Here is a 72089-nt window from a genome sequence, read left to right on the forward strand (position 1 = left end):
TCAATTAAGCACAAGGTGTCTACAACTCTATGACTCATCAAAAAGGTTGGAAAACACTCATGCTTAGTTGGTGACACCTTTCAACGGTTTCAAAAAGTATTTCAAAGGTTTTTTGAGAGCTCTTCATATTCAGGCATTCATAGAAGCTTAGATATAGCGTGGAGAGCAATTGGGGAATGGAAGCTACAAGCTACAAGCTTAAAATGGAAGCTTCAAAGCTTACATGTGGAGGAGGAGATTCATATGCTCATATATTTTTTACTTGCTTCTATGCTCCTTCTAGCACTTCTAATCACTTGGAGGATTCGATCGGCTTGGATTCTTGGAAGAATTGCGAATGATGGAGAAGGAAAAGATTTTTTATGAACTTATGGAGCATGGCAAATTAGCATCAGTGTCCAAGTGCACTCGTGATATTCTCATATTCCTTTTGCACTCTTTCTCTTCCTATCTTCATCATATCTGTTTTATGTATCTGAATACTCTCTGTAATTGAATCTACTATTTGAAATTGGAATCTAGATATTTTATTTGGATGAGAAGAAAAATAATAGAAAAACTCTAGTTCCAAATGAGGAAAAAATTTGATTTTAATCGGGTTTGGGTTTGAATTTATATTAAATTAGAAAGATAAGATTTGGAATTAAAATAGAAATTCTAAGTTGAAAATTCGAATGATTAGATGTAATCTTTCTATCAATTATATTTTTAGATGCATATGAACAAACTCTTTTATGGTTAAACTTAGAGAACAATTATTTTAACAAGAAATTCTTAATTCATCACAAACTACTCTGTCGGTGCCCCTTGGATAGACTCGAACTCAGTTATTCATAATTTTTTATTGGGATAGAATTTATTCGATCGCTCAAGTCACAAGTGGCGGAACTTGGCTCTCTCCAACATATTTAAATTTCAGCCCGATCTAACGGTTCATTAGGGAGATATGACCATCGTACTGGGACTGTTTTATTCAAAGACAGATATTTCTCTATTTCCCATAACCAAGAGTTCTTTATGCTTAAACTTCACAAAAATAATATATAAAAATATGAAATGAATTGAAGATATTATTGTAATCTTCCCTTATTAGAATCTTATTAATATGCATTAGTTTTATATGGTTTATTATCTAATCTAATTAAATCAAATTTAATTAAGATTAGTTAATAGTAGAAGAAGTGTATTTAATTATTAGTCAATCTAAGTAAATGGATGAGAGAAAATTAAAAGAAAAGAGATTTTAATATAGTTTATATAGTGGACTTTTTATAATGTATATTGAATACTATTTAATATATATTAAACAATTTTAGAGTTGTTTAATGAAGATGATAATGTTAAGAATTTGGAGATTATTCATGTTAAAATCTACAATGAGTCTTATTGGTTTATGATAGGGATCTCTTTCAAACAACTTTTATATAGACAAAATATTATTAGAACAATTAGAAAATGGAGTCTGATGGTTGATTTTAATATTGATTAAATAATTGTAAAATGATAATTTATATTATGTTGATTTAAATTTAAAAATTCTGAATGATATTGGATTAAGACTAAATTATTATGTTATTGGTTAATACGTTTGAATACCTTAACGGAGTTAAGAGTTAGCCAAATATTAACTAATGAGTTTATAGAAAGATTCTATAGATCGAGTATGTATAGTTTGAGGAGTTTATTATTTATTAATGTTTGTAAGGACTAGCAAACTATTAATAAATAATGGTTTAAATAGATATCAACAAATTTGATTAGAGTTAATCTAGTGGAGATTATTTATTGATTGAAGTTTGGTAAATGATAATAATTTTTGGAGTTGGATTATAATTGATTTTTAATCGATTGATATTCATTGATTTGATATTATAACTATGATATTAATAATTAAGTTGTGCGATAGTCTTATTTGAAAAGATTAATGATAATACGAAATTGTTAAGGGAATTTTGGTATTCTTTGAAAGATGACGAATATGGTCATTTAAGATTTTCAATAATTATTATTGAATTATAGTTGACTTTTATCATACAGAATTATAGTTTGTTATTAGTCATCTGATATTAATTAGAACGTTGCTATGATTATGTAATTATTAATTAAATCAATCAATGAGAGTTAATTAGATTTAATTAACAATTAAGTTAAGTAATGAAGATTTAATTGATATAATTCTTTTAATAAGATTGTAGAAATATTGATATCAAGTTGATAGGTCTTATTCTTATGACTTGAATGATGACCTTAGATATTTAATGGTAAATACTTAGTAATATTTAATTGAGGACTATTAGAATATGGACCTATGTTAATTGATTGATGTAATTGATCATTTTAATAAAATTATAATCTCTTATTCGAAGAATGATAATTGATACTCTTATAACGAATAATGATCCTAAAAAAGTTGAAAGGTTAATCAATTAGAATATGGATCATGGTTAAATATAAAGGACAATTTAATTAAGGTCAATGATGATCAGTTTAGTGAATATTTATCCTTAAGTTATTCTTAGAATGTAATTCTTAATAATGGAAGGATAATGCTATCGGAGAACAATTGGGTTGACTTGTAGGTCAAATGATGAAACTTAAAACACTTGAAGTATACTTGCAAACAAAAAACTAGAAACCCCTACACATTATTCAACTATGTGAATTTAGTAAACCAGAAGATGTGTTTGCATCGTGTATTCTATATACTTCTTGTTTTGGTTTTTGGGTTGACTAGTGTTGACCAGTCTCAGGTTGTTACTAGAGGCTCGAGGGTTATGAGATGTGATGGCATGTTTATCTTATTTGGTCTTGATCTTTATAAGCCCAACCATGGTAATGTGATTGTATGCTCTATGAAATGTTTGTATTTGTTCTTCAGCCTTCATGTGTGAAGCTAAGATGTATATATATCTAAGATGCTTGAGCTAATCATTTTTGAGTCATCAATCAGTTACTCTTGGATTACTTTCTAGTTGTCATGATGGGACTGAAATGTGGATTTATTTCTTAATGATGTCATGTTGTGACATGTTTGACTCAACCATTTTGGAGTCTTCGATCAGTATAATTTTGAGATATTCTTGGTTGCTTGTTGAGAACCAATGGATATGATGATTTATTTTGCGATATATTTTGGTTATTGAGAACCAATGATTATTATGATTATTAGTGATGCCTTCAGTTGACAATATAGAACTATTGTGGTCATGATTTTCTATGGATGCTTTTTAGATGCTCATAGAGATTTGATGATTCTTATCTTGGAGATTTGATGATTCTTATTATGGATATTTGATGCTTTTATGCATATTTGATGATTTTATTATGGATTATCTTTTGTGATTTTGAGATTTATGATTCCATGAGCTTAGGGTAGGTAATCTACTTGTAGTGTTGGGAAGTGGCTTGCAATGGGGGTCGGGGCCCTACGTGGCTGCCAAGGTAACTCATTGTGAGTTTGGTTAATAAGTGATAATATTTACACACTAAATGAAGATTAAATGAACCTAAAAAGATAATTATTTTGATGTTCTCGCCAGTTCCTTGAGTGCTTGTACAGGCAAGAATGAGAGTAGTGAGAATGCATGGTTGTGACCATGCATTCTGTAGTATGCCTCGTCAGTATGAGAGGATACTAGTGGCCGCATGAGATCAGTATGGACCCGTGGAGTTTAGCTAACTACCAGGGTAACTTGTACATGATAATTGCGATGACACTTTCCAGCTTGCAAAGTAAGTTTCCTACATGTCATTGTGCGCCTCTAGGAATTAGATGTCAATTTATGTGTGTGTTAGAACCTTTGAGTTAGTATACTTTTAGGATTCCTGAACTTATAGAAATTTTTGCTTCGTGAATTGATATCTTGTTTGAGACTTGAGATTATCTCCTCAGCACGGTGGGAGTGGACCACTTAGGTTCCACGCGGTCGGGTGGTAGTGTATTTTCACTCTTATCATTTGAGATCCATCTGAGACACCGTGGCTAGAGTATCCTTGGTTGGTATTTATTCTCCATTATGTTCTTAGAGCATTATGATAGATAATATACCTTATGATGGATGTATTTACTGGTATGTTTCTTATATTGGTGATTTGCTTTACTTTGCATATGTTAGTTGATGATTTCTTATGCTTTACTTTGCATGTTAGTAGGATGTTTTAGGAGTGACATTCCTACTATGTTAATACCGATGATCTCTTCGGTGCTTTGAAATTGTTACGCATGGAGGGATGACTAGGATCCACGATAGTCTAATGATGCTATTTACGGTTGGGAGGAACTGTGCACTTAGTTATTTATGTTTGTGATATATGGTTATCTTTTGTGATGGATGTTTATATCTTTTGTGATGATATATCATGTATGATATGTGGTTTCATTTATGTTATTGCATCATGGATTAATATTAGATGATGATGATGTACTTTATTTACTTGGATGTTTATTCTTATAAGCTTTTCATACCCTATGATATGTACAGTGGATGATTGAGCTAAACTAAAATATAATTACAAAAGGACACTTGCATATTGTTTAAGTACATTGGATGTATCATTTTTATTTCATAAGGATGGGATGTTAGATGAATAGTTAATTTAGATGTGATACAACATTAAGGGATCTTTAAAGAATGTAGTCTGTTATGTATATATGTTATATTTATTTTTATTTGAATTGTTACTATTGCTTCCACAAATGTTATGAATGGTTTTATCTTTCATGTTTAAAAAAAAAAATTGTTTGGCAACTATAGTAAAATTCTTTGGATCCCTTGGTGGGGCATTACATGTCATTTTTGAGAAATTAACTAAGGAAAACCTCATCAAATTTTGTCCTACCCAGCAAATTGACCCAGGCCAATCCAAAGTTGCATGGTACAAAGATAATGAGTACTGCAAATTTCATAGGGTAAAACGTCACACCACCCTAAGATGCATGAAACTGAAAGATTATGTGTAGGACCTCATTGATTTGAAATAAATCACCATTGGTGCCCAAACCTCTCCCAATGTAGGCTTACAAATCTATCAAAATGCTTTTCCTCCTCACAACAACCAAAATCCTAGAAAAGCACCTATCCAAACCAACAACAACAACACCAACAACTGCCAGCCAAACCAACAGCATGGGAAGAACAATGACCACACTTCATCCTATATAGACTATGGTAGCCTCATAGGTTGTATATCCGAGAAAGAGCCTTTTGTCAATGCTATCAATATCCAAGAACCAAACAATGAGTGTGTAGTCACCACTTGAAGAGTGTGATTTAACATTGCAGGCCCACTAGTTTCACCAACACCATCAGCTCCATCAAAAAGCCAGTACAATATCTTGGAACACCTTGGGAACATGCCAGCCCAAATCTCCATTTTAGACCTTCTCTGCACTAGTCTTGTGTACAAAAACATCCTTGACAGTGCTCTCATAGAATCCTGTGTCCCTTTAGATATCAACGCTACTAATTTTTGTAATCTTGTTGGACACCTATCCTCCTCATGTGCCCTATCATTCAAACCCACCGACATACTTGTGGTCGAGCCATATCACACCCTTCTACTCTGCATAGCCATTATGGTATCCAATTTTTCCATAAAAAGAGTAATGATAGATAATGGATTAGCCTTGAATATTTGCACCCTAAAATTCATAAAACAAGCTGGGTATACCGAGGCAGATATCATCAGTGAGGTTATCACCATCAAAGCTTATGACAACTTGGAAATAACCATAAAAGGAACTATTTTGCTGCCAATCAATGTTGGGCCAGTCATCCAAGAAACACTCTACCATGTTATTGATCTAAACCTATCATTTAACATCCTCCTTGATTGTCCATGGATTCATGCCATGAAATTCATTCCATCCACTTACGATCAGTGCGTCAAAATTCTGCATCAGGGCACTGAGGTAACCATCCATGCCGGTCCAGAACCTTTTGCTTATTGCAATACAGTTGAAGCTTCATATGCAAACCATTGCCCTGGAATTGATATCGATACAGCCATCGCCAACTCATCCCACACTTGTAATGACCCAAAAACCATCCTTGCCTCTACTCTATCTATTGTGAAGATAAATAACAAAGATTGTGGAGAGTATAGTCTGCCAGATGCATTTGCTATCAAGGCACTCCCACTTGATCCACATGCCCATGGATGACCAACATATCACAAAGCTAAGGAGATTCCACCTCCTCGATACAAACAGTTTGGCCCAACAACCTTTGTATGCTCAAAAATCTCTCTTCATGAGGAGCTCACTCCAGATATCAACAATTGGTTACATAAGGATGCACCTCCAAGAAATAAAGCACGCCTTGATCACTTCAGCTAGAAGTATCCCCAAGAACATAAGCTCATCACTAACAAATGGAACTATCAAGGTGGTGGTCTAAGACCAGAAGAAAGAGGCATGCAGTGCCTCATCGATGCACATAAGTGGGAATCGAAGTCAGGTCTTTGTTTTGGCATACCCACAACTGGGGGCACCAATGAGAATGGTCATGCTTTTTCAAACATTCACCACAACCTTGTTGAAATCAAAGACATTCTTGAGGAAGTTGAAAAGAGAGCCTATGATGATATCCTAGACCAAATCTTCCTCGGAGACTCTATTCTCCAAGAACTATCCATCCATTTCATTGATCTACCACTCACTCATCCACAACTCATAGATTGGGACCAACCAAGTGTCATACACATTGATGAGTTCACATCAGAGGAAGTGCTTCTGAGATTCATGGGAGATGAAACTCCTCACAAGAAAACAAAGACAAATTCTACCTATATCTATATGCTAGATCCCAAGGGGTATTTTGGAGAAAATCCCCAACCTAGTTCCGATACACCAAAACTTGGAACTAAGGTGAATCTGGGACTAGCTAAGGTAGTGAAGAGAACCCCTTAGCAAGAAAATCTAGAGTCACAAGTAGAACATGAGGATTTAGCATTGCCTCCTCAAAATAATCGACCAGAGGTCTCTTCTATTCTAATTGAGGATACTAGAGAAGTCAACATCGGTTCTTCAAAGATCCCCAGACTTGTTCACATTGCTACATTCCTATCACAAGACCAAGCTGAGCTCCTCTTTGAGGTCTTAAGAGAGAACATTGGCCAATTTGCATGGTCATATCAGGACATGCTAGGACTAGATCCAAAGCTTTTAGTTCATCATCTTGCAGTCGATCCAAAGATCAAGCCCATCAGACAAAAGCTTAGAAAAATGCACCCCAAGGTGGCATTACTTGTCAAAGATGAATTAGAAAGAATGTTAGCTATTAAGGTTATCCAACCTATTGACTACTCAAAGTGGATCTACAACATGGTCCCCATCACTAAGCCTTCCGGTGACATCAAAATCTAGACTGATTTCAAAGATCTTAACAAAGCTTGTCCAAAAGATGATTTTTCCTTGCCCAACATAGATATGGTTGTAGATCTTACAGCTGGACATGAAATTTTATCCCTCATGGATAGATTTTCTGAGTATAATCAAATCAAGATTGCAAAAGAGGATCAACATAAGACAACATTCACTACCCCTTGGGGAACCTTTTACTACAACATGATGTCTTTTGGCCTAAAGAATGCTAGGGCTACCTATCAAAGAGCTATGACAACCATTTTCCATGATCTTATCCATAGCATTTTGGAGGATTATGTGGATGATATCCTGGTCAAATCTCCTACCTTCATGGATCATCTTGCTGACCTAGAGAAAGTCTTTGATAGGTTAGCCAAATATCATCTCATGTTGAACCCCAAGAAGTGTGTCTTTGGGGTCACATCTGGCAAGCTTCTAGGCTTTATAGTTTCTAAATGAGGTATAGAGATTGACCCCAAGAAGGTCAAAGCTATCTTAGACATGCCTCCTCCCCAGACACTGCGACAGCTCTGCACTCTTCAAGAAAAGCTTCAATCTGTTCGATGCTTCATCTCCCAGCTTGCAGATAAGTGTACACTGTTTGCACACTTATTGAAGAAGGATGAAAACTTCAAGTGGGATCCTTTATGTCAACGCAGCTTCAATCATCTCAAGTAGTATCTCATCAATCCCCCTATCTTGGTTCGACCAGTTCCTGGTCATCCTCTTATCTTGTACATATCAGCAACGCCTACTGCTCTAGGGGCAATTCTAGCATAGCTTGATGACTACAGCAGAGAAAGAGCCATCTACTACATCAGCAGAACCCTAGTTAGTTTTGAACTCAATTATACTCCTATGGAAAAAGCTTGTTTGGCAGTTGTTTTCTCAACTGAAAAGCTTTGCCACTGCATGCTAAGTCATACCATCCAACTAGTCTCCAAGATCAACCCTCTCAAGTATATGCTCTCCAAAACAGCACTTACAGGCTGTTTGGCCAAATGGGTTATGCTCCTTAGCGAATTTGACATCCAGTATGTGGATAGAAAGGCAATCAAAAGGCAAGCTATAGCAAATCACCTAGCTGATGCACCTCTAGTAGATACATATCCTTTGATCATAGAATTTCTAGATGAGCATATTTGTCTAATTGAAGAATAGCCCCCATGGAAACTTTATTTTGATGGCTCATATACATCACATGGATTAGGGGTAGGAATATTGTTTGTCACACCTCAAGGAGATTACATCTTAAAAGCCTTCAAGCTACAATTCCCTAGCACCAACAATATAGCTGAATATGAGGCTCTCATAGCAGGATAAAAAATAGTTGCAGAATGGAACATCACTGAGTTACAAATCTTTGGCGATTCTCAGCTCATCATAAAGCAAGCCCTAAATGAATATCAAACCAAAGATGAAAAGCTATTACCCTACAAAGAGCTAGTTCATCAGCTAACCCAGCATTTTACAAAGCTTCAGTTTACACAAGTGCCTCAAATGTAGAACAAAGCAATAGACACTATGGCTACTATAAGCTTGCTCTTGGAAATTTCCCAAGCAGTTACATAGTATGAGTTTTTAGTCGAGCAGCTCCTCACACTTGCCTATGCGAATGATGACTCAAACTTTTTTTGTATCTTGGTTGGTCGCCAATCCCCTTGGTACCATGAGATTCGCGCTTTCCTTAAAGATGGTATCATTTCTCCTCACCTCACACGTACCCAATGCCACAACCTCATCTAAAAATCATCCTGCTATGGTATCATAGACAATACCCTATATCGTCGAGGTTATCATGATACTCTCTCTCGATGTTTAGATGAAAATGAGGCTGCAATGGCATTAAAAGAAGTACACTCCAGACTTTGCGGTGCCCACACGAGTGGTATTGTTCTCATGCAAAAAATCCTTAGAGTAGGCTAATATTGGCCTACCATTGAAGAAGACTCCTATGACTTTGTTAGAAAGTGTCTCCCATGTCAGCAACATGCAAATCTTGTGCACGCTCCAGCACAGGATCTACAGCCTATTGCACCACCTTGGCCTTTCGCTTGTTGGGGCCTTGATCTAGTTGGAATTATCACACCTCTCTCATCTGATGGACATAAATGGATAATAATAGCTACAGACTATTTCACTAAATGGGTGGAAGTAGTCCCCCTAGTCTCAGCTACAGGAGTTTAGGTCTCCCAGTTCATCTTGTACCACATTGTTTGGTGCTTCGACATCCCATCCACCATCTTCACTGACCACAGAGGTAACTTTGAAAATCTCAACATGAAAGAATTATGCACTTCCCTCCGCATTCATCACCACTTTTCTAGCCCATATTTCCCACAAGGTAATGACCAAGTAGACGCAACTAACAAAACTCTCCTCAAAATCCTAAAGAAAGTTGTCAATGATTCTGGCTGCGATTGGCACCTACAAATAAATCCAGCCCTATGGGCCTATCAAACTTCCTTCCGTACATCCACTAGCACAACTCTATACTCCTTAGTCTATGGTACCAAAGTAGTACTACCCATAGAGGTTGAACTTCCCTCCTTGTGCATATCTTTGCAAGGGCAAATATCAGGGGAAGAATACATAGTAGCTTGGCTCACCTAGCTAGATCTCTTAGACAAGAAGCGACAACAAGCCTATGATCATCTCATAGTCTATCAAATTCGTCTCAAAAGGAATTTCAACAAGAAGTTGCTTCCATGACACTTTCAGTCGAGTGACATGGTCCTCAAAGAAAATATGAAAGTCCAAGTTGATCGAGAAAAGAAAGGCAAGTTTGAACCTAGCTGGCTTGGTCCTTACGTTGTCACTGCCTCCTTTGGCTCCGAGGCCTATCAGCTATCTACACTAGAAGGAGAACTCTTGAATGATCCTACTAACATCATTCATCTCAAGAAGTTCTATGCTTGAAGATCCTTGGTATATCCAACTTTTGAAAAATACAAAAAAATAGTAAAGAGAAATAAGCATCCAATGGTGAAAACTTGACAATTCAAGTGCCATGGATAGGTACCTTGGTGAAAGCCTAGTAATTTAGGCACCTTTTGTTCTAAGACTAATCCATTATCTATCAATATCCTATCCCTCATCCATCCATTCACAATCCAATAAAACACCTGCTTGTTCCCTTGGTGTTCCGACAAAATATCCAAAATCTAATGAAGCTTGTAAATACCTCCTATACAGCTTATAAATCTTGTACCTCAGCTTTTAAATCTTGTACCCCAGCTTGTAAATCTTGTATCATCCCTTGTATCATAGCTTGTATGTTCAAATATTGTCCAAAGCTTGTACCATATTTCAGATTGTATTATATGCCAAATCTTGTATCCTAGCTTGTATCCTATCACATGCACACAAAGAATCCTATTTTCCTTAAGCTTTTCACAAACCATCTACCTATCCACCTATCAACTATTGCAGACATCTCACCTTTCACAAACATTTCCATCTCACAAAAATCAAAACATGAACAACCTTGTACATTTGTAACATGTCTTGGTCCGTCAGCTTGTACATCCTCTTTAGCTTAGTACCATTATAGCTATCCAGCTTTCGTTTCAATTCATCCTTGACCAGCATCTTGCACACATCGCACAACCCTTGGTTAGCTATTCCAATGCATCATTTAGCTAGATCTCCTGTCACCAAAGTGTTATCCTCTTAGTTTAGCTTGCCAGATGCATCACTCATCCAGATCCATCAGCTTAGGTGCTCTCTGATAGATCCTTGTAGGATATAGCTTTCCTCATGTCTGATCTTGGTTTGTTAGTACCTCGTCCTACCCATCTCATTAGCAAACGGTTCTCTTTTGAGATTTTCACTTTCTTTTGATTTGGAATCTTCCCTTTCGGGTCTTAAAGTATCTTTTCCAAACAATCTTTTTGTTCTCTCCTCAACGTTGCCACGATCTTCCATATCATGGTATACTATGAATGGGGCAATCTAAGCGTAAGGTCTTGATCTAGTCTTTTGTTTGTTTTTTTTTCTACTTATGGGTTACCTAGTGTTGGTTCCACTCTGATTCTTCCAAGATTCATGTGTGATGCTAGGGCAATCCTTGTGTGTTTGTTTTGATTCAGTTCGTCAGTCCTCTAGATAGTTGGTGAAAAGGCCTTGATGTTCTTGGTAACCTTGGCAATTAACCAATTGTCCTATAGGAAATCTAGTGCTCAACCACATGGTGGTACTCCTCTTTGAAGTACCCCCCTACTTGAAAAAGCTTCAATGATTTCCCTTCATCTCCATTATCCTCCATCCATATCTAGCATCTGTCTCTCCTACCCCAGCTTATGTATCAGTATCTCTTTGAATCAATCTACACTTTTAGCTTTAGGGATGCACAATCCTAGTCTTAGGGATCTACCAATCCAATCAATCCACCAAGCCTCATCTTTCGAGCTCCACAATCCTAGTCCTAGGGATCTCTGAAACCCATCTTCCGCCAATCTGACTCTTTGAATTCCTATTGCATCAGCTTTATCATCCCATCATCCATCTCCCTATCTTGGATTCCTTTTTATAGTGCTTCACACCTTCATCCTCTGCAATCCCTAAGATCTTAAGCTTGCTTCCTCTTGTGCCTCTGATTCTCCCTTTATCATTCTCCTGTAGTGAGAGTTTGAGCTAACTAAACCTCTTCTCTTAAGCTAATCTGAGTCTCCTTGCTCATCTCAAATTCTCATACTTTTCAAAAAGCCGTCGAGCGTCACTTTCTCTCCCTGCCACCTTCTTGAGGGGGCATCTTGCAGTCCATTCTCTCTTCTTTTGCTCTAGCCTTGGGCATCTTATTTTCTTATCTTTGATGCCATGCCACTTGCGGCATCACATGAAAGAGGGGCAAAATGTAGACACCTAAATCCTTTAGAAAATAAAGTATTTTTATTTTCTCAAAAAATTTCTGATGACATCATCATTTATTAACTAATTATTTATTTAATTAATTAATTAATTTTATGCCATTAAATCCCTTTATCTTAATTAAAAATATTTAATCAAGGAATCCCTCCCAAAAATGTTTAAATATTATTTAAACATTATTTCCTTATTTATTAATTATTTAATTAATAAATTGACCAAAAAATTCAAAATAAATAAAAAATTATTTTTTGCCCAAAACTTGGCCAATTTCCTTAAGACCACTAACCTCTTCCAAAATCTTCTAATCTTTCTTTAATTTTGATTAAAGGCTAATCCCATCATTTCGTAGCCCTAATCCCAACTCAAAATATTTAATTAAGATTAAATATTAATCCTCATGTTTATTAAAAAAGTTTTAATAAATATCTCCTGATGGGGACACAACCCAAGAATAAAATGGAAACAACAGAAAAGGAAAATTATATTAACTGAGAAAATAAGCTAGTACAAATAGTATAGGAAAATAAACCTCAAAACATGCCCTAAGGACTTACAATAGCATAAATCTGGAGATAATTTCTCCTTATGGTACCTCCTCTCAAACTCCACTCCAAAATGCCTTTTACAATGCCAGAAATCTCCTTAAATAGACTCTAGAGGGTTAAGGACTAGGAGTACATTCTAGAAAGTGCTAGTATGCATCCACCAACCAAATATAAGGTTCTAGAAGCTGCGTTAGAAGTCGGTGCAAATCTAGAAGTATTCGGAAATGGTAACCGAACTTCTGGGAGGCATAACTTTTGAACTGTAGCTCCGATTGACGAACTGTTTACATTTTCGAAAAGCTCTTGAAGTGCTCTATGGCCCTATGGACAAGCTTTGCTTCTCTCCCATTTTTTGGCCCTTTTTGAGGTCATTTAATGCCCTCAACGTGACTTTGAAGCATTCTTAGAAGGTCTCCAAAACTCGAAAAACTGCAATAACTTTCAAACCGTGGGGCCTTTTGACCTGATTCTTTTTCTGGAATGCTCTAAATCACAATTACATTCATCTGGCCAATTCTCACCTTCTAGGTCACCAAAATGATGGCCAAATTGCATGCTCCTATTTTTTGGGATTTTCAAACACACTGATAGTGGAACTGTGAGAGTTGGAACCTTTATTTGACCCAAATGGGTATCCAAAAATGCAAAGACATGAAACAAAAACTAAGTCTAAGTACATTTTTTGGGTGACACAGGATTGCCCTTATACCTCTGGATGCTCCTGCATCAGACACCCAGGGTAGATTGAAAAGTGACCCTATCACTTTATGGATGGTAGAGGAAATCCCAGATGGTAAACCTCAGCTAGTGAAATCCAAGTTGAGTCCTCGATTGGCCATCCTTTCCATTTGACCAAATACTCTTCATACTGCCTATTTCTGGTACTCCTACCCACATGATGATCTAGAATGTCTACTATCTCCTCCTTTTTAGAAGCAAGAATTGGACATGGCTCTAACACCAGCTCCTCATCTGCACCATCATTATGATACTCTGTTAAATCTGCAATGTTGAAAATTGGAGAAATCTGAATACCATCTGGCAGCTCCACTTCATATGCATTTCCTGAGTCATGTTTCTTCAAAATTTTGCAGGGGCCAAATTTCTTCATTTTCAGCTTGTTGTAAGTACCGGTTGGAAATCTTTATTTTCGTAAGTGCACCATGACTAAATCTCCTACTTGGAATTCCTTATTTCTTCTCCTTTGATCAGCCCTAGCTTTATACTCTTGATTCATCTTGGTTATGTGTGCTTGAACCTCCTCATGTAGATGCTTGATATGTTCAGCAAATTCCTCAGCTTCAGCACTTGTCCTCTCCCCTTGTTCTATCTTCCTCAGCTCTGGTGCAGTCCTTGGGTTATTCCCATATACAATTTGGAATGGTGATTTTCTAGTACTCTTATTTATAGAGTTATTATAAGCAAACTCTTCCTGTGGTAGAATCAAATCCCATCCCTTGGGCTTATCCCCAACTAAACATCTCAGCAAATTGCCCAGACTTCTGTTTGGCCATCAGTTTGTGGGTGATGTGTGGAACTGAATTTTAGGTCTATTCTCAACTTCTTCAACAATGTCCTCCAGAAATACCCCACAAATTTAGTATCTCTGTCAGAAACTATGCTCCTTGGAAGACCATGTAGTCTTACCACCTCTTTTAAAAACAAGTCTGCAATATGGACAGCATCATGAGTTTTGTGGCATGGAATGAAGTGTGCCATTTTGGAGAACCTATCAACCACCACAAATACTGAGTCATTACCCCTTTTTGTCCTTGGTAATCCAAGAACAAAATCCATACTTATGTCCTCCCATGGCCTTGATGGAACAGGCAATGGCTGATATAGACCAGTATTGTGACTAAACCCCTTGGCAACTTGACAAACCTGGCAACTTTGTACGAACTTCTTCACATCCTATGAAATTTTAGGCCAAAAATAATGTTCTCTAAGAATGGAAATGGTCTTATCTCGACCAAAATGTCCTACCATCCCTCTACTGTGTTTCTCTTTAATCAGATTTCCCTCATGGAACTCCCTAGAATGCACAATTGACTACCTTTGAACAACATGCCATCCTGAATCAAATAGTCTAATCACTTGGTTCTATCTACAACAATAGGCTCTTTACAAGCTTTCCATGCTTCAGCAAAATCAAGATCCTCAAGGTACAAATTCTCGAGTTCATCAAACCCAACTACTTCAACTTGCATTACTGTAAGCAGTGATTGTCTCGTACTTAGTGCATCTATAACCCTGTTAGATTTTCCACTTCTATGCTTCAACACAAATGTATAACTCTGCAAGAATTCTGCCCACTTCATATGCCTCTTATTCAATTTACCTTGGCTATTTAGGTACTGTAATGCCTAATGATCAGTATACAAAACAAATTATTTTGGCAATAAATAGTGCCTCCATTTCTTTAAGGCCTGAACTATTGCATAGAACTCTTGATCATAAACAGAATACTTCTTCTTTGCATCATTCAATTTTTCACTAAAATATGCAATAGGCTTACCTTCTTGGCTTAATATAGCCCCAATAGTGCTGCCACTAGCATCACAATCCACCTGGAACACTTTTCTAAAATCTGGAAGTGCCAACACAGGCTATTCTGTCACCTTCTTCTTCAGCAATTCAAAACTTCTCGCAGCTGTTGCAGTCCATTTGAACTCTTTTCTATCCCCTCTTATTGTATCAGTTAGGGGTGCACATATGCCACTGAAATTCTTAATAAACTTCCTGTAAAAACTAACCAGACCATGAAATGATCTTACCTCAGTAGCAGACCTTGGAGTAGGCCATTCCAAGATGGCTTTTACCTTCTCTGGATCCATTTTGAGACCTTCAATTGATATAACAAACCCCAAATAGACTAAATCCCTTTTTGCAAAGACACACTTCTTTAGATTAATTAACAATTTCTCTTCCCTTAGCCTTTCAAGGACACTACGAATATGCAGTAAATGTTCTTCCAAAGTCTTGCTGAAAATTAAAATATCATCCAAATAGACAATAACAAATTTTCCCAAGAACTTCTTAAGTACCTCATTCATGAGCCGCATGAAGGTGCTTGGGGCGTTCGTCAGTCCAAAGGGCATGACTAACCATTCATAAAGACCCTCCTTGGTCTTGAAGGCTGTTTTCCACTCATCTCCTTCTCGAATCTGTATCTAGTGATAACCACTCTTCAGATCTATCTTTGTGAAGTACTGAGCTCCACTCAAGCAATCCATAATATCATCCATCCTTCCTCAACAGCTCCTGAACCTGTCTATTTAGATCCTTTGTTTCAGTAGGAGTCATCCTATGAGCAGCCACGTTTGGCAAACTAGCTCCTGGAATTAGATCTATTTGATGACTGATGTGCCTTACTGGTGGCAATCCATCTGGAACATTATCAGAGATAATATCTACAAATTCCCCTAGTAAATCTAAAACTTTAAATGGTATTTCACTACTACCTTCTTTGTCTTTCCTAGGAATCAAAGCATAGCACATATGTTGATGTTTCATGCCATCTAAAAACTTCCTTCCATCAACAAGACAAATCCTAGCACTGCTACATACCTTTTCATCTTCCTTTTTCATGGGCTTAATTTTGTGGCGAACTCCATCCTTTGTAAGAGAGTATGTGTTTGCATGTCCATCATGTACTGCATGTCTATCAAACTACCATGGTCTACCCAACAATAGATGGCAAACATCCATCGAAATAACATCACAGACAACTTCATCATGGTAACTTCCAATTTTGAATTTTACTAAACATTGTTCACTTACCAGGACCTTATGATCATCTTTTACCCAAGAAATTCGATAGGGCTGGGGATGTTTCTCCCTCTTGAGCTTCAGCTTAGAGACCATCTCTTCTGATACCAAGTTATCAGTGCTACCACCATCAATGATCACATCACAACATTTATCCTCACACTTGCATCTGGTACGGAACAAACTCCTCTATTGTCCTATTTCAATCTCACCACTTAGTAGGAATCTTTCATTTACCAAGGTCTCTCCTCTTTTTGCATCCTCTGAATGTGATGATTGTGCATCCTCATCCACATGAGCAACCCTAGCTTGGCCCTCAACTCTCCTATCTATCCTTCCTTGTCGTTGAGGGCATTCAAAAGTACGATGACCTTCTTCATTGCAATGGAAAAAGGTACCACGAAAGCCTCCTCTTCCTTGTCCACATCCTCTACCTCTTCCTCTTTGATTTCCAAAGTCTTGATCATGGGAGCGATTGAAACCCTCATTCCTCTGGTTTCTGCTAGTACCCACATCTTCATTTTTTTTGTGGGTTTCATTGCGGCCTCCAGATGATCTATCGCTTCCCCTTCCTCCTTGACCATGCCCTCTTTGTCTTCCTTCAAACCTTTTATTCAACTACTCTTCAACTCGTAGGGTGAACTGGTATGCCTCTTCAACGCTGGTCATTCTTACCAGACTTAATTCCTCTTGGATGCTTGGTTGCAACCCACTAATATAACGAGCTACCTTCTCCTTATTTTCTTCTGCATGTCCCTCTCTAATCAAGACTCGGTAAAACTCCTTTGTATATCCTTGGACTAATCTTCCTACTTGCTTTAACGCATGCATCTTCTTAAACAGATCCAGCTCATAGTCCACAAGAATGAACTGCTTCTTCAATTTGTCCACCATGTGACCCCATCTTGTGATCTTCTCCTTTCTTCTTCTATTTCTTTCCAATCGAACCTCTTGCCACGAGATTTTGACATGGCCTTTCAGTTTGGCCTTTGCAAACTTAACCCTATCTAGGTCCCTGATATCCTCATACTCAAAGTATTCTTCTAGTTCATTGATCCAATCAATCAACTCGTCTGGTTTCAGATTTCTTGAAAATACACCCACTTCAATTTTAGGTCTTTTCTCAAACTTAGTAATGGCCCTAAAAAGCCTTTCCTCTACAGGATTTAGAACTTCCCCGTCAAGTTCTCCTTCTGGTCCCATTTCTTCTTCTTCATTGTCATCTTCACTGTTGTCACCTACGGTAACATTTGCTCCTCTACGAAGCTCCTCTTGCAATGCCTGTACCTACCTTTGGAGGGCTCTAACCTCCTCAAGATTAATAGCTCTGGCCCTTCCACCATGCTCTCTTTGTGGAGGCATCTTCTAACTCGAACCCACAACCACACAGTCCTGGTGCAAACTGCCTCACAGTTGGCGTTCTGTCTACACACTCAGGAAAACCAGCTCTGATACCACTTGATGGGGACACAACCCAAGAATAGAATGGAAACAACAGAAAAGGCAAATTATATTAACTGAGAAAATAAGCTAGTACACATCTCCTCAACCAAAACTCTTCAAATAATTAAATCTTTATTTATTTCCTAAAAATCTAATTTATCTTGATCCTAAGAAGTTCTACTCTTCTACAAAGTCTTCATCCTCATCCTAGGAAGTTCTAGACTATTCTAGAAAGTCTTTATCCTCAGCCAATGTCTAGACTCTTCTAGAAGATTTCTTAAACCTAATTCTAATCCCCTCCTAACCTTTTCACATTCCCTAAACATGGGTTAAGACTTACTAACCCAAGCCAAAGTTAACAAATATCTCCTCCTTCACCCACCCTCATTAAATGCCATCCACTTGTCTATCCCTAAGCTAATCCTAAACCATCCTAATCCATCCTCTAATCATTTGCACAATCCTAAGCAAGCTTAAAACCTTCCTAATCAAGCCCAAGTCGAAATTCCTCTCATCTCTCTCAAAATATCCCAACCATAAAACTTTATGAAGCCCACTAGGCCATAAATGACTCTTCCAAGCCCTTTCATTGCTCTTACAAGCCATCATGAGGGTCTTTATGAAGATTTTATCCCTTGAGCCTCCTTTGTTGACTCATCCTTCCCCTTTCCTCCATCCTGACACCATGTGACATGTGTCACTCCCTGATTGGTTGTAAGGAAGCACAATCTATGTGCTCTCCTCTCATGCAATCTGAGCCCTCCATGAGCTTTTCCCCATCCTTGCATCTTATCCCTCAATCCCTCAAGCTTCTTGCCTATAAATTGGATCCTTCCCCTTTCCAAAACAACACAATCCATGAAGCAAAGTCATAATGCCATTTTAAGAAGCCATTTTACAACAAAACCATACACTCACACCCAAATTCCAACTCCATTTGAAGCTCTTTTTGAAGCATAAGCTTGAGCATACATCCTATCTATTTAGACAAAGCCACTCAACAAGAGAGCTTCTCATTGAGAGAGGCCATTAATGACTCATATTCTCAATTGAGAGCTCATCTTAGTCTATCTTGAAATTTATGATTTTTTTTAAGTTTGTAGACGCTTTATTTAAATTTGGTTTCTATTAGCATACTAACATTGCTCATTTACAAAGGAGACTTAGGGAGTCCTACTAGTTCATTATATTTGTTATAGGTTATAATAGGTATTGATATAATTAATAGCACATAATAGGTATTGTTAGTTAATAATGAGTCTTACATTACCAAACAACACATTAAGATCACTTATGATACATTTTTAGGTACATTATCCACACATGTGTGTCTTAAGGGTTCATAGGAGTCCTAATAGGTCATTATGTCTGTTATAGATTTTGATAGGTTTTGATATGTTTACTAGAACATAATAGGTATTGTTAGGTAATAATGAGTCTTACATTACCAAACAACACATTAAGATCCCTTATGATACATTGTTAGGTACATTATCCATTCATTTTTCAATCTAGTAGGTCAATTTTGTTTGTATGAATCTCAAAGCATAAATTTGATGTGATATTTATCTAATAAGATTTTTTATATCGGTACTAATTCTCTATAAATAGTTAAAATTATCGTTCATTTAGCATATATACTTACAAAATGTGTCATATGTTCATGAATAAAATATGTTGGAATAAAGGAAATGGTTTGAATACTTCAAACATGATGAAACATAGTAATATATACTACATACACAAGCATGATAAGAAGTTGTGAAAAAATAGTACATGGTCTAACATACATCATAAGATGATCTATGAAGTTAAAAAATACATATATAATACAGTTTTAACTATCCTAACAAAAAGTGTATACATCATAAACAATATACATCATAAAAACACAATCTATAGGTGTGAACAAGACCTAATCTATCTAATCGAATGTTCTCTTTGCTCCATGCGAAGAGGACTCAGATGGATTGTCATGTGTAATCTGACTCGTCTCATCCTGTGGGACACCCTGTGAGGTAGATGGATCACCTTGTGTAACATGAGGCACGTCTCATCATGTACATGCTTAATTGAAATGGGTTTCAGAATGTATCTTGCAAATAAATTATATATTCACTACATAATAAAATGAATACCACATGAGATGGACCGTGTCCCTCAATAATGGGAGGAGGCACATTGTGAAAACTACCAAATGCAACAGTGGTGAGGTCCTGTAATTTACAATACATACATTTTTAAAATTTGATTTTAGAGCATAATGAACTATACATCATGTACATAAATCACAATTCTAACCTCAAAGGACAATGTAGATACCTCTATCTAGCTAAGTCCTATACTCTCAGCAACACTCATGGTGACATAGTCCTAAAATTATGGATACATAAATGTTTAGTCAAAATTATAAATACATGAATAATTACAAAGTATGCAAACTAAAAAGTACATAATTTGTACACTACATTTTTTATACACTATCAATTTAACATATATATATACATATATATGAGTAGTAGCCAATATCACATATGTGTCTACAAGTATGCTAGCATGATGATCATAAGATGGAGTCAAAAATAGACTATATCGAGGCCTATATGGATGAGTACAATATGGCTCCTATTCCTAAAATAAAAACTCATAAAATATATATGTACATGTGAGTCAAAATTGTTCAGATTAAAAGTTAATAACAATGTACATAAATAAAAATAGTACAAATTATTTGTTTTTAGTCAAAAGTTCATACCATATGTATTTGAGGTTGTGCCTTAGTGGTAACTGGAGCAGGGCCTCTACTAACATCAAACTGTGTAGTTATGGACAATCCCTACAAAATCAAATAAAAAGAACATATGAGCACATGTTATTAAGTTCAAGTTCAAATGTACATTTTTATAGTGTAATTCAAAGTCCATACCCTGTAAGGGATGCCAACATTTGTAGGTCTCAGAAAAAGAGTATACTACCTCCTAGGAGGAACAGTATCATCCATCCTTTTTTATTTCAAAAGTAAAAATTAACATGGTTAATGCAATTACACATGTATGTAGAAAGTAAATAATTATGTGTACTTTATATTTAAATTAAAATTAAAATTTTACCTGCTACTCTTGACTCTCTCTAGGCTCTCCATGTTGCATGAGGTCAACAAATGATGGCACATCTATCTCCTCACTAAATCCACCATGGGTAGCATATACATCATCATCAAAATCAGCACCCTCAATGTAATGGTCATCATGTGCTACACCAGCATCACTCTAGGGGCCTATGTATATACTTCCACAGCTAGTACAAATATGTCCAAGTGGAGGAGCATGTGTTGCCTATGTCCATTGTTGTACTAAATTGCCCAAAAGGGCACTCAAATGGGTAAGAGCAGATGAGGTTGCTTGATGATGGTGAGGAGAAGGCACAACAGGCGCAAGAATAGGTGCAAGGGGCTAAGCTTACTTGTGGTTTCTCATTCTATCACTCAACTTTCCCCTAGGCCTATCCTGAGGCATCCATCCACCAACCCCCTCAAATGCTTTCATACCAAAATAATTGGGTTTCAAACCCAATTCAAACTCAGCCCATAGCTTCCTAAGGAAGTACATGGGTACCTCATGGTTAGCATGTGGTGGATGGTCAAATACCATCCACTACCGCTCCCAAAAATGTGCTGCTATATGTGGATGTCTACACCACCTAATGGAAATGTGAGGCTTCTTCTCATTAATTTCCTCACCCATCTTAGGGTTTACAAAATAACTTTTAAAATTTCCTTTACCTATATTAAGGTTATGAACCTATCTGTATGATAAGCCGTTGAAATAGAAGGCACGCATGTTTTCCCTCCACGATCTAAATGAATCAATGTCAGAATCTAAATGATGTATGGATTGAATCATGTGTTGCATGTTATCTGCAAGACATAGTAGGTGAGGAGGGGGGTGGGTCTCACATCGAATAGCCTCTATATCATGCATGAAGTCATTAAGGTTATGCCTCATGCTCTCATGAAGCTCATCTATAATGGGTGGTGGAGGTGGAGGTGGAGGTGGAGATGGAGAGGCCAGAGGTAGGGGTGTGGGAGGGGGAAGGGGTGGCAACGAGTCCATCAAATATAATTTTCATATATGTTTAAACAACATAAAAAATGACAAAATTACTATTTAATAAAATTTAAATCTAAAATATCAACTAGATATAAATGTGCATATCTTTATTAAAATCATATCAATTAAATAAATAAAGTTAAATAGTTAAGTCAAATTGAACATTAAATACTTAATTTAAGTCTAATCATAAAATAATACTCCCAAAAACTATATCTAGGTTAGTTCAAGGTTTCTTTTCTTAAGAAAAGAGCCACCTAGCTAATTTTTCTTTCATGTACACTTATTTTGTGACACTGGGGGATTGTATTCTCATTATGGATTATGTGTTCATCTCAAGATCAAACAAAGTTAAGATTATGGAAAGGTTATGGTTTACAATTTTGTTATGTTTACAGTTTTCATGATGGCTAAGCTTAAGATTATTATAATGATTATGGTCCTTTAATGTTAGGGAACTTACCTAGGATTATGGTTTTAGTTAAAATTATATTTAGGTTTTGGATATTTTGTTGGTCCTATTGTTTAAAGGATATATAATAGATGGCATTAGGATGAGAGTTAAGGTTACAATTAGAATGAAATCTTAGAGATAGAATTATGATTTGATTAAAGTATTTATGATTATAGTTTGAATCCTAAATATTATTTGCTTTTTAATGCAAACTATAAGTCTAGATCATGTCCTAATGAAGTAATACATGAACCCTATCCCTAACCACATAATAATCCTAATTCTAATCATAATCCTAATTATAATCATAAATACTTAAACTTCATAAATTATCATTTTTTGTAAGGTGTTTTAATGAGTTGCTGGATATAAACCTTAATTATACACCTTAATCATAAACCTCAATTATAAACCTTAATTATAAACCTTAATCATAAACCTTAATTATAAACCTTAATCATAAATCTAAATATACTTATAAAATCTAAATTATAATAGTTTAGATCATATTTATATTCTAGAATTGAATACAAATCCTAATACTAGATCCTAATAGATTAAATGTTAAATGTTAAACCCTAACCTTATACATGTAAATCATAGTTAAGGTAAAGATTAAGGTTTAACATTTAAGGTTAATATTTTTTTTTAGAATTAGGAGAAGGGCTTAGCATTTATGATTATATTTAGGATAAAGGTTTACCATTTAGGATAACTTAGTTAGTCTAAGGGTTAAGAATTTATGATATAAAGGTTTAGGATAAGGGTTCTGCTTGACATAATTAGAATTTAAAAGTTAATGTCAAGGTTTAATATTTTGTAAATTAGGCACATGCAATCATAAAATGGATGTAATCATCTGAATTCAAGTCACACTAAATAAACCCTACATGATGCTAGAAAGCTATAAAGTGTAATGAGATTATGATCTTGTAATAGGGATTAGCTCTTGAAAATGCCCATAATTCACTCAGAAGCACTTGCAAATCACCTAGAATGATTTGCATAACCATATTACAAAAAATGTAGATATCTCAAAAGCTTGAGTTGATGGCACATTTATAGAAATCTCTGGGAGTTTAATGGTTTGGATTCATTCTCCATGAGTGGTGGAGGTTGAATCCTTGATTGATCAATACATGATTAAGCTTTATTGGTGGGAATTAATTTCATTTTCCATTAGTGATGATATGGATAATTGATCATTTTAATTAATGCATTTAGTTAATAGTTCTAGCCATAGGATTTAAAAACTTGATTTAATTAATTATGTTAGGATTAATTAATGAATCAATGCCCCTTTTTTAAAATTGTTTTTTTTATATTAAATTATTGATGTTTTGTCATGGGCCTCTGAAGCAAGAAGCCAAAGGAGAGCCCACATAAGAAGATGTCATTAGGGGACTCTAGAGAATATTGTGAGTAGCACAGTACTAGGTGATAGTCTAGACATAGGTGGTCATCTGAGCTAGCAAGGTTTACTATTATGATGAATACTCACTTAGGATATAAAGGTTTAGGCATCTAGTGGAAAGACAAGTTACTCACTTCTCTAGATATATTCTTAGGCATCCAAGGGTGTAGTCCCTCCTACTCGCACCGATGTTCCACCTCCACCTCTTGATGGTGAGGGAGGGTTATTTAATTAGATGCCTAATTTGTTCTTCTCTTCTAATGTTTTTATGATGTATCATTTTGAGACCTTGATATCAATGTTTAATTAGTATTAGGATTAGGGTTCAATTTGGTTTACTGTTTGATTAGGTTTATGCTTAGGTTTCAATTAGGAAAAGAGTTAATAAATTGAATTAAGTTTTAAAGTGCTAAATTTGGTTTTAGATATAGAATTATAGTTAGAGCTTTTAGATTAAAAACCAACATTAATTCAAAAAAGTTAGGTTTAATTTTTTTTTTTAAAGTGATGAATATATTATTGAGTTAGGTTTAAGTTTAGGGTGATTTGGTTTAGTCTTAAGATCAATGTTTAACTTGGTTCAATCTTAGAGTAAGGGTTCAATTTGGTTAATGGTTGGGGAAAGGATTCAAGGTTAAATTTGGTTTGTACTATTAACTTGTTGGGATATATAATTAGGTTTATGATCTTGGTTTAATTTAATTTGGTTTATAAGTTAATATTAATTAGTTAAGGGCCAGGGTTAGCTTTCAATCTAGTTTGATATTCAATTTGGTTTAGGGTTACCCAAGGGTTAGTTTATTTTAGTGTTATATTAAGATATAATGCTTCAATATCACTCATTTTTTGATATTTTGATTATATCACCCCCATACATTGATAGTATATGTGATGAATCTTACAAATATTATTTTATCTCATTACATGTGTCATGGTAAATTCTTTTAGTTTATACATGAGATGCTCCTATGTGGTGTTTTTCTTTTCTTATAATATAGGGTTATATATAAATTTACCTAAGTACCCTTCTTGATTATCTATGATGGATGTAGTAAATGACATGTCTTTATGGATAATATAATGAAATTTTTAAATCCTTCCTATGCAATAAATGATGTAATTAGATATGTAAATGTTTTTAGATTCACATGTATGACATGTAGATGTAGATATGATGCTCCTCTAGGATAATTTAGTTTATCATAAATAATGTTACGATTATGGTTTGACATTTATAAAATTAGTACTTGGTTCTTAGGATCTAGTTATTTAATTATTTATCTATTACCTGGTGTAGGTTTTAGCAAATTAAGATTATTGTTAGGATGACAATAAGGGTTATGATCTAGAGTTTTGGTTAAAATTAGGATTATAGTTAATCCTAAATGATGCCCAACCAAGGGATCCAAATAACTAATCAAAAGTTTTACCAAGCAAGCGATAACATACATACAATAATTTACATTTATAAAAAACATAAGAGATTACATTCCTTAACGAGCACATTTACATTTCATTTTTAAATAATTATAAGTACTAAAAGTAAAATAAATAACACATCCACATGAAAGAATAACTACTTGAGTTCAATCTATTTAAATAATATACATTTGTTCTGAATGTCACTTGGCAAATTAATTCAGAATGCGCAATCATCCACTGTACATGTCATAGGGTATGAAAGCCTGAAAGAATATACATTTATAAAATAGTATACATCATCCATTTTTGATCCATGAAACAAAGTACAATACAATTTAAGTAAAATCATTAAATACTAAGTTTTGTGTTTGGATCCCTTGGCAGGGTGTTATGTGATTACGTACTTAGTTATATATGTTTAGGGTTTTATTGTACATAACTATATATGGTTAGGTCGAGGTTATAGTTTAAACAATGATTTTAGGTTGAGGTTATAGTTTAAACAATGAATTTAGGTCGAAGTTATATGGTTCTAGGTCGAGGTTATATTTATTTGTAATTACATGTTTAAACAATGAATTTACATCTAATCTAATCATTCAACATTGTAATAAATACATAAATTAAATACATTTCAAAACATCTAAAACAATAATTTTTTAAATGAACATTTACGAAAGTATATTTTAATTAACAAATACAATAATCTAAAAATATACTCTTTAACGATGTAAATTTACAATTGTACGTATATTAAAAATTTTTAAAAAAATAATAAAGTAACGTACATATAAAACGTAAAAATGAAAAAAATAAAGTAAAATAGTACAAAACATATTAAAATACTTGGTATATCAAAGACTAGCAACAGGGGATGGTCGGTAAAGCTCAAAATCGGGCTCCCATTTTTGAAGTCATGAAAATGACTTCAAAAATGCCAAAATTGGGGGTTATATTATTTTTAAAATTGGGTACCCAATTTTTTGAAAATTAGCTACCCGATTTATAAAGCGATTGGGTGCCTGATTTTTAAGCACCTTGGGCACTCGATCTAAGTTTTAAAAATTGGGTACCTGATTTTTAAATCCTAGCTCAAGTGCATGAAGCATGAATTTAGAAATGGGTACCCAATTCTAGAAAAACTAGGTACCCATTTCTGAGAAGTACAATTCTGCAGATTTAACTTCCACGAAATTGCAACCCAACTTCTTGCAGTCACCCTCATATCCAAGAATGATACAATACATTACATATATACCATCCCAATTCTCATATTTACAAGATCAGCCAAAACATAAGTCAACACATATATTATTAAGTCGACCCAAATGTAGAAACTCGAGTTCAGAATAGCTAACTTACTGACCTTCTGATACTTGGTGTCCATTGCATTACTCGACATCGTCATGCATTTGGTAGAAGTATTGTCATGGTCCATAATAATCACTCAATGTAGCTTTGAACTTGGTGAACATTGGAGACTTGGTAGATATAGTGTAGCTCAGTAAGAACTGAATACTATGTTTACCTTGCTTTCACTCGGCAAACACTACTCATCCCATCACTTGGTAGACACTGGCTTCACATCACAATAACTACTAACTTACTAAATACTGCAAAGCTCAATAACCACTAACTGCTACATTTTTGAACTCACTTGGTAACCATTGGAATGCTTGGTATGAACTATAAAACTTGGTAACCACTAAGTTGCTCAGTAAACACTGGAGAGTGAGTGATGAACTCGATAATCTTACAGAATTATGAATAATTTTTAATAAGTGTTGTCACTAATGACAAACATAACTTAATGCCAACAATCTTCCCCTTTGGCATTAGTGACAAAAACACTTATTAGTCAAAACTTATGTACAGTGACATGCTGATTTTTTAATTTTTCAAAATTTGTCTTTGTATTTTTGTTGTATATACATTTGCACATATCTCCCCCATATAGTGTACATATTATATAAGGCATAATACCATACTATATATACAAGTCTCTCTTTATTATAATGTACTGTACATATGTCTCTACAAATATCTCTTTCTCTCCCCCTTTTTTGACAATAATGCCAAACATTTATACACCATACATATACAGAGACACTAAAATGTGAGAGAAACTCAGAGTGTACCCTGAGAATAAGAGCTAATGTCTTATCCTAGTTCACTTGCAAAATATTGCAGGTATGAAGTGCCACTTGAACTTCTGTTGAAAGTTCAATCATATGGTCTGTAATTGAAAAATTGTTATCATGGATCAATCTTTTTGAATATGCAATATATTTCTACATTGTGTCCATGATTGGAAGGATCATGTTTTGGATGTCTATTAATGTAGACCTAATCCTTACTTCCTCTGTCAACAATTTAGCCTACATGTCTAACAAAATTCTGACCTTTATGTGATGTGTAGAGCTTGAACTGGGGTCAAGCTACAACTTTTGGGTGGTATTCTTCAGATCCTCATCAATTTTATTCAATTTTTCTTTTATTTCTTTTGTGTACTCAGTAAAATCACAAATTTTTGCAGAAAGAGATGTTACATTTGTAGAAGAATTTTCAAGATTACTCAAAATTGAGGAAAGCTCTACCTTATGAATAGCAATGTGCTAAGCAATGTGCTCAAGCACCTTATTGTCAAACTTTTTCTTAGCATATTCAATCAACTTTTCTTGACCAGTTGTGTCCTCATTGAATTTATTAACTATTTCCTCTAACTATAGCAAAATATGTTGGGATGAATCAACATCCACTCCTATAGCTTCTATCAAAATATTCTTTGCACTCTCAATTATCCTAAATTCTTTGTCTCTTTCCTATCTGAGCTACTTCTGTCTAGCCTTTTGTTCCATAAGTTGGCTAACCAATCTCATTTGTTCCATAGTAGCATTGTAAAGATCCAACTTAGGAATTTTAATCTCTTTTTGCAAGTCTATATCTTCATCAATTTATTTTCTAGTAATCAGAATTGTAATGGGTGTCCTTGGTTCTACTTCTGATATTACTGCCTTGGACTTAGAAACAAAAACAATTCTAGAAATAGTAGGGCTTGCTATGAAAACTTGAATAGGGCCTACTGAAGGAATATTGACAAGAGTGTTAATAGAATCCAAAACTGAAGTGCTACCCAAAATTGAAGTAATAATAGGTGGAACACTGCATACAATAGGAGCACTGGTAGAAGTATTTACAAATGAAGTACTTACAGGAGCATGCAAAATTGAAGTAGCCAAAATTGTAGAACTTGATGATGTACTCAATGCTGATGTCCCTAACTCAGGAGCTAAAGAAGAGGAGGGCTTCAACTCAGTGGATGAAGTGGTAGACTCTTCCATTATTGATACCTAGAGCTGAGAAGTAGCAGATAATGATTGAGAAGATGATGTTTCTATTGTAGTTGCAATCACATTTGCTGAAGTTATCTCTATGCCAGATGATGTAGTAGTCTTTGGTGGAGAGTGAGGAAGGGAGGCTATAACTTGTGCAACTATCCTTGCTGGATCATTCTCTTCTTCTTCTCCTTCCTTATCTTCCTCTTCAGCTTCTTCCTCCTTCTCTTCTTCATCATCCTTCATCACTGCCTGATAATCCTTAGAATCAATAGTGATACAAGGTTTGTTATCTTCTTCATTGTCAATATCATCCTCATCATATTTGATCTCCACTGGATCCTCACTAGGCTTGTGCAAATGATAAACATTTTTCCACATATTTGTAGCATCTTTAACTACATGCTCAATTTCTTTGACCAAAATCAAACAAGTATGAAATCTCATCATCATCTTTTCTTCAATTTTCTTCATTGCTTCCTTAACTTCTACATTAGTAAGATTTGGTAGCAATTTTCTCAGAGATTGCTCAAATATATCCTTTGCAGTTTACATAGATGATTCACATCTAACCTTGACCTTGCCTAGAAAAACTATAGGGATTTGTGAAGCAAACTGATCAGGAGAGAATTTCCATCTTCCTAATTTGTCCATGATCAAAACTTCAACCTCTTTCTATTCTGCTAGAGTCTTGGTTTCATATTTGACTGCTTCAAAGTTATTGATTCCAGCACCTACTCTTAATTGATTGAGTCTTTCTTGAAAAGTGGGAGGAGGTTTATTAAACACAATTTCACTATCTCCTTTCTTCTTAGATCTTCTAGTAAACATAGTTTTTGAGGCCTTCGATGGCTTTCTTTCTTACAGGCCCTTCCTCCTTTTTAGATTCTTTCTCTTCATCCTCAGATTCTTCTTTATCTTCTCCGTTGCCCTCGGTAAGCATAAGAGGAGCACTTGCAGTTTTCAACTTTGCTATCTTCCTCTTACCTTTACTTACCACCTATGGGAGCTTGACCACAAGCTCTATTCTTGCCTTTGCATCATCATATGTTCCAAAGATAGGTAATTTTGGATCGATAGGTTCATTCACCAAGGCTTCAATAATTTCTTTGGTTTCATCAATATTAACCTTGTAGGGAAGAGGTTTCACCCATACAATTCTAGGCCTAACTACCTGAATATACCCTATCATACTCAACCATGAAATATACATCATCCTTGTAGTCTTCAACTAGTTTTGGTTGAATTTGGAACCTATTATTCATTTTCTCCTTGAAAACTTCGAAATAGTTGTCCATTATAGTGTCAAAATTCTCACCCATTTCTGCAATAAATTCATTGATTTGATATAGAACTAGAGTATCCTTTCTCCATACCACTGATCCTTTTGATGGGAAAAAAATTTGTACATAAAAGAATAAACAAGTTAACAAAGAACCAAATTCACACAGATTATTCTTTGATGTCCTGATACTTTCCATGTTCTTGTTAAGCTATTTCAACATCAAATCTACCAAATTATACTCCAAATTCTTCTTCACAACTTTGTAAGCTAACTCCATAGCCTCACATGGCACACTATTCAATTTTCTAGAGCTATATATCTTATGGGAAATGATATGAATACCAAACTTAAGTTCCACATTAGATACATTACTAATCTTCAGTCCTCTACCTTCCCATTCAGTTAGGGTATTCTTTTATAGCTCATCCCAAACTAGGGTTTTGGTAACCTTAACCTTGTTGAGCATAGGGAGGCCCGTTATTCTGTGAATCATCTTCTTTTTTATCAAGATAGGTTGTTCTAACCATAACTAACCATTTTTCATTTGGCTCAAAATATACCTAATCCACTTAATTTGGAAATTCCTTGGCAGGTGCGAAATGTGGGTCAAGCCTTTCTCCTCTATATTTTTATGTTGAAGTTTGAGGGTTCCATCCACACACAATTATCCTAGGGAATTGTCCGTTTCTATGGTTCTAATTTCTTGCATAGCACATTTGAAATGAGTACAAATATCATTTATGAGAAGTACCTTTGGTAGAATTTGAGACTGAGCTCCATTAGGGTCGAGTGATTCCACAATTGTTGGCAATAGCTTGAAGTTTGGAGCCTTCCATTTGACACCACATGCCAACATCTCAAAACCTTTCTTCACCTTTCTGTTGCTACTATGGATGCCATGATTGCTTGGTAAACTGATAAAATCTCCTTCGAAAATTTTACTGCAAACTATGCTCAAGATTGCCTGGGTGCTTTGTAAATCACTCTACTTTAGATAGATTGAATTCAAAGTAAAAATGAAATCAAATTTTTTCCCTTTTGATGAAAAATTCTCCATTAATGCTCGATACAAAGAGAGCCATAATGACATAGTGCTTGACAAGTTGTTATCCAGTATCTATCCAGATAACTCGGTAGAACCTTGTAACTTAGCAACCAAAAAAAGCTTGTTACTCCCAACCTTGCTCTGTGAATACTGATGCTAAATTTTCTATCATCCCTCTATATCTGCAATACTAATTTGAATCTTTCCTTTCTTTCACTGGAATTGCTTAAGATGTGGCTTGAAGATATAGTTCTAGTTCTTCCTTAAGAACTTAATTGGAAATGGTGGAGTCACCCACTTCTTAAGTGACATGACCATCATTTGAATTGGCTTGCTTGGTAGATTTGGGAATCCACTATTACCTCATCTGCTTTCTGATGTTATCAAATTTAGCTTTCTTTTCATCTTCAAGTCTACCTATATTCATGCAATTCTTAGCTATGTGACCAAGTTCAGTGCATGTGTAACATCTTATTGTAGTATCCTTCTTTCTCAAGTGATGCCTTGCACAGTTTATGCCAATGTGACCGTATTCTCCACAATAATGACATCTACACCAAGTATTGTAATCCCAACCAAATATTTCCTTTACAAATTATTCAGTTGGATTGAATGGTTTAGATTTGCATTCAGATGCCTTGTGTCCTTGTTTCTTGCATTTGTGACATTTACCTTCAAACTTTAGTTTTTCCTCGCATTCGTTAGCTGTATGACCATGCTGACTACAATTATAGCATTTTCCATTGAATTTTTCCTTTCCATTGCTCCAACATTTGTTTGATGTATGAACCATCTTACCACAATGATTGCAAGTAGGTCTTTGATTCCTTTGAGCACCTTATTTGGAAGATTCACCTTCTTCTTTGTATCCAAGTCTTGCTTTACCCTTTTTCTTATAAAATTTTTGTTCAATTTGCTAATTCAGTTGATCCATGTTTGCTTGGGATTTCATTATTCTTTCATTGAGTTGCTTCTCAAAATTTAGATCAACTTTCAATCTCTCATTGATTTTTCTTTTAGTGGTTATGTCATTTCTTAACCTTTCATTTTTAGATCTCAGACTCGTGATTTCCTCATTTGCACTAGAGAGCTAATTGATAAGAGTTTCTTGTTAAAAGGATTAATTTTGAGTTTCATTGTTCCTTGCCTCCAAGTCTTCACTCGCTTTATTTCTTTGTTCCAAGATTTCACACAATCTTATTAACTAAAATTTATTGTTCTCTTTTTAGTTTTCTTACCTCTTCTTGCAGAGAGCCATTCTTTTCTAAGATTTATTTGATTGTCTCATTTGCTTCATCTAAACTACTTGAAGGGAAAAAGTCTTCAATATTTTCTTCAACATACTGATGGTTATTCATTTCTTTCGCAAGTTCCTTCCTTCTTTTTAGGGATTGAGAAAGATGCTCTTTTTCTTCCTTGAGTTGAGCTATGGCCATCTCCAAATCTAGCTTCTCATTGTCAATAGCTTTGTCAAGTCTGAATATCTCCATTATCCTTGATGTTTTCTCAAGCTATCACACTTTATCTTGAGAACCACAGATCTTCGATACCAATTGTTAGAAATAATCAAGACTAGCTAGGTTACTGAGAGGGGAGAGGTGAATTAGTAACCTTAAAACTTTTAACAAATTCAACACTTTATCAACATAATTCATTCATCATTATTTGATCTAATCTATAGCATGCATGAGGAACTGGAAAATAAACATTCATGACACATGAACACAATATTTGGTGACCTAGAAATCTTCCAAATAGAAAGTAAAACTCAAGTGGGGATGATACCCACAAAACTTCAATACTACAGTATAAAGTTGGCCTATTAAGGCTTACAATGATCACTTCAGATGATTTTCCTTGTTAGGAGCAATTACGACTGCTAGGTCCACCTTGTTAGAGGTTTTACAAACATACAATGAAGTATGCACTCTGATAAGAGATTTAGAGAAAAGACTGTTAAGTCTACCCTATTAAAGGATTTGAATCTGATTCACCTGTTAGGATGAATTAGTAGATCTAACTTACAACTTGATTGTTGATTAGATCCTTTAAATTTCGATCACCTCTTGTGATAGATGTAACTTGAGTGCTCCTTATAAACCTTGCTAAATACTTTTCGCTACTATTGATTTGCATTCATTGTTCTCAAAACATTACTTATCATCATATCTAAGAATGATACTATACATTACATATATACTATCCCAATTCTCATGTTTACAAGGTCATCCAAAACGTAAGTCAACACAAATATTATTGAGTCGGCCCAAATGTAGAAACTTGGGTTTAGAATAGCTAACTTGGTGACCTTTTGATACTCGGCATCCACTACATTACTGAACATCATCATGCATTCTATAGAAGTAGAGGGAAAATCCATACTAATCACTCAAAATAGCTTTGAACTCAGTGAACATTGGAGACTTGGTAGATATAGTGTAGCTCGGTAAGAACTGAATACTATGTTTACCTTTGTTTCACTCGACAAACATTGCTCATCCCATCACTCAGTAGACACTGGCTTCAAATCATAGTAACTGCTGACTCGGTAAATATTACAAAGCTTGGTAACCACTAACTACTCGATCTAAACTTTTGCATTACTAAACTCACTTGGTAACCATTGGAATGCTCAGTATGAACTATGAAACCTAGTAACTACTAAGTTTCTCAGTAAACACTACAGACTGAGTGATGAACTCGATAATCATACAAAATTATGAATAAGTGTTGTCACTAATGGAAAACATAACTTAATGCCAACAACATCTAGTTCAACAAGAGGAAACTGAGCATCAAGATGAAGATCTTGAAGAAAATAGTGAACCAAGTGAGGCATCAAGATCTTGAAGATCTTGATGCCAAATATGTTAGAAGGCATCATGCACCTGATAAAACAATTAGAGGAGAGAAAAAAGGCATATTGACAAGGAAAAAACTAAAAGGTACATGTTGTCTTAGTGAAGTTGAACCTAGATGTGTAAAAAATTATTTAGAAAATGAAAGCTAGATAGAAGCAATGAATGAAGATATTGAGAAAATAGAAAAGAATAAAAACTAGTCTCTTGTTCCTAGACCCAAGGATTAAAATATGATTGGTACAAAATAGATATTAAAAAATAAAATGAATGAGAAAGGTGAAGTCACAAGAAACAAGGCATGACTTGTCTCTAGAGGTTATGCCCAAGAATAAGGTATTGATTATTAGGTAACGTTTGCCCTTTTTGCAAGACTTGGAGTTAGAATACTTCTAGAATATGTAACACAAAAGAGATTCAAAACATATCAGATAGATGTCAAATCAACTTTATTGAATTGAGTCTTAGAGGAAGAAATGTACATTGATTAGCCTAAAGGTTTCATAGATCCAAGCCAAATAAGACATGGTATGTAAACTTCATGAAGCCCAATATGGCTTAAAGAAATCTCCAAGAGCATGGTATGAAAGAATTCATTGATATCTAGTAAAATATGATTTTGAGAAGACAAATGAAAAGTAATCTATATATCAAAGAAGAACCTTAGGAAAATATATTGTTTACAAAAATATTTGTAGATGGTATAATATTTATAGGAAAAGATAACTTTTTTAAATCATTCTCTAAAGAAATGAGGAAAGAATTTGTGATGTCTATGTTTGGAGAAATCAATTTTTTTTTTTTGGGTCTACAAGTTAATCAAATGAAGGATTGGATATTTAATACTTAATCAAAATACATCAGGGAAACATTAAAAGTATATGGAATGGAAGTTTCCAAACTAGTTAGAACACATATGTCCACTAGACATACGCTCTCAAATGATGATGATTCAAAGGAGGTAAACCAAACTGCTTATAGATCAATGATTTGGAACCTTTAGTATGTGGTTCACACAAGACCTAATATTGCATTGGCAATTGGAATAGTTTCAATATTTTCTACTAATCCTAAAGAAAATCACATGATGACATTTAAAATAATTTTGAGATATCTAAAAGGAACTGAAGATTATGGGTTATGGTACAAGAAAGGAGGAAATATTGAGTGAAGAGCCTTTACTAATGCAAATTGGGAAATAATCATTGATGACAAAAAAAGTACTAGTGGAGGAGCATTTTTTCTTGGAAAAATGCTAGTGTCTTGGACAAGTACGAAGTAAAACTATAGTTCTCAATCCATGGTAGAAGAAGAGTACGTCGTTGCAACAATATATATTCTAACATAATATGGGTCAAGCAATTGATGTCAAGAATGAAGGAAGAAATCAAAGAACTAGTGGTTATCTATTGTGATAACACAAGTGCAATCAATATATCCAAAAATCTAGTTATGCTCTCAAAGACAATACACGTTGCAATCAAATATCTTTTTCTAAGGAAATTGGTTTGAGAGAAAGAGGTGAGTTTGTAATATGTGAACACCAAGGAGCAGATGGTAGGCATATTCATGAAAGATTTACCTAAGGATGCATTTATGTATCTAAGAGGTAAACTAGGGGTCATTACCCTCTCTAATACTCACTAAAGAAAATGATAGTGGGGCATCAACCAAGCTCTATTGATGATCAATCAAGTTAATGCAGTGTAATACCGAGCATATTGCATATGAATCAGTACATAAGCTACATTGTAATTTTAGAAGTTTTTTATCCTTTGGCAATTGTTGTCAAAGAGTGAGATTTTAGTGTCAACATGGAAGAGTGACATGGAAGACATTGAGGGAAATTCTTGATGGAGTCTATAGTTAAGAGGGAGAGCAATAGAGAAAAATCCAAGAAGAATCTTAGATGGAGCTAGTATGGATGAAAATCAGAATGAAACTAAGGATATTATATTATTTTTCATACTTCTATTAGTTTATGTTGACATGTTGCATTGCCAAGAATTCCAAAGAGGGATTTTGTCAGAATCAATTATTCAATTGTATATTGTCATTGATGTTTACACAAATTTCAATATTAATCTAGCAATATATAGTTTGCAGTATTAACCTTGTATATCTTAGTATTGATCGAGCAGTAAGGTAATGAAGACTTTCTAGTATTGATCGAGTAGTTGGTTAATGAAATGATTCATCCTTGCAGTATTGACTAAGTGGTCGAGCAATGAAGAAGTCATAGTGTTCATCAAGTATTCAGTTCTAATGTTGACCGACTCACATCAAATTGAAATTGAAAAATGTTTTATTAATTGAGGCTGAGTATTTGGATGTTTATTGATCTTTTCAAAGGGGTTTCAAGCTAACTTTTTCATGAGATGTGTATGAAGAAGAATATGAATAAATGGATATGTGAGAGAGGATAAGATAGAGGAAGAAAGCATGGAAATTAAGATAAAAAGAATCATCTTATCAAGAAGGATCCAGAGATCAAGCTAGAATAGAGATCTGAAATAGCAAAGAAAGTTGTTTCTTAAATAAAGTCAAATTTTTGTTAGTTTTTAACCATTGTAGAAGAAAATAAATCTCTTAATAGAGTTGACTTAACAGTCATATTGTAAATCCTCTAACAAGGTGACATTTCAAGATTGAAGTGTTTTATGACCTCTAACTAGGCCACTCCTAAAAGGGTGAACTAAATCCTCTAACAAGGTTATACTTAATAGTATGTTTTATAACATTTAACATGGTTTGCTCCTAATAGGGCTCACTTCAAGACAGTGAAAATAATTGTGACTAGTTGCAAGGTGTTTTTTCCAAAATTGGGTTTCTATGTAAAATCTTGGTGTCATTTGTGTTCATGTTATTTACTTATGCCTTGTATTTTTGTAACTAAGTCACTAAAGGATAAAATAGATTAATACATCTTGACATTTCTTTGTTAACCAAGCATCAATTATACTAATGTTTTATAGTGTTAGTTATTTAATACATAGAATATAAACCAAAAGATCATTTCCTTGATTAAAAGTTATTATCGATATATATATATATATAAAATTGTAATTTTAATATATTTATATCTATAATACCATGTTTACTAATTCAAGTCCTTTTATAATGTTTCATATAAAACTCTCACCTTAAGGCCCTCTTCTCTATTAAATATATGTCCTCATCATCCTTTTGAGATGTCACTATCATTGGTTGTATCAGTCTTCATGTGACATCAGTCAGTCAATTATTTGGACCTCTGTCACTTTGCCTTATACTTATCACATTAAAACTTTGCATCAGCTTTTGGAAAGTCCATTGTTCTGACCATAATGTGTCACAAGACTATTATGTTTGGGGGAAATGATAATGAAAAAAATGTAGAAAATTTTAAGTGCAAGAGCCTTGGAAAGGAATTTGTAGGAGAAATTAATTAGGAAAGGGGATGGGCTTTCCATTAAGAATATCTTCTAGATCACCATCTTTAGGTATAAATTCAATATTTCCTTTGGTATGATTTTTTCTTCTAATGAGCTAGTTTGAAATGCTTCTAACTAGAAATTTTGTAGATCAAAACTAACACATGGGCAAAGGGCACATAAAAACCTATCAAAATAAAATGAATTTTTATCTTCAATGAAGATATTCCCATGAGACCTTGAAGGAATAATTGTTAATGATAGAGGGTTTCTTAGGAATTAGACATCCAAGAAGGAAAAACAAAAACACTTTCTTCTAAGGCTCAATGACTATAAAGTGGAGGATCTAGAATAGTGAAGACCTTCTTATAATGATTCACAATGACTTGTAAATTATCCAGAATCTCTATGAGAACTAAATTTCCTTATTTAATCCTTTGAATATCTAGGGAAGCATGTCTAGATCATACATAAGAGGAAAAATCCTTTCTAGCTCAATCTCTAACTTTGAACTAAGTCATATGGGATTTTATCTAAGCATCTGTAGCAGTATAACCATTAATAATTAGCTTTTGATGATGAAGAGTAGCCACCTTTAACAATACTTATTTAGAAAGAAAATTGAGCTGTCAAAATCTTTATAGCTTCACATAATTCCTTGGTGGTTGAAGCATAAGACTTGTGATGGAGCACCTAGGTGTATTCCATGCAAGTAGAGGAATTTAATAGTATGATAAATAGAATTACTTCCCATGTAATCCAACCTCTTGGCTAAATAGCCTTGGATTACAAGTCCCAAATCCATTGAATGCAAAAACAACATAGGAGGGTTATTAAACCTATCTATGTGTTAAGAAAAAATTGAGACTTAAAGCATGTTGGCAAAATAACATACCATTTAATCCTCGATTTAATGGGAATTTAATGGGGAAATGGTAAAAGTGCACAAGTTTATCCTCTCCAAATGAGAAGGAAGACTTAGTTGATATCATGACATGGTCAAAGCGTTATAAAACTCTATCAAAACCGTCTTGAATTTATTCCATGGATAATAAAGACCTAATATATTAGGGATGCAAAACCAAGCCTCACACTAACCGATTTTCCATCAACAAGATGAAATTTCATATTTATCAAAGTCAACCTCCATGAAATTTAAATCTCAATCATGACCTAGGTGGATGGCAACAATGAGTCATTTATCCAACATCAAGGATGAGATATTTTCACTACATCGTTGGAAACATAATTATCCAAAACAAATAATTGTCAATTTGCATGAGGACCCAAACCAATTTGTGCATGGGTTCCACACTAGGATAGACAATTGCATCTTTCAACTAGGGCGAAAAATCTGTCACTACCCTTTTATGTCTAACTTCATGGTTGGAAGCAAATATAAGACTGTTAGGCCAAATAACATTATTGGGCCCATTTGGCAGTCAAAATAGGAATAGGGGAATAGGAATAGCTATTCTAGAATACGTATTCTGGAATAGAAAATGGGGATATGTATTCCTATTCTCTGTTTGGTTCAGCCAATATTTGATGGGGAATTCACGGATCCCAAAATTTATGTTTTCTAAAATAAATCAAAGTGGAATAGGAATACGTATTCCAATAACACCTATTTTGGTGGAATTGCAAACCTCCTTTTTGGATCAAAATTGAAATACGTATTCCTATTTTACCTCGTATTCCAATTCTAATTTGGTGCATCCAAACGAAGAATTCAAAATTTTAAGAATTTATATATGCCTATTCCACTTGTATTCCCATTGCCATACGGGCCCTATATGACGCACCAAGGAAAAATAAGGCAATCTTGCACTTCTACGAGGGAAAAGGCACAAAATTCCAAGAAACTTCTGATGAACATCTTGCACAATAAATTTCCGTGAGAGGTCTTTGCGCATTCCATGAGATTAAATTTATTCTAAGACATCATTCATGTCATCCTCATAGCCATAAGATGTAAACATATCCTAAAAGAATTCTGAATCTTTTCAAGCCCGCTCGTTTTCTATGTCATCCCTCCTAGGAAGGCTGCGTGAATGACGTATGAAAACTGAATGACTAGAGACAAACGTAGCCGGCTGTAGAGTTTTGGACCCCTGGTGTGCGAGAAAATTCCCCCGTGCTGCAAAGTTTGTTGTCCCGTGTGGAACCGGGTTTGACAATATCTTCCCCAAAGAAACTGCCAGCTCAACGTTACCATCTGCATAGCTGGTACCATTCAAGGACATAACTTGTGCAGCAACTGCAACATAGACCAAACGAAATAACAAGCCAAGATGTATACGGTAGATCCAATGTTCTTAGAAGGGCTAAAAGTCCAATTACAACGATTTTGAATTAAATGAAAAACATTCACGAAATCAACGGTTCATGTTAGACTTTGAACATTTCCTTGGCGAGGATTTCACGCGAACTTAAAACCTCTACACTAGTCAAATTTTGCGAAAAAAAATATGTCGTGGAGTGTTTTACAAGTAAATGCATTGCGTAACGTGTGTGAACGTAGCTAAGAATTCGCATCAAAATTCATAAACAATGACTTGTTTTTATCTTTCTGCGCTGTCCTCTTGGACTAAAGAACACATTATGTTATTTCCGGACCACTTCCATTGAAACGAATATGAAGCGTTCAGATTGTTCCTCTCTATTTCCCGCCAAGTATGACTGGAATAAATGTCCTCGGGAAGGAAGAAGTACCTTTCATTAACAACAATAAAGGATCAAGGGAAAATAAAACTGTAGAGAGGTGAAAATATCATCTTGAAGTATTTTTCATTGAAGAATCGGGCTATGGAAATGTTTAACTGCAAGTCTCTGTGCATTAGAGTAGATTCTCTGTTGAAGGCACTAAGCCCAGCTATTCAAGAAATTTATTTGCAGGATTTGCAATCACCCACAGATGAACAAAATGCAATCCTTCACAAGTTTTACAAGGCACTGATAATGGGAGCGGCGTTGATAAAGGAATGTGAGAATATTAGCCCATTTAACCTGCCGCTGAATTATAGGTACGCATCTCGTATGTTGAAACTCGAAAACGAGATCAATGTGTTTATGGGGATAATGCCTGCTCACATATTACTCCATGTGAGAAGGCTCAAGGAAGAATTTGTAAGTGTTTATCATGCAAAAGATATCCAACATGCAAGCATGCTGAAGGATTCAAACTCCAAAGAAGTTTCTATGATCACTGATGATCCGAGTGAGAATGCCATTATGCTTCAACAAATAGATTCATCAAATCTGAAGGATCCCACGTACTGTTATCATGATGACGTTCCTGGTAGATCAGAGTTTTACGTGGGATTGAAAAAATCTGTCGTAGATTTGAAGGACATTTTGTTTCAGAAAGAGGTGTCTGTGGTTGGCCTGCATTGTATCGGGGGAGGTGGCAAAACCACTTTGGCATTGGCTCTCTCGAATGATCCACAAGTCAGAGGTATGTTTTTAATCCTATAATTCATGTCTATAATTTTCTATAATTTTCTATGCTTCATGTCGTAGCCCAATAAAGAGTTTGAGTGTATCTTCTTAAATGACAAGATATTATACGCGCGCTCAACAAAATAACGTATATGGGTGCCTAGATTGATATTTATAATAATTCTTTTCATGCGACTAACTGATCGTACAATGTGTTAGATTAAAGATTGGAATTACATAAAACCTAGGTTCACTGTACACGAAATGAAATCATATAAACGAAAGTCAATATGCATAGCAGGTCTGGAATTTGATGGTTGTATTGACCGTTTTTGCACTTTTTAATTGTATATGACAAGTTAAAAAATTGTAAGATCGTATGGTTTGATAAACTAATTTTTTAGAGGACTGTCAATATGACAAATAAATCTTATTTGTTATAAGTAATTTAGTATTATATTTAATATTATCAATAAATGTGATTTCATACTCTGTATATGTATGATAAATATATTATTTTATATTATAGATGTTTCTATTTTTTTCTTGTTTAGTTATGTTTCTATCTTGGTGAATACCTATTTATATTAATTTAGAATCTTATTGAAATACAATATAATAAACTTTAAAATTTATTTTTAAAACCATAAAATTTAAAAATCTCTTAAAGTAACATACATGAACTTAGAAACTTACTTCTTTTATGATATTGTATATGGTACTAATTTATAATTAAAAGTTATTCATAGAGAGTTTTGCATATATTACTAATTAATATTATTATTTTCTAATTTATAGAATATTTAAAGTTAAAATGAAAATTGACAATCAATTTTTTTATCAAAACGTAGAATGGAAGGCATGAAATTTGTTTTGCTGTGATAAAAAGATCATATGACACACAGGGGTGACCGTCAAATTCTAGGCCTGATGCGTACATCAGAATTTAAAAAGTTTTTCTTTTTTTCTTTATTCTTTTTTAAAAGTTAATTGCTTTTAGAAACACAAATTTGCATTTTTTATTTTATTTTTAAAGTATGTATGTATATTTTATAGTTTTGTATTTTTCCATTCTATACTAATGTTATATGTAGAAAGATTGTATGACAATGTAAGAATATGATTTCAATCAAATTAGGTGTTAGAATTTTCAAATTGAATTATGGTATTGTGTTTAATTTGACTTTCTATTTTATAGAATATTTATATAGTATTCTGAAATTTTTTCTATTTTCTATTTTTATTTATGTTTATGATAAATGTATTTTTTACAATGAATTTTATATTTCTTTAGATGGATATTTTTTCTCCTTTATTTAACAAGTGTCATATAGTGTCATATATAAAGTCATTATATTCCCTAAATAATAGCATAACCTAATTACAAGAATGCAAATCCCCATTAGATAAATATATTATTTATTTAATTAATTTTAAACTAATCTAAAACTAACTTAATTGATTCAATATTCTAAGAGTTTTTGATATTCAAGTTGTTGGGAAATCCATCTTAAAGTTTAGGTTAAGTCTTTGTGAAATTTTTCTAATTCCTCTTTTGTTCTAGTAGTACCTTTCAATATGAGATTGTTAAAGGAGATTATTTCAAGTCTTATTTGGTATTTCCTTCAAAATAATTACTAGATTGTATTTATTTTATGGGTCTTGGTTTCTTTTCAGTTACTTTTCTTTCTTCTACATTAGAGGTGAGATCTTTTCCTATCAATTGTAGAGAAGTTCCTTACGAGAGATGAGATTTTTTTTAATGGGATGTCATTATCAATGGTTTTCATATATTCTTCTTACTCATCATTTTCATGAAGTTCCTTATCAATTTTTTTAAAAAATTTGGATGCTTACTACTATTTTCAGTGAAACTAGTAAGTCGGTCATGCATTTTTTTATGGAAAGTAAGGTCTTAGATCATTATTTTACATCTAATATACCCACTTTAAATAATCCTTCTAGATTCCTTGTGGTGTGTATAGTTTATGGGGGCTCTTTCTAACTTATTTTCCCAAAATTATTATTTTTAAGGTGGGACCATCTTCCTTCGATTGTTTTTCCACTCAATTTCTAAATCGATTACTAGCCAAATACTTAGCTACAAAATTTCTAGTTTAGATATTTTTATTTTGTAAAAGGTTTTAGAGTTCCTTAAAAAACATATCTATCCTTATCAAGATTTGTCTTATTTCCTTAACTAAATTTTCTTTAGTCCAAATAGTTCTAAATTCTAATAGCTTCTTAGAAGGCTTTAAATCCCATTACTATTCCTTTGTTTCATGTGTTGTTTGGCCTCTATGTTTGGTAATTTGGCTTGGTAGATTGATTGGTTTTTTTTAAAATTCTTTGGTCCCTTTAATGTAACTTCTTATAAATTTATTGGGGGTTGATATTACTTTTCCCATTGGATATAGATCTATTCAAAAGATTTATCTTCAGTAGGGTCTTGCTATTTATTGAATTTTTGTTGTGTCACTTCTTATGAGTTCTACTCTTTTCCCTTTACTTCTCACTTAATGTTAGTTTTTTTTTTTATTATTAGGTTATATGTGGTTTTGGGGCCCTTTTTTATTTGTATTAATTTGGACTCTTAATATAGAGTGGAGTTGTAAAAGTATATCTATGATTGAGATACCTCAAAATAAGTTTGTGGAAAGTAAAATTGAGTGGAAAGGTAGAAGGGAATGAAACTAGTACAAGATGTTGAATGCACAGATTGTTCATCTTTTAGTAGTTAATAAGTTTAAATGTAAAATTATATGGTACTTTTAAAGGTGAAACATTCAATAGGGAGAGAGAAGGCTTTATAGTATGCTCATAAATGATTTTTGATTCAATATCACCATCTTTGAAGAAATCAATTGGTGTGAAGAGTAATTTTAGCTATGTGGGTATGTGGAGAATCTATCTATGTGAAAAACTAAAAAAATTAAAAATAAGTCACATCTTGTAAACTAATTGAAAAATAGTTATAATTTTGAAGTAGTTATAGAAGAAAAGTCATAACTAATTTTTACATGGAAAAGTTACAAAATTATATGTGTCTAACTATGTATGAGTTGACAACTTATATATAGAATTTTATAAAATGACAATCTGACAGTTTGTTTAACTTAGGGTGGTGAAACATCCATGCAAATCCTATCCTTTTAAACATAAATGATAAACTGATTGAAACACAGTTATTACTTTCAAGTCAAGTATTATAATTTCTAATTTGGAAGTATATCTCACATTCTATGCTTTTCTTAATAAAAGAAAAATAAATAAATAAATTGATGTGGTTTAGACTATGTTATGGTGGTCATGCCTAAGAATTTTATATTATAGAAAAGTTGTAGTATAAAAACATAATAATTATTTCCTTGGGAAAAAATCACAATCCATACATGAGTCTTACATATAGAATCCTGTAAGAAAAATTATCATTTGATTATATTTAATATTCTTAGAAGTATACTTACTTCTTATCTTTTTCTTGAAATTTTCATACTAGTGCATTGAAATTCAAAATGTTCAAGAAGAGGCTTATATTTATGTGATCTCATGGCTAGTTTTTTTTTCCTAATCAAGGTTTTATGCTCTAGTATGTTAAAATAAATATGGAAAGGAAGAGAAAATGGGAAACAACTAATTTATGACTATAGTGTTATATCAAAAGGAAAGAATATATGTCGCGATATATCATTCTATTCAATATGGAACATAAGGAAAATATAGTAGCTAGTTCTATGGAAGTATTTTTAACAAGGAGTTGGTCAACCAAGGGCATTATGTGATTTGCAAATATTATCAATGATGGGAAGCTAATGGGTTAGGAGGAGATTTCATAGAATTTAAATAGTATATTCCCCTTCCCTAGACATTTAAACATTTTGAATATGATGATAATATATCCACTTATTTCAAGTGTAAAATCAAAATGTATTTACTCTCTCCACACTTATAATGATGTGATTTTCAACCATGTAAGTCCTTCCTACATGGTAAGATTTGAAAATCAATCTCTCTCTCTCTCTCTCTCTCTCTCTCTCTCTCTCTCTCTCTCTCACACACACACACACACACACACACACACACACACGTGCGCGCGTGCACACGTGCCCACACACACACTCTCAGAATTTGTAAATTTAGAAATGATAACTTATTTAGTTGTAGATATTGATATCTTATTGAATATTTGTGGATATTCATTATAATAAAATTAGGATAACATAGTTAGAATCCAAAAAATAAAAATTTGCATTTAGTAATAGGGTGAAATTTAATAAATCAGGTAGTAAATCTACATCAAATTATATTACAACTTATATAATATTATCTATTTCATAATAATAATCATTACTAACTACTACCTTTGTTTAAAAAAATTGAATAAGGAAAATATAAATGTATATTACCATGTCTTTTATGATGAACCAAAACCATACAAAACATCAAAATAAAGAAATATCTAAACCAGATAATCCTAAGATGAAAATTCATTGAATGGATGTACTAAAATAAATACTTAGTATTTATACTAAACTTTGATTTTCACTCATTCAATAGATGCACTAATATAAAAACTTACTATTTACATTCTTTGTTTCTAAAATCTCTAATAATAGTAGGATTTTTAAAATGAGGAGTGAGAGAAGTTGATTTAGGGTTTTAGGAAGCTAGGCATTTATAGAATATTTTGAAGAGGATGATAATGGCATGAGTTTTTTCCTTTAGTCTTTCAAGTAGACTATTTTTAGGATGCCTATTCTTCCTTTCGAGGAATAATATATGTGGCTTCAAACTAGGTTTCATTTTTTAGCTCTTGTACCTACCACATTAATTTCTCATGAGATTATGACATTTTTATTTATGATTTTCTCTTACTAGGGGGCAAGGCTTGTCATTGTGATGGTCTCCTTTGAAGAAGATCTTTTTCCTAGTTAAGTAGTGTTGCAAGAGATTTGTTTTTATTTTTTTAGCTCTAGTACCTGCCACATTAATTTCTCATGGGATTATGACATTTTTATTTATGATTTTCTCTTACTAGGAGGCGAGGTTTATCTTTTTGATGGTCTCCTTTGGAGAAGATCTTTTTCCTAGTTAAGTAGTGTTGCAAGAGATCTGACCTCTTGCTACTACTTATAAAATATGCTTTTGAAGTATATAGATAGCAGTCAAAAGAGACATGGGGCTAGCCTAGTAGTACAAAAAGGCTACTGCTTAGAAAATATGTTGTGAACTATTGTAGTTTTCTTATAGGTGTACTGGTGAGAGTGGTGATTAATGTGACAAATTTGGGTAGTTAATTTATATCTTTCCATGGTTCTTCTTGGTTGTTCCTTTGTTTTCTTGTTGTTTATGTCTAGGGTTTTCTTCTTTATTCTTTTAAGTGTGGCAAGTTATTGTAGCTCTTCAGATTGATGTTCTATAACTATGCTTTTCTATTTTATTTGATTTATGAAAAAGCTAAAAATGGTATTTTTTGCTGGACCCAAGGAGTTTCTATATATATATTTTTACTTTTGGGTCGTAGTGTTTTTCTTTGGGCCTTGTTATATTTTAGGTTTGGTTAGGTTGTAATGGAGCCTTTTTCCTTTTACCTTTCTTTTGTTTCTATAGGGATTATTTTTCTCTTCCTTCTGAGGTGAAACTCACACTATAGAGTTTAATTTTTTTAATGATGGTTAAGGATTGGGGGTTCATTATACTTACTTCATCCACTTTTTTGATCTCTAATAAGGTGGTGGCCTCCTCTAGAGAAGTAAAGAATTTATTTGTAGAATAGTTTAGAAGTAGTTATTTTTAGACCTTTTAATTCTTCCATTTTATGTTGTCCTTGTTGATTTGACAATGATTTACGTTGAGGTAGGGAGTAACTTTACAAGAGAGGTGAGACCATATTAAAGAGAAATTGTTACTTTCTATACTTATTTGATTTTAAAAAATAAAATTAAATATTATAAATAATTACAAAAGACTTTATTACTTCTTATATTATTTGATTTTTTTTTATTTTTTAAAAATAAAAATTAATTTATTCCAATTATATTTTGTCTCATCCTTCACTTTCTTGTAGTGAATGCTACGAGAACCTTTCTAAAACACATAGTTTAAGTTAAGAGAACCTGGAAAAATGGTTATGTCAATTCAAGAGATTATTGGCGCATATACAAACCTGTTGCCAATGTTAAGAGAACATGCACTCATACAAAGTTCAATATTATTTATTTTTTCAAAGCTAAAACAAATTGTTTTTTTGGCATTGGTACATTCACAATCTGATATACACTTGTTTTCTTGTCGATATTAGATTTCTTCAAGAACAACGTGCTCTTCATCACAGTTTCGCAATGCCCAAACCTCAAAGAAATACTGGAGACCATGTGCGAAAATCTTTTTGAAAAGAAGAAACCGGAGTTTCAGAATGTGGAGGATGGGCAGAGACAGCTGCAGCAGCAACTTCTTAAACAAGCCAAGCCAATTCTGGTTATATTGGACGATGTTTGGTCCAGATCAACCTTGGACAAATTACTATTTAAAGGAAGAGAATACAAGACCCTTGTTACAACAAGAGACATTTCTATCATCCCCAAAACCCCATGTACAAAACTGTACCAATTACATTTGTTGAGCCAGGTCGATGCACTGTCTCTTTTCTGCTTCTGGGCCTTTGGACAGAATTCAATCCCAGGGACCGCCGACGCAAATCTAGTCAAGGAGGTAAACTATTTTTAAAATAAATTATTTGGTTTTTAATACTTGGATGATTGTGGCAAATTATGCGTATAGATTTAAAACACTTTTTAATGTCTATAAACACATGGCTTGGTGATACTGGCCTTTTCGAGATATGGTTAAAAAATAGCGTTTCTTTCCCATCTACATATCGTATGCATGACTCGTCAGTATCATTGTCTACGCCTACCATGTATAAGGAACTTGTGAGCGAGATTGGAACATTAGCTGAAAAGCAGTATTAACTATATTAGAGATGCTGTAATATAGCTACGGATTACTATAGACTTTATATTATCTGCAAAAATATATCTCAATGATTGTAATCAAACACAGGTGCAAGCAAAATGTGGGGGCCTACCACTTGCTCTGAAGGTTATTGGCAGCACCTTGCATGGGGAGCCACTGGTAGCGTGGGAAAGGGCAAAGAGCAAGCTTTCCAAAGGCGAGTCCATATCAGATTATCACAGAGAGGGGTTACTTGGATGCTTGGTTACTAGTATTGATTTCTTGGATGATATAACGAGAGAGTGTTTCCTAGACTTAGGGTTATTTCCAGAGGACAGGAAAATCTGTGCTGATGCGCTATTAGATATTTGGGTTAACGTTAGGAAATTAGAGTGGCAAGATGCCTTTGTCATCTTATTGGAACTTGCAAGCAGAAACCTTTTGAATTTAATTAACAATCCAAGGTGAACTTTTCTAGTCTGTTATGTATACATTTGTTGTTATTTTTTATTTAATTATTGTACTGAACCGTTGCTTGTACTGAGCAGGAATCAGGCAGCTATGTCTTATGGAAATGCCTCTGAACTGTATTTTTATCAGCATGACGTAATACGAGACTTAGCCTTGTACATGGGATATAAAGACAGTGCACTCCATAGTAAAAGATTATTTATGCCTGAGAAAGAGAGTAGTTTGCCTCAGATATGGCAATCGCATACTAATAAAACATTTGATGCTCAAATTGTCTCTTTTCACACAGGTGGATTTTTCTGAACAGTATCACAACGTTGGTCAGCACACAATAATAACACCATGTAGCTTACTTTTCATTTCATTCAACCTTCGAAGAAGCATGATAAATATTTGTCTAAGCCAACCAAAAAATTCATAAAACATGTGTGATATATAGTCATTTTTGTACTCGGTCAACTCATGAATAGACAATGTAATGTATTCTGCATATCTAGATTTATTGTTGCATATCCTCCCATTCTCCCTGATTCGTTCGGAATATAGTAGAAAACTAACCCTAAAATAAATATTCAAGTCCAAACTTAAATGACCTAATTGGATTACTTGTGTGGCATTCGTGCAGGCCCTATGAATGAAACTCAGTGGGATGAGATGAATTTTCCAGAGGCAGAGGTTATGGTGATAGCATTTTCCGCAAGTGAATACTTTCTTCCCCCATTTTTGAAAACCATGAAAAAACTGAAAATTCTCATGCTATTCAATTACGGTTCAAAAAGGGCAACATTGAAAGGAATTGATTCCTTATCTTCCCTCATTCAGCTGAAAGTTCTCCGTCTGGAGAGGATAATTTCACCACCTATTGGAATACAGAACAAAACATTACAGGAAATAGAGAAGCTCTCTTTAAGCTTATGTGAAGGGTTTGAACGTACTTCAACATTTAACAACACCAAGCTGCAAGATTTAAACCTGGATCACTGCAGTGATATTGAAGTGTTGCCTCCTGAAATCTGCTATATGCAATCTGTTCAGATGCTGTCTGTTACAAATTGTCATCTTATTCAGAATTTACCCTCTGAAATTGGGAGTATGGGCTGTCTAAGAGTATTAAGGCTATCGGCACTACCAGGCCTCAGAGAGTTACCTTCATCGATTGGAAATCTTGTGTGGCTGGAATATCTAGACATTTCAATATGCGAGGGTTTGAAGAAACTTCCAGATGAAATAGGAGAATTAGAAAAACTGAGAGAATTTGATATGAGAGAGTGTTCACGTTTAAAGAGGCTGCCTAGTACCGTGTGTGGATTACGTTCGTTGAAACATGTTGTCTGTGATGAGGAGATTGCAAAGCAGTGGTTGCGGGCCAAGAGCTTTTCTATCCCTGGGCTCGAAGTGGAGATAGTGGAAGCAGAGTTTAATTTGGATTGGCTTCATGACTAAGTTCTCTCCCTGTTTCTTACTCTTTTTGAGTAACTTTTAAAAGACATTTCCTGAAAGGAAAATAATGTTCTAGGTGTGGAGTTGAATATCAATGCAGGAGACGTGATATTGTTGGGATATGAAGTCCAACAGTCACAACTGTTCCTTCTCCATCTTGATTATTTGTATTCGTAGAGTTCTATATAATGGCTGTGTGCAGTCCATGTAATATATTGGTTAATTAATACAAGTAATTCCCTGTTGGAGTGTGGACATAGGCAAGTTTTGCCGAACCATGATAAATCTGTGTTGTTGTGTGTTTTATCTTCTTTGATTCAATTTCTTTGCTTGTTATTATATTTACAACTGGTATCAGAGCCAGTTTGGCTTGAGCAAACATGGAAGAAGAAGATGACGCTGATTTTATCATTGAAAAATTTCTTCAAAATTTCGATTTTGTTGAAGAGGAGGATGTTGAAGCATATGAGGATGAAGTTGAGGCTGAAGGGGAGGATGTTGAAGAAAGTGAGGATGAACTTTATGAAGCTAGTGTTTATATGACTGAGGAGGAGTACCAAGAAGAAAGATTTATGAGGTTGAAGGAAGAGAATTTCCTCCTAACAGACCAACTATTTTGTCTGCACTATAAGTTGGAGGTTTTGTGTCGCATTGTGAATATTGAGAAAGATAACTTTGAAAAAGAGTGGGAGTTTTTTGAAGAAATTTTGTTTTAGGAAGAAGAGGATAGTGGGAAAAACAATCCAAAGGACATTTATTTTGCAAAAATGTACGACTCTCTGAGAGAGAAGTTTCCTCTTAATGAAAAGAAATCACAAGAAGATTTCAGGTGCCTGGCAATTGAAGATCTAAGGAGCATGGAGATTATAGAGCTCAAAAAGGCTAGTGAGGTGTAATGTCCCATTTTTTGGAGTTAATTATAAAGTTATCAATTTTATATATATATATATTACAAGGTAACTTTATAAATTAAATAAAAAATCTTCTAGAGGTTGCTGAAAGAAGTGGAAAAAAAATTAAAAAGGAGGCCAACCTATCAAGGAAAAAAGAATAAATAGGCATTGAGGGCTCATTGCTTATCATCGAGTTTTATTATTGATTTTTGCTTAGGTGCATTGTGGAGCCTAGGGTTTCTACAAGTAGTCACAATTGGCCATTGAGAACAAAAACTCTCAATTGGTACGCAATTTTGAGGGTGTGAAAGATCATCTGAATTATTGCAACTGTGGGAAGGATATTTCAGTCCTTTCACTTGTGCTTAATTTCTGGTTTGGAGTTTCTAGGGGAGTAGCACTTTCACCATATCATCTTCAGCATTTAGTCTCCACCGTTTGATCAATCTAGGTTCTTCATTTCAATCTGTAGTTGCAACAAGTTCTCAATTATATACAGCCAGTTAGGGTTTCTCTGTAATGTGCTATGTCATAATGTTTTGGTGCTGAAATTTTCCATATCATTTGTAAAAACATTTGGTTTTCATTGAATGAATACATTTGCACTATTATTTCTTTTATTTCAGCAATATATTTTAGCAGTGTATTAAATTTAGGGTTTGTTTAATGGCCTATTGGTATGGGTCATAACAGTGGTATCAGAGCGATTTCCTGCCAGCTTGATAGGGTTACCCAGCCACCATTTAATTTAGTTTACAAAAGAACCAACATAACTAAGAATATGGCTAAGAAACATTCTCAAAGCCCATCCAAAAGTGTGTGAGATGATGAGACTTTATAGCAACAGGAGAGGCTTCTACAATCAATAGAGGCAAGTACACAGGCAATGATGGTTATGATGCAACATTTGATTGGGGAAAATAGGAGAAATAATCATAATAATGACCAGGATGATAGGAGCATAGCAGGATCACAACATAGGACATGGTCTAGAATAGCTGAGAAACCCACACATCCTACATTCAGAGAAGAAACTCCAGCATGCACACCTGATGCTATGGTAACAGATATTGTAGATGAACTCTGACAAACGAGGAATGAGTGGGATTCATTACCAAAATATGTACAAGATGGATGGACATTTGACAGGTACCTAAACTATAGAGCTGATAGGCAGAAGCAAGTAGATAAACATAGTGAGTTGCAACAAGTCACCAACAAGTTGGTATTACCCACATTTGATGGCAGTGGAAAAATGACTGCTCGTGCTTGGATTCATAAGGTGGTTACTTTCCTATCTCTAAAGACTATGACAGAATTTGAAGCACTCAAGTATGCCACTTTACACTTAGATGGGGTAGCAAGTGATTGGTGGACACATGGCATGATCACATTGTAATGCAATCAAGTAACCACTTATCAAGAGTTTGTGGATAGATTGATAGAAAGGTTTGATAAAAAAAAATCATGAAGTTTATTTTTGGGAGTTAGCCCAGTTGAGACAGTCAAGAGGCTTAGAACAATTTATCAATGACTTCCAGAAGCTTGCAGTGACGGTGCCTGACATTTTAGAAAGGAGGCTAGTCATTTTATTCACAAAGGGATTAACTGAACCACTCAAGGGGTGGGTAAAGGCCTTTGATCCTCCTACATTACAGGAAGCCATGAAGAAAGCCCATAGTATGGAACTTGCAGCTCTAGCAAACCGGTTTAGTTCAAAGGGTTCTTCATCATTTAGAGATAACAAAGGGGAATTTTGGAAGGGTAAAGAGAAGGTTAGTGAATCAAAAGGCAAGCCAACTGCACCTTGGGATAAGGAAATGCTTAATGACCTACGTAGGAAGAAGCTATGCTTCTTTTGCAAAGGTCCTTATGAGTTTGGTCATTATTTTCCTATTAGGCCTAAGGGGAAGGCTAACCGAATGATGTGGGCTTATTATGAGGGTTCAGATTCAGACAGCTCAGAGCACCATGATGAGGATCCTGATGAGGCAGAGGGTGAACAAGAGGTAGATAGTGCTAAGAAAAAAGAGGCTCTAGAGATACATTTATAGGAGGCATGTCTGTCTAGTATTCAAAGAGAGGGATCTTTCAGATTTTGGGGAGTCTTGGTAGGATAGAAGGTTATTACTCTGTTGGATATAGGTGCCATGCATAATTTCATTGATGCACGATTTGTGGAGAGGCATGGACTCATTACTGAGGAGTTTGAAGGACTAAGAGTCAAGGTAGCCGATGGACATACTCTTCATTGTGACAGGATGGTGCGAGATCTACCTTTGTGCCTAAACAACTATGAGTATAAGGCAGACTATCATGTGGTCAACATGGGTGACATGGACATAGTACTTGGGATGCAGTGGCTACATTCTTTGAAGGAGGTTACCTTGAGATTGGAGGATATGGAGATACGATTCGTGGTGGATGGCAGGACTCATGTGTTGAAGGCTATTCGTAATGGTGATGTGAGGACTATCTCATTTAGGCAGTTGGAGAGATTAGCCAGGCATAATAATATAGAGTGGGCCACAATATGCACCTTAATGCCTACCTAGGAGGAGCGACATAAGACTAAATATCATCTAGATATTCAGAAATTGAGACTCAAGTATGGGAAGGTATTCAGTGAGATTCCACCAGGCAGGCCACCAGACAGAGGTATTGAGCAAATTATTAAGCTGGAGAAAGGTGCTAAGCATGTCATGATCACACCATACAAGCACCCAAAATGACTCAAAGATGAGAAAGAGAGGACCATCAAGGAGTTACTAGCGATGGGACACATCAGACCAAGTAAGTCACCTTTTGCATCTTCTATTGTTTTGGTAAAAAGGGATGGAACTCTATGAATGTGCATTGATTACAAGGTGTTGAATAAGAGAACTATAAAGAACAAGTATCCCATCCCACGCATTGATGAGCTGATAGACGAATTGCATGGGGCTTGTTAGTTCACAAAAATTGATTTGAGATCAGGCTATCGCTAGATCAGAGTTTGAGAGAAAGATATTGAAAAAATTGCTTTTAGATGTCATTATGGGCATTTCGAGTTTGTAGTCATGCCTTTTGGTTTGACTAATGCACCTGCCACTTTTCAGTCCACTATGAACAAGGTCTTCCACCATCAGGTGAGGGAATTTGTGCTAGTGTTCTTTGATGATATTTTGATCTATAGCAGGACATGGCAGGAACATTTAGAGCACTTGGAGATAGTATTGAGCATTTTATAGAGCAATTCCTTGTATGCCAAGGAGTCCAAATGTGATTTGGGGATGTCAAAACTATTGTATCTTGGACACATCATTAGTGCAGAAGGAGTGTGAATGGATCCTAAAAAGATTCACGCTATTGTTGATTGGCCAGCACCAGAGAACCTTACACAGTTAAGGGGGTTCCTTGGTCTATGTGGATTCTATCGTAGGTTTGTCAATGGCTACTCACAACATGCAGCACCCATGACAGATTTGTTGAAGAAAGGGAGATTTTTGTGGACTCAAGAGGCACAAGACTATTTTATATGTTTCAAGGAAATAATGACTACATGCCCAGTATTAACATTGCCTGATTTCACGAAGCCATTTGAGCTTCAATGTGATGCTTCTGGAGAGGGAGTTGGTGTTGTACTCATGCAGGAGAAGCATCCTATAGCTTATGAGAGCAGGAAACTCAGAGGGCTTGAGAGATCATTTAGCATATATGATAAGGAGATGTTGGCCATCATGCATGCCTTGGCCAAATTTAGACAGTATCTTGTAGGCAAAAAATTTTGTATTAAAACTGATCATAATAGTTTGAGACACTTTTTGAGACAATGGGACTTGAATGATCATCAATAGAAGTGTGTGAGTAAGTTACAGGCATATGATTTTGATATCACATATGTTAAGGGGACACAAAATATTGTTGCAGATGCTTTATCCCATAGGCCACACCTCACTTCTATGATTTAGATATTAGAGGATTGACAACACTTGATTGTAGCAGAATATGCCAAAGACACGTGGGCCTCTGCTATAGTGTAGGGAACAACAATCGACACTAGATACACTCTCATAGATGATTTGATCATTTATAAGAACATGATTTACTTAGTCCCAGGATTGAAAGTGAAGCAGTTGATTTTGAGAGCATTCCATAATTCACCTACAGCAGGCCATCTTGGGTATTTCAAAACTTACAGGTTAGTACGGGAACGGTTCACTTGGAAGGGACTTAAGGCTAATGTTTTGCAGTATGTGCGAGAGTGTCATGTTTGCCAACAGAACAAACAAGAGCACACTTATCCAACAAGGCTCCTACAACCACTTCCTATTCCTGACAGGAAGTGGGAGTGCATCTCTATGGATTTTATAACAGGCTTGCCCAGGGCCCAGGGGCGCTATTGTATCTATGTGGTGGTGGATAGGCTGACAAAATATGCTCACTTCTTCCCTATCGCTACTACATACTCAACAACTCAGGTAGCAGAGGTCTTCTTCAGGGAGATTTTTAGATTACACAGTTTGCCTCAAAGCATTGTGAGTGACAGGGATAGCCGCTTCATGAGTCACTTTTGGTAGGAGATATTTTAGTTGTGTGGCACTAAACTTACACCTAGTACCAGTTATCACCCATAGACTTAGGGTCAAACAGAGATTGTAAAAAAATAGGTGGAAGGGTATTTGAGGAATTATGTGGCAGATCAATAGCGAGCTTGGGTCAGATGGATATATCTCTTTGAGTATTGTTATAATACTACATATCATATGACTATACAAATGACACCCTTCATGGCACTTCAAAGTTATGAGGCACCTAGTTTCTTAGTTTTGTTGTTGGGAGATAGTCAAGTACCCCATGCAGGTGAACTATTATAGGAAAGTAAGGATATAGTTGTTACTCTTAGAGACAACATTACTAGAGCTCAAAACCAGCAAAAGCAGTATTCAAAAAAGAAGAGGATTGAGCGTAGTTTTGAGGTAAATGATATGGTTTGCCTCATGTTGCAGCCATATAAGTAGTCCACTCTCAAGAAGAGTGGTGTAGAGAAACTCAAGCCACACTATTATGGACCATTTAGGATCATCAAACAAGTTGGTGAGGTGGCTTATGAGTTGGAGCTTCCTACAGACAATGGAGTGCACAATGTGTTTCATGTATCACGCCTCAAAAAGGCATTGGGTCAGAATGTGATGCCTTCTGCAGTATTACCTCCCTTGGATGATGAGGGGAAATTGATCTTAGTGCCAGAATCCATTCTAGATAATAGAGGGAAGCAGCTTTGCAGGAGAGTAATTAGAGAGTATCTAGTTAAGTGGAAAGATTTACCTATTGAAGATGCTACTTGGGAGGGAGAAGTGATTTTGCAGCATCCAGCATTAAGATTGCTCGAGCCCAAGCAATTTTAGGAGGGGCAGACCTGTAATGTCCCATTTTTTACAGTTAATTATAAAGTTATCAATTATATATATATATATATATTACAAGGTAACTTTATAAATTAAATAAAATATCTTCTAGAGGTTGCTGGATGAAGCGGAGAAAAAATTAAAAAGGAGGCTGATCTATCAAGGAAAAAAGAATAAATAGGCATTGAGGGCTCATTGCCTATCATCGAGTTTTATTATTGATTTTTTCTTATGTGCATTGTGGAGCCTAGGGTTTTTTCAAGTAGTCACAATTGGCCATTGAGAACGAAAACTCTCAATTGGTACGCAATTTTGAGGGTGTGAAAGATCACTTGAATTATTGCAACTATGGGAAGGATATTTCAGTCCTTTCACTTGTGCCTAATTGCTGGTTTGGAGTTTCCAATGGAGTTTCACTTTCACCATATCATCTTAAGCATTCAGTCTCCACCATTTGATCAATCCAGGTTCTTCATTTCAATCTGTAGTTGCAACAAGTTCTCAATTGTATACAGCCATTTAGGGTTTCTCTGTAATGTGCTATGTCATAATGTTTTGGTGCTGAAATTTTCCATATCATTTGTAAAAACATTTGTTTTTCATTGAATGAATATATTTTCACTCTTATTTCTTTTATTTCAGCAATATATTTTAGCAGTGTATTAAATTTAGGGTTTTTTTAGTGGCCTATTGGTACGGGTCATTACATGAGGGCCAAGAGCTCAAGGCTGCACATGATCTGGAAACCTTTGGCATGTCAGAGAATAAAGACTCTGATGATTTATTATTGCAGTTTGTAGAAATAGAAGAAGAATGGAATGCATTGATTGCAGGCTCTTCTCCCACACCTCAGAAGCAAAATTGGAATATGAGTAATACCACACCAATCCTACATAAACATCCTCTGACCACACAGTCATTAACAAACATTGACAGAGATGCCACACAAGATATTCAGTAGTAGAATGAATTTATCCATGACACCCCACAGGAAATTCTAGTGGGCGGTATGTTTGGTGAAAGTGACAGTTTATTTGGCGAACATGGAGGTGAAAGGAGGAGATTGGACGATGAGGGGGACAATATTGTTTCCCATTTTCATTATGCACAGACAGTAGATGATATTGATTTGCACACACATCTCCTTGGTGATCATTTAATAAAAATACATTCAAATGTGAAAATAGAGAACTTTTTTGGAGAGGGTCACAATGGAAATTATGTGGGTATGAGATTATTTAATTCTCCAGTTGAAAGTCTGGGATCAAAACATGGTATTGAAGATCATCATTTTTTGTCCAATTTGAATGTTGTAAGTTCACATGATTGGGAGTTTGAAGGAGATCATGAAAGTCCAATCTTTGCTCAGTACTCAAATATTGATTGGGATTCTTAGAGAACAAACCAAAGTGATAAAGAAAAGTCATCAAGCGTTACTAGTCATGGCAGACTTTTGCCATAGACCAGTGAGGATAACTCTAGCCCCTATGCAAGTCCGGAGGACAGTATAGTTTGTGACATACAGCAGCACACAAACCATGTTAGCTCCTCAACCCAAAACATCTTAAATGAATTGCCCTTAGGCTCCTCTCTGTGTAATTCTAGAAGCTTAAACAATTTGGAAGACCATTTTAATGATTCACAATATCATACACAACCTGCAGATAATTTTGCCGAGTCAAACATTGTAGAAAGTGTAGTTGATTATGGTCTCGGAGGCCCTTATACTGGTCATCATGAAGAAAGTACCATCAATTTGTTAAATGCTCAAGAATGGATAGATGCTTATGGCACAGAGGAATTGATAAAATCTATGGTAAAAGGTATATTTATTAAGTATGTGAATGTAGTCATATTAGAATTTGTAGAGAAGGTAAGACCATATACAACACATCATTTGGCTATCCTCTAGCCATGGTCTCTTCTTGAATCCTAGCTACATATGCAAAGAATGTATGAGGAGCATCTTGTCATAGAGTTAAATGATGTTATGAAGAGACTAAAGGAAATGGGTCCAAGAAAGGTGTTTGGAAAAGTGAAGAATGTTACAAGTTCTTTTGAGGACAGAGAAATATACTGTGCACCTGTCAAAATTGGAGGAGACGATATTTTTTAGTCTAATTTAATGTGGAGAAGACTCATCAGGAGTGTGCTAGAGAAAATTCTGGCAGCCTTGAAATCATCTCAAGGCTTCATTGTTCTTTGAGATTCTGAAAAGTAACAGGGAATGCCCTGATGCATGGTTGTGCCAATTGAACTTCACGGGGAAAATTGTTGGGATATGAAGTCCAACAGTCATGATTGTTCCTTCTCCGTCTTGACTATTCGTATTCGTAGAGTTCTATATAATGGCTCTGTGCAACCCATGTAATATATTGGTTAATTAATACAAGTAATTCCCTATTGGAGTGTGGATGTAGGCAAGTTTTGCCGAACCACGATAAATCTATGTTGTTCTTTGTTTTGTCTTCTTTGATTCAATTTCTTTGCTTGTTATTGCATTTATAGACATTAGCTAATGTTTTATTTCAATAGAGATGGTTATACTGTGAACCAACGGTCACAAATTATGAAAATAATTTTAAGTCCCTTTTGCCTTCACCAGCGCAATGAAGAGTAATTATTTCCTATTTATATTTTGGATTTCTACAATGTTTGATAGTTTTGAAAGTTCAATTTTTCAAATAAACTCGAGAATATGTGATTGTTTTTGAAAAAACTCTAAGTATTTATTAAATATGTTTGTGTGAAGTGATCATAAATAAAACTAGAGAAAATATATAATAACCATTTATTTTGATTAATTTATTCTTTAATAAATTATATTTTATAATTTTGAAAGAATTATAGTTTTTTATGAAATAATAAAATATCAATTAGAAAGACATTAAAAAGGTTATAGAGAAGATAAAATGTACTTAACTGGAGCTGAAAGATAAGGTGAGAGAATTACTGTTGTCCCTTTCTGGTTTTTTGCTCTAGTTAGGTCATTTTTTTTTAAAGTGTTGCTAGTTTTTGTGTTTTCTTTTTCTTAGTTATGCTAGTTGTGGCTTTGGGTATGTCCACTGATCAATTTTGGACTTATTACATTAATTAGGTGAGTTTATGTGTTTAGATTAAATAAATAAGTTGGATATTTAGTTGCTAGGAAGTTATTATTATAAGTAGTTTTTGTAAGGGAAAATAAGGCTATATAAAGTTGTTCAAACATCCAAACAATCATTCTATATGATTTTGTATGTATTTGAATGTATCCAATGAAAATTTGAATCAATAAAATAACTCCTTTTATATTTTACCACTTTTATTTGGTATCACAGGAAGTTAATCAATAGTGACCAGAGTGCTTTTGATGTATTTTGGATGATCAAAATCTAACATTTGCAAATGATGAGATCTTCTACAAATTGAAAAAAAAAATATTGAAGAGAGGTTTGAGATTTATTGTAGCCTATGACTCCATGAATATGTTGTGATTTATTTTTTATCAGGAATAAAATAGGGGTCATTTGAGATGATGATCCCAAAGAAATCCTACTTAGTAGCATGCCTTAAAGCTTTGATCATATTCTTTTGAACAAAATGAATCCTAGCCTAGAAATAGTAATTTCTTCTTTAATTGATGAAGGAAGTAGAATTCATAAGAGTCATCATATTACTGAAGGATGTGCTTTATTTGATAGAAATAGATTTAATATTCTTCCTAGAAGAGAATTAAAATATTTTTATTGTCCAAAAATTAAACATGTATAGATGAATTATATTTAGGGGGCCAAAGATCTCATTGATGAGAAGTTGAAAAAAAGATACATATTTTTTTGTAATTGAAGAATAACAAAGAAATTATATGAGGTTGGAGGCAATGGAAGCTGGAGAATTTTTATCATCTCAAGCTAGCTTCTCACTTAGAGATGATTAGTGCAGGAGAAGCACCTATCTCTAAAGAGGAGAGGGGGACTTGGCAACATGGTTGTCCTTCCATAGAGTGTGGAGGGGGGGATTGGGGGTGGGGGGAGATTCGAAGAAAATTTGTTGAGCACTTAAGGGGATATTAGAGACACTCGGAGGAGATATCAACTTTTAGAGGAAAGGCGTCCATTTGCAGACATATCAGTGGTGATTGTTTTTATGACACTTGAGGAGGCATTAGACACACTTGAGGAGATGTGGACTTTTGGAGGAAAGCTTTCTCATGTGTAGCATTGGAGGAGGCATTAGACACACTCCAAGGAGATGTGAAATTTTGGAGGAACTATGTATCATTGTGTAAGGGAGGTGGGAATAATCTTTTTATGAGGACAACTTCAAGATTTGTAGTCTAAAGTTGGGATATGAAATCTACTTATGAGGGAAACTTCAAGATTTGAGGGTTTACAATCTGAAGTTGTAGAGACAAAATCTACTTCAATAAGAGAAGATTGATGAAAGCATTTCATCAAAGTTTTCACGGGAACAATATTGGTTTTGTGTTAAAACCTTTACAACTTTTAGTTTTGTTGGATTAATGTAATAAGAGGGAAATGATGGACTTATTACATTAATTAGGTTAGTTTATATGTTTATATTAAATAAATAAATAAGTTAGATATTTAGTTTCTTGGAAGTTATTTCCATATGTATTTTTTGTAAGGAAAAATAAGGCTATATAAAGTTGTTCAGACATCAATATGAATCATTCTATATGATTCTATATGTATCCGAATGTATCCAATGAAAATCTAAATCATTATAATCATTCCTTTTATATTTTAGCACTTTCAATCAACACACTCTTTCATTTAGGAACTTTTAAATTTTTTTATCTTTCTATAAAATAGTTGGGGTTTCGGGTTCCTTGCAAAAAAACATTAGTTGGAGATTATTGATATTTGAGTAAAATATATCTACATTTATTATTTGATTAATTTTTAATTCCAATTGCTAAAGGATTATATTCCAACGTTGCCTCTTAATGTAGCAAGATTAAATCTAATTGCGAACTAAAATAATTTATGAGATAAAGTATCTATAAGGTTTTCCTTGAAGATTAGTTCTTGGATTAGTAAGACTTCTTCAAACATCATATTGTTCCCCAATTGCATCTATAGTCATCTAGCCATCATTTAAGTGTCCAACATCATGGACATCATTTGAACATCAAATGTCTTAGAATTCTTATAGAAGTGTAATAATGAACCGGTAGATTTTGGGTCTCCCTTAAATTATTACATGGCATTCCTTACATTTATGTGTAATCCACCGAGTTTCAATTTCTTTGTTCCCTCAAGCACCTAAGATTATCCATCATCCAATTACTCTCTACTATACCTTTCCTAGTCTTCAAAGTTTTGGCCTCCTAAGAATAGATCAAGTGTTTTGTCATTAATGAAACAAGTGCCACGTAGTCGCCAGTACTTGCCTTTACTATTATTGTTAATTATAATTATAATTTATACAATTAATTATATTATTAGGAAGCATATAAATTTAATTATGTTATTAGATGTGCTCTAATTATTATAAATTTATTTTATTATATAATTCTAATAAAAAATCTTTAATAAAAGAAAACTAATAATTATGAACTATAATGTATAATTAATTAAAATCATAATATTTATATTTAAATAGTTTCCAAATGATATAATAATAATAAAATTAAATCTTACTTTAAATCAATGAAATATTAGATTATGTTTGAATGAAGAAAAATGTTTTATATCTTAGAAATGACATAGTTTATGATTTATATTTTGTTCAAAAATATTTTTTTGCAAAAACAAATATTTATAAATTATAAAATTTTAGAATATGATAATAGTAGAATAGAGAATATCAAGCTTGTAATAAAATATAAAAATAATAGAATTTCATTGAAAAAAATGAAAAGTACAATGTAGAAAATAAAAAGATAAATTAAATATATCAGCATTAGTTTGTATAACTATGAGAAAAGTGGGGCAAACATATTTTCATATATTATTTGCTTAAGAGGAAACAATAAGTATCCCTAGCACTCTAAAAAAAAGCATGTATAAGACCCCAAGGCTATTGTCCAGTCAGAATATAGAAAAAATATTAAACAAATTGAGAAATTTAAAAAAATGTGTATGTAAACATTAGTGTACAATAAATAATTTGCATATATGAAATTTAATTGTTTGTGTTTGGTTAAGAAAAATTCAAATAATTGACACTTAAATAAATTTGATTACAATAGTATTTTCCTATGCTAATTACTATCAACATCTATTCATTTTCCTATAGTGGATTTCATAATTTGAGTTCAAGTTAATAACTATTTGTGCAATAAAATTATGTACAAAATCTTATATGATATTTTGCATCACACTATAATCTATTATCAAGATAGAGAGATGAAATTAATATTCCTTATTAAAATTACACAATTTTGAAAGTGATCACTACATTTGAAAAAATAACAATTGAACACATTTTCTTGATGGAGGGTTCAAACTTGTGAGGCAGCCTAGTGAGGCATGAAGCCTGTGAGCTACAACCCAATACAAGCCCACATGCCTGAAACCTCTTTAGTTTAGAGCCAAGGACTAAGGGGCATCCATGCCATCAAAATCACCCAGGGCATGATCCTGGCCTCATCCCTTATGGTTTCAGAGCCTTGCACTCAACAAGACTTAATCATTGGTGGACTCTTTGTGAGCCATTCATCGTCATTAGTAGACAAAGGGCCCATTAACAATTTGAACACAATTTATATATTAAACAAATTGAATTTTAAATAACACAAAAATCTTGAAATAGTCTACTGCACAATTTTAAACAAGTGTCACGTAATGGCTCGTACTTGCCTTATTAGAGGCATAGTAATAATTTTTAATATTGTTTTTATTAGTATATAGGTGATGCAAAAGAAACAACATAGTTAAATCTTAATAAAGTCATTTTAAATGTATAATGACAAAAACCTTGGTGAAAGCCAATAAAAGGACACAACCAAGAAGTGAAGGAGCTTAATTACTTTTTATTTATAAGTGAAGTTTTAGAATTGATAGTACTAATATCAATTTTAGATTAAGATTAAGAATTAAATTTTAGATTAAAAAGATCATATAAAATATTGAAGTGATTTTTAAATATTTATATTAATTAGAAGATCCAATTATATTTTTCTAATTTTTAATAATAAGGAGACAATTTCTTAATATTATTTTTTTTAATATTAATTTTTCTTTTAAATTTTTTTAAGAAAAGATAAAATATTTTTTTCTAAGATTTTCTAATACTCACTTATTTTATATAATTTTCAAATTGGTTTATATAGTTTTTTACTAGGAAAACTATATCCTATTTCATTTATAGGAGAGTGGCTCAATATTTAACCATTCATTATTGATCTACAAAAGCTATAGTCAGCTACAAAAGTTTAATTGTTAAAAAATATTACTAATGATGTTAAAATGTATTGAATAAATTTGATTATTAAGAAACATTGAATTTTAAGACCTTACACATAACATTAATAAATAATGCAACATATCAAGAAAAATAATGGAAAACATAATATCAGACAAGTTATATATATATATATATATATATATATATATATATATATATATATATATATATATATATATATATATATATATATATATATATATACACACACACTCTTCACTTTCAAAAATTGCCACCATTTATTAGTATTCTTCACTCTTTCTGGATTTTGGATTACAAGGATGATCCCCTCTAACTAGAAATGCAAGAAAATCACTTACTTAGTATTAAGCATTTGTTATATAAAGTGAGTTACCATAAGAAGAAAAAATATTTTTCCTTTAAAATTATGGACCTTAATACTTTACTAATAAAAAAATACAGAAATAAATTTTATATATTGATAAAACTTAAAAAATTACATTAAATGTTTGAATTTCAATTCATTCAATGAATAATTACAAATACCTCTAGGACTTGAAATCTATTGAGAGTGCAAAATGAAAATAGTACAACGAATCAACTATTAAGCATGAGATGAAAAATAAAATTATATTTTCCAAACACTCACAATACATATACTCATGTGATAATAGATAGTAAAAAGAAATTGAAAGTTAAACCATTCAAATCGATGAAAGACCTATTGAGATTGTTAGTCTTTTATGCTATCCTTATGGAAGATGTGTAGAACAACTGGTAGAATTAATTGAATAGATGTGATTACACTTACAAAAGTGGACTGGGTTCTTGCAAGAGAAAGTTTTAAAAATAAAAATAAAAAATCTTACATTACTAGACATTCGTATTGGAATGAAATCCCTGAAGTCAATTGGTATTTCTAGACAATAATTTATTGTCTACCTCTAAACATTGCAAGGGAGAAAAAAAAAAAAAAAATTTAATATAATGACCTTAGAAGAATGATGTTTCCCATTGCCTATACTATTCCATATTTTTCTACATGGAAAATGGTGAGAGAAGTCATTATAATTGAGGACAAAATGATCACCAGTGACACCATTTTCATCTTGTTAAAATAAATTAATGATAGTATGTAAAAAATTTATCATAAAGTTTTGGATATGGAAAAACAACTTTAAAACAATTTAAAAGATAGAAAAAAATTAATTTAAGTATTTTTTAAAAATTGAAAAGGGTTGGTATTAGTTTGTAACAATGTGTGTTGAAATAAGAATAGTTTTAGACTAGTAGTGCATAATTTATTCAAATAAATGAATTTAGTTACTCCATTTAAACATTATTATATATATATCATACATTGCATAAATGTCAAGCAATGTGTACTTCAAAGTTGGGTGGTTGCGGAAAATCCATGTATAAGACCCTAATTATTTTGCCTAATGGCATAGCTCTAAATTAGTTTTCTTAGTATATAAATGTAAGAAATGTTCATGTTTATTATAGAAAATATTAGTGATATAATAATATTAAAAAATAACTTATTATTATTATTGGTAGAAATAGAAAATTTTAATCACTAATAAGGGAAACTTATTACAACAGTGCTACACCTACTTCAAGTACTAATAAAATAAAATATACCAACCTATTTGAATTAACTTACTTTTCAATAAATTAAATTTTTTAATAACCATGGAAGAATATAAATATTTTATTAAATAGGTAAATATTTTAGCAAAAAAATAGATATGATTAACAAATGAAATGAAAAATTCCTTAGAAATAACTAAAAGAGATATGCAAATCGCATTTCAATACATTAATAGTTGGAGCATTATTTTTCAATAATTAAATGCAATGTTATTTTCTATTTTTAACTTTTTGGAGACCTTTCCAAAACCAAATGTTTATTTTAAGAGAGTGTAGAAAAAATCTTGGTTTAGTGGGTTCCTATCTGTAGGAATTTTCCTAAGGGCAAAATTCACCCACGAACTAAGAACTCAAACACAAGCATAATTGTAGACCAAAAGGAGAGAGTGTGATCAGAATGATGATATATTCATTCAATATGTGTTGTTAAGAGTGCACTAGGAGTGCCTATATATAAAGGTCTTTGAGATACATCTAGAATGCCTTAGAACCAGCACCATGATATGTCATACAACCAGGCACATATCCACCAGATATGGGTTATCCTCCATTAAGCACAGAAGTAAGTGCGGTGATGAAAGGATAAGCCTACAAGGGCATGATATGCAAATTAGTGTTGTAGACACCATGTGCTAAAATATAGTTGCATACTTCTGTGTTGTCAACATGACAACTCAAAAAAGTGCACAAACTCCTAAGTGTCTCACAAAATAAAATAATAAAATAATACAAAATAATAAAACAATGCATTAACCTAATTAAAATTAAGTAAGTGTAGATAGTAAATACATATTTACATCAACACTATCCTATTAATAAATTTTCTAGAGAAAATAAGGTTATGGAGCCATATATTATTTTAGTAGTAATGATTATGCATATTAATTTTTCAACTTATGTTTTGTCTTGTGATGCCATTCTAGGTTAGTCGTTGGTGTGCCTTGATAGTTAGCTCTTGTTTTGAAATGTTATATCATATGCAACTATTTATTAATGTTGTGTTAAAACTTACTCCCAAAATTAATTTATAAAAGTTTTTTGAGTTCCCTTATGAACCATTTTTTCCTAATAAAAAAAAGTCACATTCAAAAACATCTACCATTATTAGAGAAAAAATAATATTAAAGAATCTTTTCAAAGGTGATTTGAAAAAATAAGTAGTGGTTTTATATGGGTTAGTATTTTTTTGTAGTTCCTCAAATTTTATTTTCATACAATTCAACTTTAGGTAGACCCCACTATAGTGTCCAAGACTTCCATGACTATCATGTTTGATGCAAGTAAAATTCACAATAAGAGAAAACACCAATTTACATAAAAATCTGAAATTATTAATTTTGATGATTTGTCATTAAAAATAATAGCTTTGTATCATCATTTTAGGCTTCTTGGAGTAAGCCTAACTCTAGGTGGGTGGATGTAGCACCTACCCATCGTTTACTTTTTAGTTCTGATTTCCAAACAATTTTAAAATCATTTTCATTCTATTGTGCCCAAAACTTGTGCAAAAAGACACCAACATTATTTTTGGAAAAATGTTAAATAAGTTGTACCTAACACTTAAACACAAAATATTTGCAATAAGAGCTATCCCTAAATTTGGATTGAGTAGGATGATGAGGTCAGAATGTTTGAGCATCTAATACAATTGTATTAAGAATTGAATTTATGTAAGAGTTGACTATATATGTAGAACTATTTGATGATAACAATGTAACAAGTGTTCTAGGTCCCATATAAAAAACTTAATTTATCCTTAATAGATAAACCATGACAAGGGTTATGGTTTTTGTTAGGGTTTACTAATATCAGTTCATAAGGCAAGAGTAGCAAAAACTTTAACGAAATAAAAATTTCATGATTTGATAATATAATATTAAATTAATTAAAAAGGTTAAATCTTGTGTGATATTTAAGATCCTTAAAATAACAATTACCTAATTGGTGCAAAGAGAAATAATTCTATTACATAATGAACCCTTTAGGAATCATAGTCCTAATCAATGTGTATAATGTTATTATCTATTTATAATAATACTAACTTACTAATCTTAAGTTCCAATTATGAAAGTAATAGCCCATAATTCACAAGATTTGCTAAATTTAATCAATTAAATAAAGTCACAATTTACAATCCCCTTATCCTTAATAAATAGCTAATTTCTAAACATATTTGATTTCTAGTGTGATAGATCTAAATTCAAAATTTTAAAAACACAAGATAATTTAGATAATAATAAATTAAAATTTTATATATATCAATCTCTATGTAGGAAGTAATAACTTCAATTTTAATACATATTCAATTTTATCATATATTGAAGCTATCAGTTTAGTAAGAAAAGATTTTATATCAATACCTTTCATATACAGATTTTACTATTGTATATGCATGCTTGAGTAGTGGGCTTAGCTTTCTCCTTTTGTAATTGTAATACCAACTCCTAATGGGGTTATGGCTTCTAACAAAGCATAGTCCTCTAACAAGGATATATACACTATATGGATGTAATAGAATCCAAAGAGGGTCAATATCTTTCACAAGATTCATTTTATTAGTGGATCATTTTGTGGGTACCCTCACCACTAGGATTTTCCCTTGGCCAAGGTTTCCCTAGCTAACAAATAATGGTGTTATGAGTTGAATTGTATTACTATTATGTTTACTTTTTAGTTTGATCAATAATGCATGCTGAAAGAGTGTTAATAATATCGATAGTTGGGAAAAAGTTTGTGGAACACTAATTTAACCACCCTCCCCCCTCCACCTTAGTGTTCCCTATTATATAATAGATATATGGGGTGCACTTCATTATACCAACTCATACTTATGCATTTTTTATGAAGTTATGTATTTTTTTATTTCATTGCCACTATGGACATTTTAATAAATATTTAATCTAATTGATAAAAGTTTCATACATATGACTCAACATGAGTAAACCTTTGATAAATAGAAAAGTGTAATTGCATTAATTATGTGTAGTTGATGTGTATTTTTTATATTTATTCCATATTTTTATCTTGACTTTGCATAAATTTTTAATAAATAAAAAGTTGTTCAATAAAAATTGTACCACGGTTGATTAATCTCTCTCAGGTTCTTTAGTGGGGTGTTACTGTTAGGATAAACCACGAACAGAAATAAAAACTACATGCAAATATAACCAATAAAAAAAAATAATAGAACAAACAGAAAAAAAAACACAAGGCACCAAGATTTAATGTGGTTCACCCAATCCCTGGGCTACGTCCACCAAACAGCAAACTGATCTTATTACAATCCAGTGATTACAACCTGATTACAATCCATAATCCCTTACAGCTCAATACCGTCGCAAGAACCAATTTCGTATCACAACATTATGAAAAATACCCAACCCTAAGCCCTTTTATACAAGTATTAAACCGCTTTAGGGTTATAACATGTCGGCCATATGTCGGCCATAATATGTCAGCTACCATGTCGGCTATGTCCCCAAACCCCACTATTTATGAAGTATGTACAGTACTTTCCTGATCAGTCACCACAATCTAATAATCTCCCACTTGGGGACTGATCAGGCTCCACACTAAACAACAATCTCCCACTTGGATACTGATCTTGTAGCAATACCACTACCACATGGGGCTCCCACTGGATCAAACCATCCTGGACTCTACTGTTCTTTTATTCATGTTCAGTCTAAAAGACCAACCGAAGCTGAAGAGGAGTTCAGCTTCTCCCTTGTTACAACCTTTGTTAACATATCTGCTGGATTTTCATTGGTATGTATCTTCTCCAGCTTTAACTGTCCATCCTCCAAAACTGACCGAATGAAATGGTACCGCAACTGTATGTGTTTGGTCTTAGAATGCAGAGCTGAATTCTTAGCAAGATGAATGGCACTCCAACTATCTATGAACAAATAATTATCTTTCTGAGGATGTCCCAATTCTTTCAAGAAGAACTGAAGCCATATCATCTCTTTGGCTGCCTCGGTAGTAGCAACATACTCTGCCTCTGTAGTGGAGAGAGCATTAATCTTCTGTAACCTAGAAACCCAGCTCACGGCTGCCCCACCAACAATAAAGACATAACCTGTAGTACTCCGCCTGGTATCAATATCCCCAGCCAAATCTGAGTCAACATAGCCCTGTAAATCAGTAGTAGAGCCCCCAAAGTGTAAACACTTATTGGATGTTCCTCTCAAATATCTGAGAATCCACTTGACAGCATTCCAATGCTCAAATCCTGGATGACTCATATACTTGCTAACGACTCCCACTGCATGTGCAATATCTGGCCTAGTGCATACCATAGCATACATCAAGCTTCCTATAGCTGAAGCATAGGGTACCTTGGACATCTTATCCTCCTCTTCTTGTGTCTTGGGACACATTTCCTTAGTCAATTTCAAATGACCAGGTAAAGGTGTGCTGACAGCTTTAGCATTCTCCATAGAGAAACGTTGCAACACCTTCTCAACATAATCAGCTTGAGATAGCGTCAATGTTCTGTTCTTCCTATCTCTACAAATCTTCATACCAAGGATTTGTTTTGCTGCCCCCAAATCCTTCATAGCAAATGCATGTGCTAATTGGTGTTTCAGCCCCTTAATATGATCCATGTTAGACCCAGCTACAAGCATATCATCAACATATAAACATAAAATAATGTAGCTATCATCATCCAACCTCTTAAAATAAACACAGTAATCTGAATGACACCTGTTATATCCATGCTCATGCATAAAACTGTCAAATTTCAGATACCATTGCCGAGGTGCTTGCTTCAAGCCATATAAACTTTTCTTCAATTTGCACACTAAGTTCTCCTTACCTTTGACCTCAAAACCCTGTGGCTGAGCCATATATATTTCTTCATCCAAATCACCATGAAGAAAGGCTGTTTTAACATCCATCTACTCTAAATGCAAATCTTCAATAGCCACAAGACTTAAAACAGTACGAATAGAAGTCATTTTAACAACAGGAGAAAATATCTCATCAAAATCAATTCCCTTTTTCTGTGCAAATCCTTTTACAACTAACCTAGCCTTAAATCTTTTCTTACCTCCTTCCTCTTCTTTCAACCTGTAAACCCATTTATTCTGTAAAGACTTTTTACCTGCAGGCAACTTGCACAAATCCCATGTCTTATTTTTCAGCAAAGAGTCCATTTCATCTTTCATTGTAGACTCCCACTGAATCTTAGTATCCACCTGCACAGCTTCATCATAACTTTCAGGTTCACCAGCATCAGTAAGTAAAATAGAATACAAAGAGGGAGAAAACCTTTGTGGAGGTCTAATTTGCCTTGTTGACTGTCTAACATTTACTAGTGTGTGTAGTATTTTTTGTTGCAGTTGTTGCACATCACGAGGAATGGCTGGAACATCAGCTTTTGGAGTATCATCCAACACTACATAATCATCTTTTTTCTTCTCATGTTGCTGCAACAGATCTTTGTACAACACTTTCTCATTGAATATGACATCCCGACTTCTAATAATTTTAAGATTTTCAAAATCCCAAAGCCTATAACCAAATTCATTAATGCCATATCCAAAAAGGACACATTTCTTGGATTTAGCTTCTAGTTTGGTTCTATTTTCAGAGTCTATATGAGCAAAAGCTTCAGAACCGAAGGTCTTGAGAAAAGAATAACTCACCTTCTTAACAGTCCATGCTTCCTCTGGAATACCACAGCCCAAAGGAGTAGAGGGACCTCTATTAATCAAATATACTACAATATTGACAGCCTCCGCCCACATGTGTAAGGGAAACCCAGCATGCAACCTCATGCTCCTTGTGCGCTCCATTATAGTCTTGTTCATGCGTTCAGCCACTCCATTTTCCTGTGGAGTCCTTGGAATAGTTTTTTGTCTATGAATACCATTAGTGAAGCAATAATCTTCAAATTCATGACTGCAATACTCACCACCATTATTAGATCTGAGACATTTTAATTTCTTACCAGTCTCATTTTCAACCAAGCATTTCCATTTCTTAAAAGTTTGAAATACATCATATTTTTGTCTAAGGAAATAAACCCATACTTTTCTAGTTGCGTCCTCAATAAATGTAACATAATAATGAGAGCCATCAAGGGAAGATACCTGGGCTGGTCCCCATACATCTGTATGCACAAGCTCTAATTTCTCCTTTTTGTTTTTCTTCCCTGTCTTTACAAAACTCACTCTCTTTTGTTTTCCATACACACAACTTTCACATAAATCCATATTCACACATTTTAGACCTGGTAAAACTCTCCTTGAATGAAGTACTTTCATACCTTTCTCACTCATGCGCCCAAGTCTATTGTGCCACAGCGTTGTATCAGAATCTACAGCAGCTATTTGTTCTCCCTGCTCAACTGCAGTAATTGTTCTTGAATATTCATTTTTCTCTGAAACAATCAAAGTAGAAGGAACAATATGACCTGTACAAAGATATAAGGTGCCTACTTTCACACCTTTTGCTACTACAAGGGAACCTTTTGAAACCTTCCAATTTTTATCATTAAATGTAACTACACAACCCTCATCACCAAGTTGCCCTGCTAAAATTAAACTTCTACTTAGTTTTGGAATATGTCTTACCTCATGTAGTAGCCAATGATTCCCATTCTGCAACTTAATCTTAATTTTTCCCTTTCCAACAATCTGATAGGGTTCATTATCCCCCAAATAAACAAGCCCAAAATCCCCTTGGACATAATCAATGAAATAACCTCTATGAGGTGTAGCATGAAATGAAGCACCAGAATCTAAAACCATGAATCATCAGCACTCTCTAAAGATAGAAGCAAAGCATCCTCTTCAGATTTGTTACTTACTACATTTGCCTCCTTGTCTTGATCTGATTTATCTCCTTCATTTTTCTTTCGATTCCAACAATCTTTCTTTTTGTGCCATGGTTTCCCACAGTACCAGCAATCATTTGGTCCTCTCGATTGAGACCTCCTCCCCTTTGACTTTCCTCTTGATTTCCCATGATTTCCAGAGTTACTTCCTCTTTCAGTCGTTCTACCCCTGCTTTGTGCATTTAAAGCACTTCCTGATGTAGATCCACCTAAGGATTTTCTACGAGTTTCCTCACTTAAAATAACACCGATCACATCATCATATTTTAGGGTACTAGATCTAGGAACAGAATTACT

General features: G+C 33.9%; 1 protein-coding gene across 1 annotated transcript; it reads left to right on the top strand.

Moving 5' to 3' along the window:
• The first annotated feature begins 39975 nt into the window (after positions 1-39975).
• Positions 39976-49920, top strand: LOC149560755 (putative disease resistance protein At4g33300). Its single transcript, XM_089824784.1, has 5 exons — positions 39976-40786; positions 47072-47481; positions 47833-48188; positions 48273-48484; positions 48821-49920. The coding sequence occupies exons 1-5, from the start codon at positions 40138-40140 to the stop codon at positions 49636-49638; spliced, it is 2445 nt and encodes an 814-aa protein (XP_089680910.1). The 5' UTR covers positions 39976-40137; the 3' UTR covers positions 49639-49920.
• The last annotated feature ends 22169 nt before the right edge of the window (positions 49921-72089 follow it).

The sequence above is a fragment of the Cupressus sempervirens genome, chromosome 4, assembly GCF_028749045.1.
Source record: "Cupressus sempervirens isolate cs-2001-9-10 chromosome 4, ASM2874904v1, whole genome shotgun sequence".
NCBI classification, from domain to species: domain Eukaryota; kingdom Viridiplantae; phylum Streptophyta; class Pinopsida; order Cupressales; family Cupressaceae; genus Cupressus; species Cupressus sempervirens.

Excerpts from the sequence above, each read along its gene's own strand:
- LOC149560755 (XM_089824784.1), top strand. The coding sequence starts at position 40,138 with ATGGAAATGTTTAACTGCAAGTCTCTGTGCATTAGAGTAGATTCTCTG. Across the intron at positions 48,189-48,272 it reads AATTTAATTAACAATCCAAG|GAATCAGGCAGCTATGTCTT; the intron begins GTGAACTTTTCT and ends TGTACTGAGCAG. Across the intron at positions 48,485-48,820 it reads AATTGTCTCTTTTCACACAG|GCCCTATGAATGAAACTCAG; the intron begins GTGGATTTTTCT and ends GCATTCGTGCAG.